The 72089-nt window shown below is 46.2% G+C and overlaps 5 non-coding genes across 5 annotated transcripts; all 5 read left to right on the top strand.

Moving 5' to 3' along the window:
* Window positions 1-5662: 5662 nt before the first annotated feature.
* On the top strand, window positions 5663-5735 carry TRNAR-UCU (transfer RNA arginine (anticodon UCU)). Its single transcript has one exon. It is a non-coding gene; the product is annotated as a tRNA-Arg (tRNA).
* Window positions 5736-49734: 43999 nt separating this feature from the next.
* Window positions 49735-49806, top strand: TRNAH-GUG (transfer RNA histidin (anticodon GUG)). Its single transcript has one exon. It is a non-coding gene; the product is annotated as a tRNA-His (tRNA).
* A 9149-nt stretch (window positions 49807-58955) lies between these two features.
* TRNAH-GUG (transfer RNA histidin (anticodon GUG)) lies at window positions 58956-59027 on the top strand. Its single transcript has one exon. It is a non-coding gene; the product is annotated as a tRNA-His (tRNA).
* A 1151-nt stretch (window positions 59028-60178) lies between these two features.
* Window positions 60179-60250, top strand: TRNAH-GUG (transfer RNA histidin (anticodon GUG)). Its single transcript has one exon. It is a non-coding gene; the product is annotated as a tRNA-His (tRNA).
* Window positions 60251-66356: 6106 nt separating this feature from the next.
* Window positions 66357-66428, top strand: TRNAH-GUG (transfer RNA histidin (anticodon GUG)). The gene has a single exon. It is a non-coding gene; the product is annotated as a tRNA-His (tRNA).
* Window positions 66429-72089: the final 5661 nt, after the last annotated feature.

Raw genomic sequence — 72089 nt, 5'->3', positions numbered from 1 at the left:
TACTAAAGCAGAGATGGAATTAGTACTAAGAAGAGCAGTACTATTAGTACTAAGAGGACGGGACTACGTAAGATTCCCGAGAGAGGAAGTGAGAAGAGGAGAGAGAGAGAGAAAGATGATGACAACAGCTAATATATTATGTGAAAAGATAAGTACAAAGCGGCTGAGAGGCTTAAGACTAGTGTTGAACCAATTTGGTTCAACATAATGCCTAGTGCCTTCTTTTATAGTGTTGTCAGCAGTAATCTTGAAACTTCTAGAATGTTCTAGAGAAATTTGGAATATACATTACTTTCTTATAATAAAACATAAATGAAAATAATATCCTATGAATTACAATAGATGGTGTGATGGTTAAGAGCTTGACCCATATACCATAAGGTCATGGGTTCGAGTCTTGTCATATCATGACACTCACCACTCCGACTGTATATCCGATATCCGGTCGGGTACACACCATTGCGTACATTAGGCTCCCTACGGCAGAGGCATATGGTATCTTCATCATATCCGCCTTCTCTGCCTTTGTCTTCAGGCTTTGCTTACCGGATAACCTGCAATTTGCCAGAAGTGTCGATCCGACCGGTATCGCATTTGACATGTTGAACCGTTGAAGCACCTTTGTCACGTACTTCTCCTGTGATAGCCACAATTGCGTCGTTGGCCGGTCCCGGATGATATTCATCCCCAACATCTGTCTTGCCGGACCCAAGTCTTTCATTTAGAAGGTCTGGTTCAGGGCCTTCTTCAGCATACGCATCTTGACTTGTTCTCGTCCGACGATCAACATGTTGTGCACGTACAAGAGGAGTATCGAGAAAGTCTCCACCTTCGAACTTCTTCACAAATACGCAGTGATTGGCCTGCTTCTTGTGGTACCCTTGATCAGTCATGAAGGAGTCGAAATTCCGGTACCATTGTCGGGGAGCTTGCTTCAAGCTGTAGAGGCTCTTTTTTAACCAGCAAACCAGGTGCTCCTTCCCTTTCTTCACAAATCCCTCCAGTTGCTGCATGTAGATCTCCTATTTGAGGTCGCCGTGGAGAAATGCCGTTTTCAAATCTAACTACTCTACCTCGAGGTCCATGCTTGCCGCTATGCTTAGCACCGTCCGGATAGAAGTCATCTTTACTATCGGGGCAAATATCTCGTCGAAGTCCACGCCCTTCTTCTGTTGGAACCCCTTCACCACGATCCTGGCTTTGTACCTTGGAGGGTTGCCGGCATCTCCTGGTTTCAACTTGTACACCCACTTCCTTCGAAGTGCCCTCTTTCCTTTCAGCAACTCCACCAATTCATACATGTGGTTCTCATGCAGGGAATCCATCTTGTCCTGCTTGGCACTCAACCACTTGCGGCTATGGGTGTCATCCTTCGCTTCTTCGAAGATTTGCGGCTCCCCCTCATCGGTCAGCAGCACATGCCCTGCATCCGGGAATCTCCGGGGGGGCCTTCTCTCTCTGAGAGGATATCTCCATCTTTGGCTTTCGGCAACCAACTCCTCTATTTGTTCTTGTCAGGAACCGCAACGCTCCTTATGCGCAAAGCTCGGCCACAACCGAGCTTAGAATCATACACAGAAAATAGGAAATAAACTATGACACAAAGAAGAGGAGGGTACACAGGATGTTTACGTGGAAAAACCCAAACGAAGGGAAAAAACCACGGCAGCCCACAGGATGCAAACTATCACTAGGTTAGTATGTACAACAATGAGTTCACGAACACAACGACCTCGTGCTCACGATCTTCGCCACAGGCGGCTGTTACAACAGACGCAACGACCTCTTTCTGTCTCTCTCTCTCTCTGTACACTATTACGCGCTCTGATCTCACGCAGACATGAAATAATAACAACTGTTACTAAAAGTTTGCCCTAAGTCATATTTTTATTGATATGACTTTTTGGCTATTTACACATATAGCCTCGATGGACTCTCAGAAACATATTTACGAATATGTCTCTTCATCCGGTGAGCATTCCTCACCGGGTCTGCACCATCCGGCTCTCCAAAGCCGGGTACTTCTCATCCGGTCCTCGCCGGGTTTGCACCATCCGACTCTCCGAAGCCGGGTACTACTCATCCGGTTCTCACCGGGTCTGCATCATCCGGCTCTCCGTAGCCGAGTTTGTTCATCAACACTGTTCTTCTCCCTTCCCATCCGGAGGGACCTGTCTCCCAACAGTTCTTCATTCGAATCCGATTCGGGGTCTTGGCCGGTTCCGGTTTCAGTTTCCTCTACTTCTTCTTCTGCCGGTTCGGTATCCTCACCATAACCGGTTGGTTCCTCAAGTGTCAACTGGCTCTTAGCCGGGTGGGTCCGAATCTCATCGGAGTTCATTATCTTCATCTCCGTATCCAAGGAATATGCATGGCCGGGTCTTGAGATCCAACTTTCCTCTCCGATCCTTAGCTACATGCCCAAATGCGAGATACCCGAACAGCTTCAAATGCCGGTAGGACACTTCCTTACCGGTCCACACCTTTTGCGGCGTGTCTCCATCCAAGGGAATTGAGGGTGATCTGTTTACCACATATGTCGTTGTCGACAGCACCTCAGCCCAGAACGTCTTGGGTAGTTTAGCATGTGCTAGCATACTCCGAACCCTCTCCATTATGGTCCGGTTCATCCTCTCAGCTAGCCCGTTTAGTTCCGGCTTCCTTGTCTTTTCGGAAGTGCTGACAGTTCTTCTAGAAGTGTCCCAGCTTGCCGCAATAGAACGAAGTAGGCCTCCCCCTTGACTTTGACCGTGTCCCCGACTTTTCCTGGTTCTAGGGACTACGGTTCCTATGCCTTCCGTGTTCCGATTCGTTAAGGAGCGTTTTGGTGTCGGAGCTCGTATCCTTGTCTTTCCGACGCGCCTCCTCATCTAGCAAGCTCAACTTCACTCTTGCTAGGGATAAACGTTTCCTTTCCGGCCCGGGGTTTCCCAAAGTGACAACCAACGTCTCCCAGCTATTTGGAAGGGAACCGAGTAGGAGTAGTGCCAGTACCTCATCGGCAAGAAGTACTTCCAATGATGTTGCCTGGTGGATCAGCCCCTGAAAGGCATTCATGTGCTCCACCATGCTGGAGCCATCTTGGTACTGGAGTCTTACTAGCTTCTGAAATACCGAAACCTGATTAACAACATTTTTGTTCTGAAACATAACACCGATCTTCTCCTAGAGCTCATGAGCCTTGCTCTCTTCATTGAAGTTGTTGTATAGACTCATGTCGATGAAGCACCGTATGTACGCCGTTGTCTTCAGGTGCATCACCTCCCATATTGTGGCATCGATTTTGTCCGGTCTCTTGTCCCCGAACTGAACTGGCAACTAAAGATCTTTAACCACGAGCATGTCCCTCATCTTCGACTTCCACACTGAGTAGTTGGAGCCGGTGAGCTTGAACATGCCTCCCAATGAATCGTCCATTTTTCTGTGTCGTTTCGCTCTGATACCACTTTGTCGAGAAATGTACGGAATAATCTCCGGCCACAACCGAAACGTAGATCACCTTATGACAATTGAACACAGAAGAAGTGGGAATGGAGGTAAGTACACGAACAAAAAAAAAGAGAATACACAGGATGTTAACGTGGAAAACCCCCGAGAGGGAAAAAACCACGGGAGTCCACAGACTCCAAACTATCACTATGCCAATGAGTACAACAGGGAACACAGAGGCAACGATCTCCTACTCACGATCTTCGCATGGGGGCGGTTACAACAGAGACATGATCTGTATCAATTTCTCTCTCTCTCTCTCTCTCTCTCTCTCTCTCTCTCTCTCTCTATACAATCGTTACACCAAATTACCCTATATGAAGATAATAACAGCAACAGTCTGTACATTGTTTGCCCTAGGTCACATTTATACTAATATGACATTAGGACTATTTACAGATATAGCCCCAATGAGCTCTCAAAAACATATCTACATATATGTCCCTTCATCCGGTGAGAGGTTCTCACCGGGCCTGCAACATCCGGTTCTCACCGGGTCTTCCTTGCCGGGTATTCCGATGCTGAGCCTGCATATCCCATCCGGAGGGACCGAGATCCTAACAATAACTTGACATGGAATCCATTGCAAAAATCCCATACTGTGAATAGTAGCGTAACACGAAATCTATTACAAAGTAAGGTTGATTAAGAATATAACCAAATCTACTGCTATAAGGCACTTGATTTCTAATCAACAGATTGTGCGTTTGATTCCCACCGGCCATGAACCACACCAACGAGACCAAAGTCTGATACCATTCCTTGTAATAACCCATACACTAAAACGAACAATAACTTCATCTCAAATCCATTGTGTAACAACCAGACCGACGGTGATAAATAACATAATACCAAATTCAATCCAAAGTGGTGAATAGCAACCTAACTAAGTGGAGCCCTTCTCGCCTGATACATAAGGCACTTGACTTGAAATCAAGGGATTCTGGGTTCCAATCCCAGAGGTCCCACAAACCCTGCAACACGGAGGATTGCACACCCTAAACTGCTTCCTTATAATAAACCGTACATCAATAAGAACTTCGTTATAATAAACCATACACTAAGACGAATGAAAACATGACATCAAATACCTTCCGTCACAACCGTATTGTCAATAATAGCCATATTGGGAATAGTAGCGTAACTCCAAATCTATGTCAAACTAAGGTGATTAAAACTATAACCAAGTTCAGCGCTTGGGGCCAAATGGATAAGGCCCTTGACTTCTAATCAAGGGATTGTGGGTTCGATTCCCACCAGACGTGCATAAGACCAAGGATAGCAAAATATGATACAGTTGCAATGTGATCTCAAATCCATTCTGTAAGAAGCCTATTTACATGCAATAATAGCGTAACACCAAATTCAATACAAAATAGCACCATTAAATACATAATATAACCAATAGTTGGGTCCAAATGCATAATGTATGTTCTTTAGAACAAAGAGGTTTCGGATTCGATTTCCACTAGGAGTGCAACACGAATGAGAGAAAACACTCTTCCGATTCCGCGCACGGACATCAATAAGAACAATAACATAATCTTAAATCCATTGTGTATTAACAACCCCGACATTGAGTAATAGGGCAACACCAATTTCAATAAAAAATAAGGGTGATTAACAATGTAACCAAATCTAGTGCTATAAGGCACTTGAGTTCTAATCAACGGTTTGTGGGTTTGTGTCCCACCGACCATGGACCACACCAAGGACACCAAAGCCTGATACCATCCCTTGTAATAACCCATACACTAAGACAAACAATAACTTCATCTCAAATTCTTTGTGTAACAACTAGACTGACAGTGATAAATAGCATAATACCAAGTTCAATCCAAAGTAAGTGGTGAATAGCAACCTAACTATGCAGAGCCGTTCTTGCCTAACCTATAAGGCAGTTGACTTGATATCAAGGGATTATGCGTTTGAATCCCACTAGTCCCACAAAGCCTAGAGCACGGAGGATTGCAAGCCGTAATCCGATTCCTTAAATAATAAACCATACACAAACAAGAACATCTTTATAATAAACCGTACAATAAGACGAACGTAAACATGACATCAAATACCTTGCGACACAACCCTATTTTCAATAATAGCCATATTAGGAATAATATCGTAACTTCAAATCTATCTCAAAGTTAAATCATTAAAACTATAACCAAATCAAGCGCTTGTGGCCTAATGGATAAGGCACTTGACTTCTAATCAAGGGATTGTGGGTTCAAGTCCCACCAGGTGTGGATAACACCAAGGACAACAAAACGTGATCCCCTTGCTTGTTAAAACCCATAGACAAAGACAAACCATAATGTGATCTCAAATACATTCTATAAGAACCCTATTTACGTGGAATAATAGCGTAACACCAAATTGAATACAAAATAACACGATTGAATATATAGTATAACCAATAATTGTGTCGAAATGGATAATGCGTGTTCCTTATAACGAAGAGGTTTTGAATTCAAGTTCCACTTGGAGTGCAACACGAATGAGGAAAACCACTCTTCCGATTCCGCGTCGCAATCCGTACATCAACACGAACAATAACATAATTTTAATTACACTGTGTATTTATCATGTACCGACATTGAATAATCGAGCAATGCCAAACACAATCGAAAGTAAGTGGTTATTAGTAGCCAAACTAAATGGAGCGCTCCTCGCATAATGGATAAGGAACTCAACATTTTTTAAGGGCTCGGTGCTTCGGGTCCCCTAAAGCCTGCAACACGAAGAAAAACATGCCCTGATCCCATTCGTCATCATGACCTATATAGTAGGATAAACAATAAATTGACATTAAATCGATTGCGAAAATCCCATACCAGGAATATTAGTGTAACACGAAATATATTCCAAAGTAACAATGATTAACAATGTAACCAAATCGAGCGCTATAAGGCACTTGATTTCTAATCAACAGATTGTGGGTTGGAGTCGCACTGCCCAAGCACCACACCAAGGAGACCAAAACTTGATAGCATTCCTTGTGATAACCCATACACTGAGACGAACAATAAGCTCATCTCTAGTCCATTGTGTAACAACCAAGCCGACGGTGATAAATAGAATAATACCAAATTCAATCCAAAGTAAGTGGTGAATAGCAACTTATCTAAGTGGAACGCTTCTGGCATAACAGATAAGGCACTTGACTTGAAATGAAGGGATTATGCGTTCCAATCCCACAAGTCCCACAAACCCTGCAACACGGAGGATTGCACGCCCTAATCCTATTCCTTATAATAAACCAACCGTACATCAATATGAACTTCATTAAATTAGACCATACACTAAGACGAACGAAAGCATGACATCAAATAGCTTGCGTCACAACTGTATTGTCAATAATAGCCATATTGAGAATGGTAGCGTAACTTCAAATCTAGATCTCAAAGTTAGGTGATAAAAACTATAACCAAATCGAGCCCTTGTGCCCTAATGGATAAGGCATTTGCCTTCTAATGAAGGGATTGTGGGTTCGAGTCCCACCGGGTGTGCATAACACCAAGGAGAACAGAAGATGATCCCATTACTTGTAAAAACCCGTACATAAAAGACGAACAATAATGTTATCTCAAATATATTCCGTAAGAACCCTATTTACGTGGAATAGTAGCGTAACACCAAATTCAATACAAAATAATATAATTAAATATACAATATATAACCAATAGTTGTGTCCACATGGATAATGCGCGTTCCCTATAACGAAGAGGTTTTGGATTCGAGTTCCACTAGGAGTGCATCACGAATGACAGAAAACACTCTTCCGATTCCGCGTCGTAACCCGTACATCAATAAGAAGAATAACATAATCTTAAATCCATTGTGTAATAACCACACCAACATTGAATAATAGGGTAATGCCAAATTCAATCGAATGTAAGTGGTTATTAGTAGCCAAACTAAATGGAGCGTGACTCGCATAATGGATAAGGCACTCAAATTTTTTATAAGGGCTTAGTGGTTCGGGTTCCCTAAAGCTAGCAACACAAAGGACAACACGACCTAATCCAATTCGTCATCATAATCTGTACAATAGGATAAACAATAACTTGACATTAAATCGAAGACCAACAATCACTTCATCTCAAATCCATTGTGTAACAACCAGACCAAGGGTGATAAATAAGATAATACCAAATATAATCCAAAGTAATTGGTGAATAGCAACCTAACTAAGTGGAACATTTCTAGCCTAACAGATAAGGCACTTGACTTTATGGGTTCTAGTCCCACAAAGCATACAACACGGAGGATTGCACGCCCTAAACTGCTTCCTTATAATAAAACATACATCAATAAGAACTTCGTTATAAAACCGTACACTAACACGAATGAAAACGTGACATCAAATACCTTGTGTCACAACCGTATTGTCAATAATAGCCATATTGGGAATAGTAGCGTAACTCCAAATCTATCTCAATGTTCGGTGATTAAAACTATGACCATGTTGTTCGCTTGTGGCCTAATGGATAAGGAACTTGACTTCTAAGACAGGGATTGTGGGATTGAGTCCCACCAAGCGGGGATAACAGCAAGGACAACAAAACGTGATCCCATTGCTTGTAAAAGCCCGTACACAAAGACAAACAATAATGTGATGTCAACTCCATTCCGTAAGAACCTTATTTACATGGAATAATAGCATAACACTAAATTGAATACAAAATAGTACGATTAAATATACAATATAACCAATAGTTGTGTCCAAATGGATAATGCACGTTCCTTATAACGAAGAGGTTTTGGATTCAAGTTCCACTAGGAGTGCAACACGAATGAGAGAAAACACTCTTCCGATTCCATGTCGTAACCCGTACATCAATAGGAACAATAACATAATCTTAAATCCATCGTGTATTAACCATGTACTGTCATTGAATGGAACACTCCTCCGTAATGGATAAGGCACTTGACTTTTTTTTAAGGGCTCGGTGGTTCGGGTCCCCTAAAGCCTATAACACGAAGGACAACACACCCTGATTCCATTCATCATCATAATGTGTATAATAGGATAAACAATAACTTGACAATAAATCGATTGCGGAAATCCCATAGTGTGAATAATAGCGTAACACGTGATCTGTTACAAAGTAATGTTGATTAACAACATAACCGACGGTGATAAATAAGATAATACCAAATGTAATACAAAGTAATTAGTGAATAGCAACTTAACGAAGTGGAGTGATTCTGGCTTAATAGATAAGGTGCACATGTATACGAGGAAATGGTGTGTAGAAATAGGAGGGGAAATTATATCCCATATTGTAAGGTCCCTCCCTCCTTGGGCTATAAAAGGAAGGGAGGGGTCACTTATGAAGGGTTGCCTATTTTGAGGGAGAGAGGCAAACCACTTAGGTCGAGGGTTTCCTATTCGGTTTTAAGGTTCCGGGTAGGGTTTTACTGTACTTCGCTACTTGCTTATTCTTCTAGGGTTTTCTCATAGTCGTTCGGTGCGGCCATGGCGGCCACCATTGTAAAGCATTTATTTTTCCTTAAACTAACTTGTTGAGTATCTTGCCTCCGTCTATTCTATGTTATTGTCTTATTCTTTCTCATCTCCTCTTGAGCTAAGCTTCCATTTTGTGTCTTATTCTTTCTCCTCTATTCCCTAGTCCGAGACCCCCGTGGTCCCGCCCCTTCTACACGTACGTGCGTAACAACGCGACATCTTTGGTGAACCCGATGTGAAGGGCGGTAAGGGAGCATGGAGATGGAAGAAGACTTCGACTTCGAGCAGATGATGGCAAAGATCGTGATGGAAGCTAGACGGAAGATGGCGAAGCGAGATGCGGCTAAACAAGCCGTTGAAAGGGTGGTCGATCGAGTCGGCCGGTTCAATGGGAATGAGGTCCCAAAATTTTTGGGAGCCTACAAGGCCGAGATGGCAAAAGGGGGCGTGGGCAAGGCGATGCGGCTAGAGTATTTTCCTCGAGTGGCGGCCGGCATGGTATGCCGGCAACCCGATGGGGAGCGGTCGGCAACAACATGGCCCACGAGCGGCGGAGAAGAGAGGGCGGTGAGCGGCTACGCACTACCGTCAGAAGAGAGCTCGACGTGCGATCAACCGGAGCAGTACGACCTAGAGGCGTTGGTACGGGAGGCATGCGAGCTTGTGAAGGTGAAAATCGAAGCCGAAGAAGGGCTTATTATGGAGTCGGGCCGGAGACGATCCGAGGATGTGGAGGAAGAAGCCTCCCTATGCGTGGACGATGGGGCCCATACGGAGGCCGGAAGAGTGTGCAATGGAGACGACGTGGGAGAGGGTGCAGGGAAAGTGACCATCTCGTCTTGCGGAAAGGGGACGGCCATGGACGAGGCCGGTGACTACGAATCGGGGAGCACCACTTCGAGAGTGGGCGGAGGATTCGGGACACGATGGCCCAAAACACCGAGCAGGGAGGAGACGAGCGGTGGTGCCAGGACCTTACCCACACCGATTCTAGAGACTCCGGCATCCGGCCCGAGAGCCGGTGTGAGACCTAGAGTGATGAACGGTGGCGACAGCAAGGCGGGCAACCGAGATGACGGCAAGGAGATCGAGCAAGATGAGGCAACAAGCGTAATCGAGGCTTCCACGATCAGAGACGGGGTAGCCACGAACAACGACGTCCGGATAGAGGTGGCTACGGACATAACGAGTGATGGTACCGAGACTTTTCCCACACCTATTCTAGAGACTTCGGTGGTCGGCCCCAAGAGCCTACGTGAGACCGGAGAGACGGAAGGTGGCAGCGGCAAAGCAGACAACCGAAACGACGACAAGGAAGGTCATAGAGGACGGAGGAAAGACCCCTCGACACCGAGACCGGAGACTACGGTGGTTGCGCTCGAATGCCAACATAAGACCAGAGGGAAGGGCGGTGGCCATGAGGAGGCATGGCCCGAAGCGAACACGTATGAAGATGAGGATGCGAGGCCTGAAACGGGCATATACAAGAGGACCGACGGAGAGGTCGGGAGCGGCAAAAAGGAGGGAGTCGGGAACCGACCCGACCGGAAGATGAACCGGTCGATAATCTGACACGACCGGAAGACGACGCGGAAGAGGATTGGAGCAGGGTCCGGTCAACCGGGCCCGAACCGAAGAAGAGCCGGCAAGGTCGGATTTGTTCAGACAAACATGTACCGGCTGGTTACGATTACGGAAGGGAGCCGACCAAACCGGAACTCGATCGGCCGATACCGATCCGGGCGAAGGCTAAGTCGGCATGATTGGAGGACGAGGCGAACGAGCCACAACACCCGGTGGGAGCCGGTGAGCACGAGAAGGAGGCCAAGCATGCGCGAGGAGTACGACTCGGTGGGAGGCCAAGAGCGAGAGGAGCCCTCCACATCTATCCTTGAGACTTTGGCGGTTGCGGATCGACGTAAGACCAAAGAGACGGTGGGTGGCGGCGACGAATCGGAAGCCGAAGCAGACGAGGATACTGGAACGGGTATCCGATACGGAATGATGGATGAGTGGGCCTAAGACGATAAGCCGGGGTCGGAAGGGGCTACGGCAACGAAGGGAGAAGAGGCCGACGCGGAGGTCGGGTCTACGGTGGATGAGGCGCGTAATACGAAGTATGCACTACGGCGTAAAACGGACCATGCACTACGGCCGGCAAAGGGGCAAGAAGCAAGCATGCACCCGGAAGAGCGGCAACGAGTGACCGGGAACAGCGGACCAATCGAGCCTTTGAGAGGCAAGCACGCGGCAAGAGACGAAGTGGTGAGTTGCCGGGATCGGCGGATGAACTATGAGAGCAGAGGATGGTGCGCGGAGAGCAAAGAGTTATGCACCGGGGAGAGAAAAAGCGGTGTCCCGGAGGACATGTGGAGCCAAGCGGGCTAAGAGGATGCGAGTCAGGATGAAGCGGTAACGAGAGCCGCGAGGAACCCCGACACGAAGGTCGGGATGACGATACGCTCTACTACGAGAGAGCACGAAGAGCAAGGGAGAATCAAGGTGCGCGTAATGGGGTAATGAGAGCCTCAAGGGACACCGACACGGAGGTCGGGATGATGGTACGCTCTAGGGTAAGAGAGCACGGCGGGCAAGGGAGAAGTAAGGAATGCGGAATGAGGTCGCCTAAGGGCCAAAGAATGAGCGCATATTCGGGGGACAACATCAGCGCATGGGAAGAGCCTACGGAAGGCAAGCGTGGAGCGGGAGGAGTCGACACACCGAGGTGTTCGGCATGCGGAGACGATAAAACTAGAGGAACATACGCGACACGCAAAGGGCGAAATCCGGAGTGCGATCGGAGAGATCGGGAGCACATCCAGAGGACATACAAGCGGGACAAAGGGAGAGCAACCGGGTCAACAACGACGTTCAGGAGGGCCGGTCAAAGAAGAAGGCGCGAACGTCGGATATGGCGGATCGGATGGAGCCATCGGTTCGGGGCCGGCAAGGGACCGGCAAGACGGTTGGGTGCCGGTAAGGAGAAGGACCTGGTTGATCACTGTCGCCGAAATCTCTCACCGTTTTCCTTTCTTGGCACATACCAGTGGATGTGCAGTTTGGTGGGGGTGGATGTCGTGAAGATTTCCAGCTATAGTGTGAAACCGGGGTGGAATGGGCAAATTGGTGGTGTGCAACATGTGCACATGTATACGAGGAAATGGTGTGTAGAAATAAGAGGGGAAATTTTATTCCACATTGTAAGGTCCCTCCCTCCCTGGGCTATAAAAGGAAGCGAGGGGTCACTTATGAAGGGTTGCCTATTTTGAGGAAGAGAGGAATATCACTTAGGTCAAGGGTTTCCTATTCGGTTTTAGGGTTTCAGGTAGGGTTTTACTATACTTCACTACTTGCTTATTCTTCTAGGGTTTTCTCATAGTCGTTTGGTGCGGCCATGGCAGCCACCATTGTAAAGCGTTTATGTTTCCTTAAACGAACTTGTTGAGTATCTTGCCTTTGTCTATTCTATGTTCTTGTCTTATTCTTTCTCATCTCCTCTTGAGCTAAGCTTCCATTTTGTGTCTTATTCTTTCTCCTCTACTCCCTAGTCTGAAACACCCGTGGTCCCGCCCCTTCTACACGCACACGCGTAACAACGCGACCACGTAACTCCAAATCGAGTGCTTGTGGCCTAATTGATAAGGCACTGGACTTCTAATGAAGGGATATTGGGTTCGAGTCCCACCAGGTGTGCATAACACTAAGGACATCAGAACATGATTCCATTGCTTGTAAAAACCCTTACACAAAGACAAACAATAATGTGATCTCAAATCCATTCCGTAGGAACCCTATTTACGTGGAATAATAGCGTAACACCAAATTCAATACAGAATAGCATGATACGTTCCTTATAACGAAGAGGTTTTGGATTTGAGTTTCAGTAGGTGTGCAACATGAATGAAACAAAACACCAATACGAGCAATAACATTATCTTAAATCCATTGCGTATTAACCACACTGACATTGAATAATAGGGTAACGCCAAATTCAATCGAAAGTAAGTGGTTATTAGTGGCCAAAGTAAATGGAGCGCTACTCCTGTAATGGATAAGGCACTCAACATTATTTTAAGGGCTAGGTGGTTCGGATCCTGTAAATCCTGCAAAACGAAGGACAACACGCCGTGATCCTATTCCTCATCATAACTTGTATACTAGGATAAACAATAACTTGACATTGAATCCATTGTGAAAATACCATCCTATGAATAATAGCGTAACACAAAATCTATTCCAAAGTAAGGGTGGTTAACAGTGTAACCAAATCGAGCGCTATAAGGCACTTGACTTCTAATCAATGAATTGTGGGTTCGAGTCCCACCGGCCATGCACCACACCCAGGAGACTACCATTCCTTGCAATAGCCCATACACTTAAGACGAAGATGAACTCTTTCTCGGTCTAGCTCTTTATCTTTTTAATTTTCATACATTGTTCTTCCCCTTTTGTGCTCAGAAGCTCATAAGGGTTGAGCTCTCATTTCGCACTCTTTTACTCCATAGTCCAAGACCCTCGTGGTCCTGCCAAAGTCGACACACGCGCACGAATGTCCGAGATAACTTGCCTCGATTTTCTTTGGGTCCATTTGTAGGCCTTCGATAAAATGATGTAGACCAAAACATTTAGCTAGGTGCTAGCCCATTTGCATTTCTTCCACTCTAATTTCAGATTGTGTTGTTGTATTCGTTGTAGAATTGCTTGTAATGCTTGAATGTGTTGTGGCCATGTGGAAGTATGAATTAAAATGTCATCCAAGTATACGAGCACTATAACATCAGAGATAAAGTTTGCGAATATTGAATTTGCCAGCCCCTGCAACGTGTTGCCTTTTTGAATAAGCCAAATGGCATATTGTTGAATTGGAATAGGCGTCTTCATCTTTTTAAAGTTGTCTTATGTGTGTCTTTTGGGTCCATTGGAATCTACCAATATCCTACTGTAAGATCGATAGAGGTGAAGTACGTGACAGGAACTACACGCTCCGATCAACAACGCTCGGCCACAACGGAGCTTAGAATCATAAAACACAGAAAAATGGGGAATGAATGCAAGACGTATAGGAGAGAAGAGTACATAGGATGTTTACGTGGAAAACCCAAACACGGGAAAAACCACGGCAGTCCACTGACTGCTAACTATCACTATGTAACAATATACAATGGATGAACACAGAGGCAACGACCTCTTGTTCACTGTCTTCGCCACAGGCGGCGGTTACAACAGAGGCAGTGACCTCTTCCTCTCTCTCTCTCTCTCTCTGTACACAGTTATGCGCTCTAATCTTGCACCAACAAGAATGACAACCACCCCCTTAATCAGTTTGCCCTAAGTCATATTTATACTAATATGACTTTTCCGCTATTTACAAATATAGTCCCGATGGACTCTCAGAAACATATTTAGGAATATGTCCCTTCATCCAGTGAGCACTTCTCACCGGGTCTTCACCATCCGGCTCTTGCTGGGTACTCGTCATCCGGTTCTCACCGGGTCCTCCGTAGCCGGGTACTCATCATCCGGCGCTTGCCGGGTACACCTCATCCGGTTCTCACCGGGTCTTCCGTTGTCGGGTGCTTGTCATCCGGTTCTCACCGGGTCTTCTATAGTTGGGTGCTTGTCATCCGGTTCTTACCGGGTCTTCCGTAGCCGGGTACACCACATCCGGTTTGCTCATCAACACTGTTCTTCTCACTTCCCATCTGGAGGGACCTGTTTCCTAACAAACTCCCCCTTCACTCCGGCATGGGATGTCTCACTAGCCCGATCCGCTTCTGACATGCATCCAGCTTGTCGGGTATCAGTACTTTGGTCAGCATATCTGACCCATTCTCGGCCGTGTGCATCTTGGTCAGCGCGAACTCCTGGTCATTTACTCTTTCCCGGATCCAATGATACCTTCCCTGGATATGCTTCGTCTGGGAATGGTAGGCCACATTCTTAGCAAGGTGGATGGCACTTTGACTGTCGCAATAGAGCCGGTATTCATCTTGCCGGATACCGAGCTCTCCGATGAAGTCCTTCATCCATAATATTTCCTTGCCGGCTTCCATAGCCGCCATGTACTCCGCCTCCGTGGTTGACAACACAACCGTCTTTTGTAGCCTTGACTGCCACAAAATAGCTCCCCCTGCATATGTCATTACATGCCCGGATGTAGACCGGCTAGTATCCAGATCAGCTGACATGTCTGAATGGGTAAAACGGTTAAGTTGAGGTTTTCCGGAGCCGAATCGAAGACACATATTTGAAGTGCCCTTCAAGTACTGGAGTATCCATTCGACCACGTTCTAGTGCTCCTTTCCGGGATTGCTCATAAACAGGCTCACCACTCCGACTGCGTATCCTATATCCGGTCAGGTACACACCATTGCATACATTAAGCTCCCGACAGTAAAGGCATATGGAACCTTCATCATATCCGCCTTCTCTGCTTTCGTCTTTGGGCTTTGCTAACCGGATAACCTGCAGTTTGCCGGAAGTGTCGATCCAACCGGTTTCGCTTCTAACATGTTGAACCGATGAAGCACCTTTGTCACGTATTTTTCCTGTGACAGCTACAACTGCTTCGTTGGCCGGTTCTGGATGATATGCATCCCCAACATTTGTCCTGTTCGACCCAAGTCTTTCATTGCGAAGGTTCGATTGAGAGCCTTCTTCAGCATCCGTATTTTGGCTTGGTCCCGTCCGACGATCAACATGTCATCCACGTACAGAAGGAGTATCAGGAAGTCGCCTCCTTCGAACTTCTTCACAAACACGCAGTGATCGGCCTGTGTCTTGTGGTACCCTTGATCGGTATGAAGGAGTCGAACTTTCGGTACCATTGTCGGGGAGCCTGCTTCAGTCCGTACAGGCTCTTCTTCAACCGGCATACCAGGTGCTCCTTCCCTTTCTCCACAAATCCTTCCAGTTGCTGCATGTAGATCTCCTCTTCGAGGCCACCGTGATGGAATGTCGTCTTCACGTCCAGGTGCTCTACCTCGAGGTCCATGCTTGCCGCTATACTCAGCACCATCTGGATGGAGGTCATCTTTACTACCGGGGCGAATATTTCGTCGAAGTCCACGCCCTTCTTCTGCTGAACCCCTTCACCACGATCCTAGCTTTGTATCTCGGGGGGTTGCCGGCATCTCCCAGTTTCAACTTGTACACCCACCTATTTCGGAGTGCCCGCTTTCCTTTCGGCAACTCCACCAATTCGTACGTATGGTTCTCATGCAGGGAATCTATCTCATCCTCCATTGCACTTAGCCATTTGCGGCTGTGGGTGTCATCCTTCGTTTCTTCGAAGCTTTCCGGCTCTCCCTCATCGGTCAGCAACACATGCTCTGCATCCGGAAATCTTCGGGGGGCCCTTCTCTCTCTGAGAGGATATCTCCGTCTTAGGGCTTCGGTAACCGGCTCCTCCATTTGCTCTTCATCCAAATCCGATTCGGGGTCTTGGCCGGTTCCGGTTTCAGCTTCCTCTACTTCTTCTTCTGCCGGTTCGGTATCCTCACCGTAACTGGCGGGTTCATCGAGTGCTAACCGGTTTCTTGCCGGTTGGGTCTGCTCATCGTAGAATCGATCTTTACCGGTCGACTCGGAGTTCATTACCTTCTTCTCATACTCCTAGTCGGCGAGCGTCTTGTCCTCCATGAAGATAATATCTCAACTCCGGAATACCTTCTTGTCGACGGGGTCCCACACTTGGTAGCCGAACTAATCATCGCCGTAACCGAGGAATATGCATGGCCCGGTCTTTGGATCTAACTTTCCTCTCCGGTCCGTAGCTACATGCACGTACGCGAGACATCCGAACACCTTCAGATGCCGGTAGGATACTTCCTTACTGGTCCATACTCTCTGTGCCGTGTCTCCATCCAAGGGAATTGAGGGTGATCTGTTTATCACATATGTCGCCGTCGATAGTGGCTCAGCCCAAAACTTCCTGGGTCTTTTTGCATGCGCCAGCATACTCCGGACCCTCTCCATTATGGTCTGGTTCATCCTCTCGGCCAGCCCGTTTAGTTCCGGCGTCTTCGGCACGGTAAATTCGAGCCGGATTCTGTTCGAGCGACAATACTCCTCGAACTGCCCCCAGTATTCACCTCCGTTATCTGCTCGAACCGCCTTCAGCTTCCGGCCGGTTTCTCTTTCCACTCTCGCGTGGAGCTCTTTGAAGACGGATAGCACCTGATCCTTCGTCTTCAACGGTGTGGCCCACAGCTACCGGTTGTGGTCATCTATGAACGTCATGAAGTACTGCGATCCTGCATGTGACTTCGTGTCCACTTGACACACATCAGTATGCACCAACTCCAGTGGTGCATTACGTCTCATCGGTGGCCTTGGTCGGAAGGAGGTCCGGTTTTGCTTACCGGCCAAACAATCAGTGCACTTCTCCAATTGCACGTTCTTCACTGGAATGAGGTTGTCGTCTGCAAGCCTCTTCATCCCCTTCTCGCTCATGTGACACAGCCTTTTGTGCCACAACTCACCGGCAGTGTCGGATGCCACGTTCACTTCCTCCGGACATAACCGGGCATTCATCAGGTACAACGTGTTTACCTTCCGGGCCTGAGCACCAATCAGGCTCCCTTTGCTGAACTTCATAACACCGTTCCGGATGCTACCCGTGTAGCCTTCATCATCTAGCCGACCGGTTGATATCACGTTTAGACGAACCTCTGGAACGTGTCGGACATCCTTTGACAGCATCTTGTATCTGGTTGGTGTTGTCAGCCACACGTCGCCTATGCCGACAATTCAGCATGTACCTTCATTCCCCATCCCGACACAACCGTGATCACCGGTTGAGTACAATGACAAGCATTTCCAGTCCGGGGTAAGGTGGAACGACGCTACGGAATCGACCACCCAGGTCATCTCGTCACCGGCAAGATTTATCTCACTCTCCTCGGTGATGAGCATCAACTCTTCTTCACTTGCCGCGATTGCCGTCACTCCCTTCCGGTCCGGCCACCTCCGGTCTTTACCGTTCCCGTCTGGGGTCTGCTTCGAATTGGTACCGTCGGTTTCTTTGTCTTTTCGGAAATGCCGACAGTTCTTCTAGAAGTGTCCCTGCTTGCCGCAACAGAAGCAAGTAGGCCTCCCCCTTGACTTTGACCATGTCCCCGACTTCTCCCGGTTCTTGGGACTACGGTTCCTATGTCTTCCGCATTCCGATTCGGTAAGGAGCGCTTTGGAGTCAGAGCTCGTATCCTTATCTTTCCGACGCGCCTCCTCATCTAGCAAGCTCGACTTCACTCTTGCTAGGGATAACCATTTCCCTTCCGGCCCGGTGTTGCCCAAGGTGACAACCAACATCTCCCAGCTATTCGGGAGAGAACCGAGTAGGAGTAGCGCTAGTACCTCATCGGCGAGAGGTACTTCCAATGATGTCGCATGGTCGATCAACCCCTAGAAGGCATTCATGTGCTCCGCCATGCTGGAGCCATCTTGGTACCAGAGTCTTACTAGCTTCCAGAATACCGAAACCTGGTTAACAACATTTTTGTTCTGAAACATAATGCCAATCTTCTCCTAGAGCTCATGAGCCTTGCTCTCTTCATTGAAGTTGTTGTCTAGGCTCATGTCGATGAAGCACCGTATGTAAGCCATTGTCTTCATGTGCATCACCTCCCATATCGTGGCGTCGATTTTGTTCGGTCTCTTGTCCCCGAATTGAACCGGCAACCAAAGATCTTTAACCACGAGCATGTCCCTCATCTTCGACTTCCACACTGAATAGTTGGAGCTGGTGAGCTTGAACATGCCTCCCAACGAATCGTCCATTTTCTGTGTCGATTTCGCTCTAATACCACTTTGATAGGAACTACATGCTCTGATGAACAACGCTCTGCCACAACCGAGCTTAGAATCATAAAACACAGAAAAACGGGGAATGAATGCACAGCGCAAAGGAGAGAAGAGTACACAGGATGTTTACGTGGAAAACCCAAACATGGGAAAAACCACGGCAGTCCACTGACTGCTAACTATCACTATGTAACAATATACAATGGATGAACAAAGAGGCAACGACCTCTTGTTCATTGTCTTCGCCACAGGCGGCGGTTACAACAAAGGCAGTGACCTCTTCCTCTCTCTCTCTCTCTCTCTCCGTACACAGTTATGCGCTCTAATCTTGCACCAACAAGAATGACAACCACCCCCTTAATCAGTTTGCCCTAAGTCATATTTATACTAATATGACTTTTCCGCTATTTACAAATATAGTCCCGATGGACTCTCAGAAACATATTTAGGAATATGTCCCTTCATCCAGTGAGCACTTCTCACCGGGTCTTCATCATCCGGCTCTTGCTGGGTACTCGTCATCCGGTTCTCACCGGGTCCTCCGTAGCCGGGTACTCATCATCTGGCGCTTGCCGGGTACACCTCATCCGGTTCTCACCGGGTCTTCCGTTGCCGGGTGCTTGTCATCCAGTTCTCACCGGGTCTTCCGTAGCCGGGTGCTTGTCATCCGGTTCTTACAGGGTTTTCCGTAGCCGGGTACACCACATCTGGTTTGCTCATCAACACTGTTCTTCTCACTTCCCATACGGAGGGACCTGTTTCCTAACAAACTCCCCCTTCACTCCGGCATGGGATGTCTCACTAGCCCGATCCACTTCTGACATGCATCCAGCTTGTCGGGTATCAGTACTTTGGTCAGCATATCTGACCCATTCTCGGCCGTGTGCATCTTGGTCAGCGCGAACTCCTGGTCATTTACTCTTTCCCGGATCCAATGATACCTTCGCTGGATATGCTTCGTCTGGGAATGGTAGGCCGCATTCTTAGTAAGGTGGATGGCACTTTGACTGTCGCAATAGAGCCGGTATTCATCTTGCCGGATACCGAGCTCTCCGATGAAGTCCTTCATCCATAATATTTCCTTGCCGGCTTCCACGGCCGCCATGTACTCCGCCTCCGTGGTTGACAACGCAACCATCTTTTGTAGCCTTGACTGCCACAAAATAGCTCCCCTTGCATATGTCATTACATGCCCGGATGTAGACCGGCTGGTATCCAGATCAGCTGACATGTCCGAATGGGTAAAACCGTCAAGTTGAGGTTTTCCAGAGCCGAATCGAAGACACATATTTGAAGTGCCCTTCAAGTACCGGAGTATCCATTCGACCACGTTCTAGTGCTCCTTGCCGGGATTGCTCATAAACCGGCTCACCACTCCGACTGCGTATCCTATATCCGGTCAGGTTCACACCATTGCATACATTAAGCTCTTGGGGTATATCCGTATCCTATATCCTATATCCGACTGTGTATCCTATATCTTGGGGCCTTGGTCGTGTAGTCAACAATATATATCCGGGTGTAGCTGTGGCCATAAGAAAAATGGCTGCATTGATTCTGGCATTACTGGATTTGTGTGGGTAAGTAATTGTTGTAACCATACTACAAATTGTGTTATTGGCTCATGTTGTTGTTGTTTGATTGTCTCTAGTTCGTGTAGGGCCGTCGGAGTTGAGTCATGGTGAGTGCAATTTCCAATCATGAGGGATTTAAGTATCGGCCAATGGTTCTTGGCCTCCTCTATTTGCTATATGAACCATGTTCTTGCGATGCCCTCCAATAATGTTCGCATTTCTAATGCTTTCCATGTTTTGGGCCACTTTTATAGAGTCTCTTAGTACATTCCAAGATACCTTCTGTTACCTTTCACTAACCCCTAATGAAACTAAGGTAGCTCCTAACCCTGGTTATGGTTACTTGGGTTAGGTGAGGGGTTTGGCCTTTTGGTTTACCACGCGATCCCACAATATTTTATAACTTATGGAAGGAGTTTTTTTTAGAAAAAATACTACTAATAATAATAATAATTTGAGTATCATGTTCCCAAGTTTCAAGAATAAGTATAGTATCTCATTATTGGTTACCTTATTTATTTTGATGACCACATTCAATGGGTGTTCATTGTAGTTCCAAAAATATAAGCGTAGAATATGTGACTTTAAGCAAATTGGAATAGATATTATATGTTTGAGAATAAATGCAGAAAAAGAGATTGATGTTATTCAATGATATGGTGTTGCACATGTTGCTTAAGGAGTGGAAGTGTAGGGTGGCACTACCTTACTTGGTGCACGGAATGAAATAGCTAAAATCCAAAGATTGCTCTTACATGGACAATTGGGGGTAAAATCCTCAATAGCCTACCCTATCATGCTATTAGAAATCGGTGTCAACCCATAGAGGTGTTACCCATGCAAAGAGTATACAAGTATATGCACAAAGGTCAAGAATATGCCTCATCACAGAATTCCCAAACAAATTTGAACATAGGGTGCATGGTACAAAAATATAATAAGAGCAAAAGCCTCTTAAGTGATGTTATGAAGTATGCGACCATTTAGGATATATTATTATAGACACTAATGACAAGGAGGTAATACGCTAAAATGTCAAATTTAATATACTACAATTGCAAATAATAAATCCCAATGTTAGCTCCAATACAAGATTGAAATATTAAAATGTATGCAATTGCATCACATTACCTAATGAGTCTCGACTTTTGAAGAGCCATACACTTCTTCAAACTCACGTAGGACCCCGAAATATAGAATTTGGTAGTGCATGAAGTTGGCATGTCATTCGTTTTCATTTTCCACATACCACAATCTTGTCACGAGTGCCATCTTGGCTCCTATCTTATATAGAATGTGCACATGAATTTGTCCATGTCTTTATCGAGACTTGCCTCATATGTCATATAGATTGTGTATGGAAAGAATCAAGAGATGGATTCTTCTGAAGCGGAAGAGATGTGAGTTACGTGTGTGTGTAAGAGGGAGAGAGAGAGAGAGTGAAAACACAGAGAATACGCAAGGTAAAAGTATATTGACAAAGGAGAAAGACTCAACATTATACAAGGTGGGAGGGGGGTGCTTTATGTAGTCACCCTCTCTCTTCATTAACTACAAGCCTCATGGAGCATGGGGAATGTGAAAGCTCATAAGTTATGTGTCATAGAATATGATTCTATGACTCATACTAAATGCTAGAATACACAGTGGTGACATAATGGTGACTCTTGACCGTTGGAGTGTCTCTTCACTCTCAAGGTGAGTTCACACACTAGACCAAGTTGAGCTTGATTCTCAACATGCCCCCTCAAGCTCAACTCGGGTCGGTTTCATACGGTATCCGAAATCCGCTTCAACTCGCGTTCCGGAGTCCACATCGACTCGCGTCGGCTCGCTTTATGCAGAGTTGCAGAATCTGTGCTCCAGCTTGCGTTGTGTGAAGTCTGTGCTTCGGCTTGCGTGCGTAGTTGCGAAGTCTGTGCTTCGGCTTGCATCTTTCTTCGCAGCTTTGCGCAGTAGATCGGCTCTTCACTTCTTCGTTGCGTGGTTGCGGAATCCACGCATTATTGCGTAGTGTCTTCAATACTCCCCCTCAAGTTTGGCAGGTTAGGGATTGTCAATCCGAGATCGGTTATGAATTGCCATAGCTTGTCGGCTCCTAAGGCTTTAGTGAAGATGTCGGTTGTTTGAAGATTGGTGCTAATGTGTTGTAGGTCGACATCGCCAGCCAGAACGCGCTCTCGGATGAAGTGATAGTGCACTTCGATGTGCTTTCTCCGCGCGTGGAACGCCGGGTTCCGAGCCAGATAGATATTGCTCATGTTGTCGCAGTAAAGGGAAGTCGGATCCTTGATGGGTAAGCCCAAATCCTTCAAAATCCTCTTGAGCCATACGGCGTCACACGCAGCTACGGCTGCGCCCCTATATTCTGCCTCCGTACTAGAAAGAGCGATGGTGGGCTGTTTCTTGCTACTCCAGGATATTGCTCCGCTGCCGAGGGAGAAAACAAATCCGGAGGTGGATCTTCTATTAGCTTTGTAGCCGGCCCAATGGGCGTCTGTGTGTCAAGAATAGTACTAAAGTAGATATGGAATTAGTACTAAGAAGAGCAGTACTATTAGTACTAAGAGGACGGGACTGCATAAGATTCCCGAGAGTGGAAGTGATGACAGCAGCTAATATATTATGTGAAAATATAAGTACAAAGCGGCTGAGAGGCTTAAGACTAGCGTTGAACCAATTTGGTTCAACATAATGCCTAGTGCCTTCTTTTATAGTGTTGTCAGGAGTAATCCTGAAACTTCTAGAATGTTCCAGAGAAATTCGGAATATACATTACTTTCTTATAATAAAACATAAATGAAAATAATATCCTATGAATTACAATAGATGGTATGATGGTTAAGAGCTCGACCCATATACCATAAGGTCATGGGTTCGAGTCTTGCCATATCATGACACTATCTCCCCCTTAAAGACGACGAGTGGAACGAGTCGGCGCTAATTGCGGACTGGGTTTGTCCAGATACTTTCGGTGGAAATCACCAAGCAGATCTTGAGCATTGGCAACATGCTCGACAGGTTCCCAAGTGCGTTCGCTCGGACTATAACCAACCCAATTGACCAAATAATAAAGTTTGTTGCAAATAACTTTGGAATCGAGGATGGCAGCAACTTTATACTCCGGGCCGACATCCAACTCCAGCGGGGGCGGCGGTGGTATAACACGATCGGGAATGGTGTTTGCTTTATAAGGTTCAAGAAGAGAACAATGGAAAACCGGGTGTATCTGAAGTTGCGGAGGGAGATCAAGGCGGAATGTGACATCATTAACTTTACCCGAAATACGGAAAGGACCTAGTCGTCGATAATCCAACTTGTCGCACGGTCAAGTAGTCTTGATGTGACGACGTAAGAGCCATACTCGATCTCTGATGGCAAAAGACGAGGGAAGTCGATGACGATCCGCGTAAGTCTTCTGTGTCTGTTGAGCATGACGAAGATGAGTCGAGAGATTTGTCTGAATCTTACGTAGTCTCTCCAAATGATCCCCGGCACGAGGATTGGTAGGTAGCTCCGGGGTGTCGATCACCGACCAGCGAGGATGAGAACCGGTATAAGCGTAGAATGGGGAGACTCGAGTCGAGGAGTGAACAACATTATTATACGCAAACTCCGTAAAGTGGAGAATCTCGGCCCAATCGTCCTGTTGATAACTCAGGAAACACCGGAGATATTGCTCCAACGTTTGGTTTGTTCGTTCTGCCTGCCCATCGGTCTGAGGATGGTAGCCGAAGGAGAGGTTGCAAGAGACCTTGAGCATCTTGAAGAGATGCTGCCAAAACTTGGAGACAAATTGCGGTCCTCGGTCACTAATGATACTGTCTGGGAGGCCATGATGCCGAAATACCTCACGCATGATTAGGGCGGTGGTTTCCTCGCTAGTGATGACCTTAGTACACGGAACAAAATGTGCCATCTTCGTATATCGATCGACGACGGTTAAGATAGCATCGAACCCCTGCGAGACCGGCAGATCTGTGATAAAATCAAGACAAATAGACTGCCACGGCTTACTTGGAATCGGTAAGGGTTCCAACAAGCCATATGGATGGTGTCGTGGCATCTTTGCTCGGCAGCAAGCATCACAGGTCCAAACGTAGTTGTCGACAAAATGGCGCATGTGGGGCCACCAAAAAGATCGCTGCACTAACTTCAACGTCTTAAAACTACCGAAATTTCCCGCCGTATGGGTGTCGTGACAATGCTGGACGATTTGAAGGCGACAGGAGCAATCGGGGACATATACGCGCTTTTTAAAGAATAACAAACCATCATGATATTCAAATTGTCGGTAGACAATACTTGGTTTTTGAGACTGAGAACAGGATGCCCGAGAAGTATCAATGTGCGCGAGGATGTCTTGAGCAAAACTATCCGTCTTCAAGTTTGCACATATGTCATCGGTAATCCGTGAATCCATCGGGGTGTGAAAAATCCGCGTCGTGTGCAATCATGTTGGTCCCAAGATTACTTGCTTTTGATTATCAAATGTTGGCTCACCAGGACGAGGTGCAAGATATGAACGTCGTGATAGTGCATCTGCTTTTCCTTGCTGCTTCCCCGGTCGATATGTGATTTTGAAGTCGAAACGCGTGAGGAATTGCGCCCACCGAGCTTGGCAGTGATTTAGTACGCGAGCGTTCTGGAAATAAGCAAGATTTTTATGATCACTAAAGACAACAACCTGATGTGGAGAGCCCTCTAAGAAATGCCGCCATTGCACAAATGAATCCACGATGGCTAATAACTACTTGTCATGTATTTCGTAGTTGATTTCCGCAACATCGAATTTGTGCGAATGGAAAGCCACCGGATGCAACTCTTCTTTATCTCCTTGTTGAGAAAGGATGCTACCAGGGGAGAAATCTAAAGCATCGGCCTCCATGATGAATGGTTTTCTTGTATCCACATGAGCTAGAATTGGTGCTGATGTAAAGGCTTTCTTAAGATGCCGAAAAGCCATATCTGCTTCAATGGACCAAATAAATGCTTGGCCCTTCTTCGTAAGTTGTGTGAGGGGTAAGATAATCTTCGAGTAATCCTGTATAAACTTCTAACTTGGTGGGTGACAAGTTGTAAATTGGTCCCCATGGTGGCTCGGTTCCTGGTTGTAAATCGATGGGACAGTCATAGGGACAGTGATGAGGAAGGGTACCGGCTTTTACCTTGTCAAATACATCGGCATAAGGATGATATTTTGCCGAAAGTTGTACTGAGGAGTCCTTCTTAATAGTGCTGGAAGGATGTACTGATATTGAAAATAGGAACATTGCCTCCTTATGTCCTTCTTCGCGTAATTGATGGAGTGAAATGGTCGAAACTCGGTGAGTAGATTCTTGGGGTGGTCGATATAGGACTTCTCTTGTTCTCCAATCTATGGCTGGATTATGTAATTGAAACCAAGGTAATCCTAGGACAATGGGATGCTCGGGACTACTAATTATATTAAATGATATTACACACACAAAACTACCTAGGACAACTTGAATGCGTTCTTATTCTTCTACAATATTCCCGGAAGCAATGGAACGACCATCAATGACTACTACAGATGCGGGACAAGGAAGTTTTCTTAGGGATATCTGAGAAGCTTGGGCAAAATTTCGATCCATGAAACAGGAAATAGCTCCGGAATCTAAGAGTGCTAGGACGGGTACTGGGAGAGTACTTTTAGTACTAACAATGACTTGGGCTAGGAATACATTGCTAACTTGCTTGGAAGGAATGGAACCACTAATGGGCTGTACAGATCTAGGGTTGCTGTCCAACCAAACGGCTCCTATTTTGGCTGGACTCAATCGTTTAACTCTTCATCTAATTGAGTAAGGATTTCAAATTTGTGTGAGATACTTGGGCTATTAGTACTATGAATACTATCTGACACTCTATTAGTACTATTAATACTATAAGACACTCCGCAGGGAAGAATTGACTCGGGTTTAGTACAGGCGACGATTTGATTTACCTGTCTTCTTGGCCTATGGGGACAATTGATGGCGATATGCCCTGGTCCACCGCAATAAAGGCATAATCGATTGGCACGTCATCGTTGCTTTTCTTCTTCCGATAACGGGCCGCGTCGACGCATGGTGTCGATTTCCATCGGTGTCGGAATATTAGCTTGAGGTACATCGCGTGCAAACGGTTTAGCCGTGACTGAGGCGTATGTGGGTTCCGGCTGAGAGCGTGGTATTTGTAACTGACGCTCCGAACGCCGTTCAAAAAGGCGGTTGTCGCATCGGACCGCTCTACTAATTTCCTCCGTAAGAGACTTTGGTTCTTCGGGGAAGGTTAAAAGCAGATCTTTGACATCATTGCGCAAGCCGTAGCGAAACTGCTCCATGAGGGCCTGATCATCCCAGGGAATATCTGAGGCGAGTAGACGGAAATCCGCCGCGTAGGCAGAGGCTGGACGATTGCCTTGACACAATCTTCGGATCTTGTTGATCGTCGTCCTGATGTTGTCGGTATCTCCAAAGCAGGCTTTAAACTCACCAATAAAATCTTCAAAGTTATTAAGCAAGGGTGATTGTTTTTCTAGAAGTGGAGCGAACCATGCCAAGGCTGAGCCGCTAAGTAACGTGCCTATTAGGCTGACTCGAGATGCATCAGTGGGATATCGGGAAGGATGCATCTGGATGACTAAGCATACCTGATTAAGGAATCCCCGGAATTGTGATCGCGTTCCATCAAATTTGACAGGAAGTCCAATCTTTGGCTCTTTATGAAATCCTTGGGGACTTGATCCTTGTTGTTGCAATGCTGCTTCGAGTTGTTGTACCTGTAATGCTAACTCCCCATGTTGTTGTTGCATTTGTTGTTTTTCGAGAGCGATTTGTTGGAGATCCCCTATCAACCATTGGTTTTCTTGTTCCAGGGCAACAAACTTTTCTTTTAGGCACTGTAACTCGGAGAAAACGGATTGATATTCTTGGGCGCTAACAGTAGCCATAGTATAGGGAAAAGGGTAGAAGGAGGAGGCAGAACGACAAGTAGGCTGGAGGAAAGGACAAATTGGTTCAAACTATCAGGAATAGTACTAAAGCAGAGATGGAATTAGTACTAAGAAGAGCAATACTATTAGTACTAAGAGGACGGGACTGCGTAAGATTCCCGAGAGAGGAAGTGATGACAGCAGCTAATATATTATGTGAAAAGATAAGTACAAAGCGGCTGAGAGGCTTAAGACTGGCGTTGAACCAATTTGGTTCAACATAATACCTAGTGCCTTCTTTTATAGTGTTGTCAGGAGTAATCCTAAAACTTCTAGAATGTTCCAGAGAAATTTGGAATATACATTACTTTCTTATAATAAAACATAAATGAAAATAATATCTTATGAATTACAATAGATGGTGTGATGGTTAAGAGCTTGACCCATATACCATAAGGTCATGGGTTCGAGTCTTGCCATATCATGACACTGTGTACCCCTCGAGTCGTATTGGCATCACGGTCTTGTAGAGGATGCCACAATCCATCGTGCCACTCACGTAGCATAGAACTCTCTTAGCGCAATCCAAGTGAGTATCACGCGGTGTTTGCATTAATTGGCTAAGGAAACCGACTAGATAACTGAGATTGGGTCTTGTGATCGTGAGGTAGATGAGACTCTCGATGAGTTGTCGATACTGAGTCGGCTCACACGCTTTGGTGCCGGAGTTCGCATCTAGTTTGAGATTATGATCAAGCGGGGTTACCACGGATTTGCACTCAGCCATCCCGAACTTGTATAACAAGTTGAGGATGTAGTGCCGTTGAGAGATCATGATTCCGGCCGATGTCGAGGAAGTAGTGGAGCTCCTTCATGTCCGTCAGCTCGAACTTGTCGGAAAGGAGGGATTTGACCTTAGTGATTTCGACGAGATGCTCACCTCCAATGACTAGGTCATCCACATATAAGATGATGACGATCGGACTGACGGAATCGCTTCGTATGTAGAGGGAGTTGTCCGATTTTGACATATGGAAGCCGATTTGATGAAGATATTGCGTTATCTTCGAAAGCCAAGCACTCAGTGCTTGCTTAAGGCCGTAGAGTGGCTTCTTGAGTCGGCATACGGCTTTTGGATGAGTGCTCGAGTTGAAGCCGGGTGGTTGGATCATGTACACCTCCTCTTCTAATTCGCCTTGTAGAAAGGCGTTCTTGACATCCATTTGATGGAGGTGCCACCCTTTCGCCGCGGCAATCGCAATTACGGTCCGCACTGTTGTCATCTTTGCCACCAGGGCAAAGGTCTCTTCGTAGTTGACGCCATGTGTCTGAGCGTATCCTTTCGCTACGAGTCGAGCTTTGTAGCGGTTTACAGAGCCATCAACGTTATACTTCACCTCGTAGATCCATCTGCATCCAATCGCCTTTTTGTGTGATGAGGTGGGAACGAGATCCCACGTCTCATTCTTCCTTAGTGCCTGCATCTCCTCGTTCATTGCTTCGATCCATCGCGGGTCCTTCACGGCTTCCGAAAAGGTTTCCGGGTCTCGTACTGTCGCTACCTTCATCATAAAGGCGTAATGGTACGCCAAATAATCGTTGTAGCTGAATCGGCTCACGGGGTTCTTTTCACCAGTGGATCGGCGGAGCTTTTCATTTGCAGAGATGAGGGCTTTCTTGGCTCCGATTGGTACCTCGAAACCACCGAACTCACTGTCGAGTGAGTGAGTCGATTCATCGTCGTCGAAGCGATCGTCTTCATATTCCACCATTTTCGCCTTGCCTTTGTTCATCTTCGGGCTAGGCCGTGATGTGCTTTGAACGCTCAAAGGCTCTTGTGGTCCGCTCAGTCGGGTAGTGATTGGACTTTCTTCGATCATGCGCGTAGGGCGATCTTCATCCTCGATCTCTTGTTCGGCAGATTCTGGGTCAAGCGGAGTCGGAGGCGAAGTTGTCTCTGGTGCGTACCAGGATGCGGACTCGTCAAAAACGACGTCTCGACTTACTCGAGATTTTCGAGTTGAGGGGTTGTAGCACCTGTACCCCTTTTGTTCGAGTGAGTATCCTACGAGGATACATTTCTCCGATTTCGGGTCAAGCTTTTGACGCTTCTCGTCGGGGATGTGCACGTACGCTATTGCGCCGAATATCCGGATGTGCGATAAGTCCAACTTCTTTCCGAAGTATTTTTCGTGCGGAGTGACCTCGTGCACGCCGGATGTTGTGCACCGGTTCATTATGTAGACGGCCATATTTGCAGCTTCGGCCCAATATGACTTGGGGCATATGCTTCTCGTTCATCATGGCCCGCGCTACTTCGAGGATGTGCCGATTTTTGCGCTCGGCTACTCCGTTTTGTTGCGGAGTGTTTCGACAAGTGAATTCTCGCCGAATTCCTTCCTTTCGAAGATACGCCGTGAAATCGTCCGAGAAGTACTCCTTGCCGCCATCCGATCGAAGGCATCGTACATGTCGGCCCGTGGCTTTCTCGACTTCATTCTTGAAATTTTGGAAGTGTCCAAACACTTCGCTCTTTTGCCGCATTGGGTAGATCCAAGTGTGCCTAGAGAAGTCGTCGATGAAGAGCATGTAATATCGGCATCCGCCGAATGTAGCCGTCTGCGTTGGTCCCCATACGTCGGAATGGACTACGACTAGTAGACATTTGTTCACGTTCCGCTCTTTTGGGAATGGGTGTCGGTGTTGCTTGCCGAATTGGCACGCTTCGCATACACCTTCAATATCCTTCTCTTTGAATGTCGAGAGTTCAATGACGACTCCTTTCGATTTCATTGCTTTGAGTTTGTTGACATTGATGTGGCCGATTTTGCCATAGCTCTATGTCGGAGTCGGGTTTCGTGTTTTTCGCGAACATGGCGGATTTCATCTCACGTGAATCGAGAATGAATATCCGGCCCTCTCTTCGTCCGCGTGCGATGAGTCGGCCCTCCTTTTCAATGAAGCAACAACCTTGATTAAATCGAACTTACATCCCTTGCTGTCATCATATGGCAAGACTTGAACCCATGACCTTATGCTACATGGGTCGAGCTCTTGACCATTAGACCATACATTGTAATACGTAGAATATTATTTTCATTTATGTTTTATTATAGAAAATTGATGTATATTCCAGATTTCTCTGGAACATTCTAGAAACTTCAGGATTATTCCTTAGAACACTATAAAAGGAGGCACGAGGCATTATTTCGAACCAAATCGGTTCAACACCAGTCTTAAGCCTCCTAGCTACTACTGTACATTCTCTTCACATAATATATATATATTCTTATCATCTCTCTCTCTCTCTCTCCCTCCCTCTCACTCACTCTTTCCTTCTGTCGAGAGTTCTCCACCTCTCTTAGTACTAATACTTCTTTTAGTACTAATTCCTTCTCTATCTTAGTACTGTTCCTGACAGTGTGAACCTATTTTCTGGTCGATCTTCCTTTCCTCCTTTTCTTTTTATCTTCTTATTAATCCTCTTATCCTCTCTAGTAAAATGGAAACTATTAGCGCTCAGGAATACCAATCTATTTTCTCGGAGCTCCAGTGCTTAAAAGAGAAATTTGTAGCACTAGAACAAGAAAATCATCGCTTGTTGGGGGATCTTCAACAAATAGCGTTGGAAAAACAACAACAACACGGGGAGCTGACACTACGTGTACAACAACTCGAAGCGACTATCATATCATTACAACAACAAGGATCAAGCACTCAACGGATTCACAAAGAACCCAAGATCGGTCTTCCTGCAAAATTTGATGGGACCCGATCACAGTTTAGAGGGTTTTTGAATCAGGTACGTTTAGTGATACAAATGCATCCTTCTCGATATCCCACCGATGCATCACGAGTGGGACTAGTAGGCACTCTCCTTAGTGGCTCAGCGTTAGCATGGTTTGCTCCATTGTTCGAAAAGGATTCTCCATTATTAAATAGTTTTGAAGAATTTATAAGTGAGTTTAAGGCCTGTTTTGGAGATACTGACAGCATAAGGACTGCAATCAATAAAATCCGGCGATTACGCCAAGGTGATCGTCCAGCTTCCTAATACGCTGCAGATTTCCGCCTACTCGCTGCCGATATCCCTTGGGATGATCACGCATTGATGGAGCAATTCCGTTATGGCTTACGCAACGATGTCAAGGATTTACTCTTGACCTTCCCCGAAGAGCCAAAGTCATTAGCAGAAGCAATTAGTCGCGTAGTGAGATGCGACAACCGCCTCTTCGAACGACGTTCGGAATGACAATTGCAGATTCCGAGGGCAAGATCAGAGCGTACCTATGCCTCAGTGGTAGCGAAACCTTTTCCGAGGGAGTCATATAATGCGCCTCCAGCAAGTACTCCAACTCCGATGGAAATTGACACCACACGTCGTCGTGGACCGCTATCGGAAGAAGAAAAGCAACGACGCCGAGCAAACCGACTATGTCTTTATTGCGGTGGACCAAGGCATATCGCGGTAAACTGTCCCCATACGCTAAGAAGGCAGGTAAACCAAATAGTTGCCAGTTCAGATTGTACTAAACCCGAGTCTATTTCAGTAGGGATATCTGATAGTCCTAATAGGACTAATAGCCCAAATCTAGCGAACAAATTTGATGTCCTTAGTCAGTTAGAAGAAGAGTTAAACGACTAAGTCCAGCCAAAATAGGAGCCGTTTGGTTGGACAACCCTAGATCTGTGCAACCCATTAGTGGTTCCATTCCCTCTAAGCAAGTTAGCAATGTGTTCGTAGCCCAAGTAACAGTTAATACTAAAAGTACTCCTCCAGTACATGTCTTAGCACTTCTAGATTCCGGAGCTAATTCTTGCTTCATGGATAGGAAATTTGCCCCAGCTCATCAGATATCTCTCAGAAAACTCCCGTGTCCTGCCCTTGTAGTAGTCGTCGATGGTCGTCCCATTGCCTTAGGAAATATCATAGAAGAGTTAGAGCCCGTTAATATTGTCCTAGATAATTTAGCATGTGTCATATCATTTAATATAATTAGCATCCCAGAACACCCCATTGTCTTAGGATTACCATGGTTCGAATTACATAACCCAGACATAGATTGGCAGTCAAGAGAAATCCGGCATCGAAAAGCCCGAGGGTCTACTCATGAGATTGCAACAATTTCACTACATCAGTTGCGTGAGGAAGGATACAAGGAAGAAATGTTCCTTTTCGCAATATCAGTAAACCCCTCTAGCACCACTAAAGAGGATTCCCCCGTTCAACTTCCAGAGAAGTATCATCAGTATGTCGATGTGTTTGATAAAGTACAAGCCAGTACGCTTCCTCACCATCGACCATATGATTGCCCCATCGATTTACAACCGGGGAAAGAGCCACCTTGGGGACCGATCTACAATTTGTCACCAACCGAACTGGAAGTCCTTCGAGCCTATATAGAGGAGAATTTGGAGAATGGTTTCATACGACATTCGAAATCTCCAGCCGGCGCACCCATTTTCTTCGTCAAGAAAAAGGATGGCTCACTTCGGCTCGTTGTAGATTACCGTGGCTTGAATAAGGTTACAATCCGAAATAGGTATGCACTCCCCCTTATCTCAAGTCTTTTAGAACGGATCAATGGTGCCAGGTTCTTCACGAAGATCGACTTACGGGGAGGGTATAACCTCGTACGGATCCGACCAGGAGATGAATAGAAGACCGCGTTCTGCACCAGATATGGGCACTTCGAATATGTTGAGAACACGACGTTCCTTATGTCCGACGCTCGGCCACAACCGAGATTCTTTACATACACAGAAAAACAGGTAATCAAACGCGACACAAAAGAGGAGAGGAATGGTACATAGGAGGTATACGTGGAAAACCCCAAAATAGGGGAAAAACCACGGCAGCCCACAAGCTGCAAACTGTCACTATGCAGAAATATACAACAGTGAGATCACTGAGGCAACGACCTCGTGTTCTCAGATCTTCGCCACAGGCGGCAGTTACAACAGAGGCAACGACCTCGTCACTCTCTCTCTCCATCTCTCTATACAGTTACGCGCTCTGATTTCTTCTTGCACCAACAAGAAAAGAATAAGAATAAGAATGACAACTTCATTGCTAAAAGTTTGCCCTAAGTCATATTTATACTAATATGACTTTTCGGCTATTTACAAATGTACCTTGATGGGCTTCATCCGGCTCTCCGCAGTCGGGCCTACAGCATCCGACTCTCCGCAGTCGGGTACTCCTCATCCGGTTCATACCGGGCCTGCACCATCCGACTCTCCGCAGTCGAGTTCTCCTCATTCGGTTCATACCGGGCCTGCACCATCCGACTCTCCGCAGTCGGGTTCTCCTCATCCGGTTCATACCGGGCCTGCACCATCCGACTCTCCGCAGTCGGGTTCTCCTCATCCGGTTCATACCGGGCCTGCACCATCCGGAGGGACCTGTCTCCCAACAAACTCCCCCTTCACTCCGGCATGGGATGTCTTTCCAGGCCGATCCTCTTCCGGCATACGTCCAGCTTGTCGGGTGTCAGCACTTTGGTCAGCATATCTGACTCGTTCTCGGCCGTGTGGATCTTCGCCAATGTGAACTCCTGGTCATCTACCCTTTCCCGGATCCAGTGATACCTTCGCTGGATATGCTTTGTCCGGGAATGGTAGGCCGCATTCTTAGCAAGGTGGATGGCACTTTGACTGTCGCAGTAGAGTCGGTATTCCTCTTGCCGGATACCGAGCTCCCCGATGAAGTCCTTCATCCATAATATTTCCTTGCCGGCTTCCACAGCCGCCATGTACTCCGCCTCTGTGGTTGACAATGCAACCGTCTTCTGCAGCCTCGACTGCCACGAGACAGCTCCCCCTGCATATGTCATCACATACCCGGATGTAGACCGGCTGGTATCCACATCAGTCGACATGTCCGAATCGGTGAAACCGTCTAGTTGAGGTTTTCCGGTGCCGAATCGGAGACACATATTTGAAGTGCCCTTCAAATACCGGAGTATCCACTTGACCGCATTCCAATGCTCCTTGCCGGGATTACTCATGAACCGGCTCACCACTCCGACTGCGTATCCAATGTCAGGTCGGGTACAAACCATTGCGTACATCAAGCTCCCGACGGCAGAGGCATATGGAATCTTCATCATATCTGCCTTCTCTCCTTTTGTCTTCGGGCTTTGCTTGCCGGACAACTTGCATTTTGCCGGAAGTGTCGATCCGACCGGTTTTGCATCTGACATGTTGAACCGGTAAAGCACCTTTGTCACATACTTCTCCTGTGACAGCCATAGTTGCTTCACTGACCGGTCCCGAATGATGTGCATCCCCAACATCTGTCTTGCCGGACCCAAGTCTTTCATTGAGAAGGTCCGGTTGAGAGCCTTCTTCAGCATCCGTATTTTTCCTTGGTCTCGTCCGACGATCAACATGTCATCCACGTAAAGGAGGAGTATCAGGAAGTCCCCTCCTTCGAACTTCTTCACAAACACGCAGTGATCGGCCTACGTCTTGTGGTACCCTTGATCGGTCATGAAGGAGTCGAACTTCCGATACCATTGCCGGGGAGCCTGCTTCAGTCCGTACAGGCACTTCTTCAACCGGCATACCAGGTGCTCCTTCCCTTTCTCCACAAATCCTTCCGGTTGCTGCATGTAGATCTCCTCTTCGAGGTCGCCGTGAAGGAATGCCGTCTTCACGTCCAGCTGCTCTACCTCGAGATCCATGCTTGCTGCTATACTCAGCACCGTTCGGATGGAGGTCATCTTTACTACCGGGGCGAATATTTCGTCGAAGTCCACGCCCTTCTTCTGCTGGAACCCCTTCACCACGATCCTGGCTTTGTATCTCGGGGGGTTGCCGGCATCTCCCGGTTTCAACTTGAATACCCACTTGTTTCGGAGTGCCCGCTTTCCTTTCGGCAGCTCCACCAATTCGTACGTATGGTTCTCATGCAGGGAATCCATCTCATCCTGCATGGCACTTAACCATTTTCGGCTGTGGGTGTCAACCTTCGCTTCTTCGAAGCTTTCCGGCTCCCCCTCATCGGTCAGCAGGACATGCTCTACATCCGGAAATCTCCGGGGCGCCCTTCTCTCTCTGAGAGGATATCTACGTCTTCGGGCTTCGGTAATCGGTTCCTCCATTTGCTCTTCATCCGAAACCGATTCGGAATCTTGACCGGTTCCGGTCTCAGCTTCCTCTACTTCTTCTTTTGCCGGTTCGGTATCCTCACCGTAACCGGCTGGTTCCTCGAGTGCTAACCGGTCTCTTGCCGGTTGGGTCTGCTCATTGTAGAGTCTATCCTTACCGGTCGACTCGGAGTTCATTATCTTCTTCTCCGACTCCCAGTCGGCGAGCGTCTTGTCCTCCATGAAGATAATATCTCGACTCCGGAATACCTTCTTGTCGATCGAGTCCCACACTCAGTAGCCGAACTCGTCGTCACCGTAACCGAGGAATATGCATGGCCGGGTCTTTGGATCTAGCTTTCCTCTCCGGTCCTTTGCTACATGCACGTACGCGAGACACCCGAACACCCTTAGATGCCGGTAGGACACTTCCTTACCGGTCCATACTCTCTGTGGTGTGTCTCCGTCTAGGGGTACTGAGGGTGATCTGTTTATCACATATGTCGCCGTCGACAGTGCCTCAGCCCAAAACTTCTTGGGTAGTTTTGCATGCGCTAGCATACTCCGGACCCTCTCCATTATGGTCCGGTTCATCCTCTCGGCCAGTCCGTTTAGTTCCGGCGTCTTCGGCACGGTAAATTCGAGCCGGATTCCCTTCGAGCAGCAGTACTCCTCGAACTGCCCCCGGTACTCTCCTCCGTTATCTGCTCGAACCGCCTTCAGCTTCCGGCCGGTTTCTCTTTCCACTCTCGCATGGAGCTCTTTGAAGACGGATAACACCTGATCCTTCGTCTTCAGCGGTGTGGCCCACAGCTTCCGGCTGTGGTCATCTATGAACGTCACGAAGTACTGCGCTCCGGCATGTGACTTCGTGTCTACTTGACAAACATCCGTATGCACCAACTCCAGTGGTGCATTACGTCTCATCGGTGGCCTTGGTCGGAAGGAGGTCCGGTTCTGCTTACCGGCCAGACAATCAGTGCACGTTCTTCACTGGAATGAGGTTGTCGTCTCTAAGCCTCTTCATCCCCTTCTCACTCATGTGACATAGCCTCTTGTGCCACAGCTCACCAGCAGTGTCGGAAGCCACGTTCACTTCTTCCGGACATAACCAGGCATTCATCAGGTACACTGTGTTTACCTTCCGGGCCCGAGCCACAATCAGGCTCCCTTTGCTGAACTTCATGACACCGTTCCGGATGCTACCCGTGTAGCCTTCATCATCTAGCCGACCGGCTGATATCAGGTTCAGACGTACTTCCGGAACGTGTCGGACATCTTTCAACAGCAACTTGCATCCGGTTGGTGTTGTCAGCCACACGTCTCCTATGCCGACAATTCGGCATGTTCCTTCATTCCCCATCCGGACACAGCCGTGATCACCGGCTGAGTAGGATGAGAAGCATTTCCGGTCCGGGGTAAGGTGGAACGACGCTCCGGAATCTACCACCCAGGTCATCTCATCGCCGGCATGGTTTATCTCACTCTCCTCGGTGATGAGCATCAACTCCTCTTCACTTGCCGCAATTGCCGTCGTTCCCTTCCGGTCCGGCCCCCTCCGGTCTTTACCGTTCCGGTCTGTACCGTTCCGGTTCGGGGTTTGCTTCGAATCGGTACCGTCGGTTTCCTTGTCTTTACGGAAATGCCGACAGTTCTTTTGGAAGTGTTCCGGCTTGCCGCAATAGAAGCAAGTAGGCCTCCCCCTTGACTTTGATCGTGTCCCCGACTTCTCCCGGTTCTGGGGACTACGGTTTCTATGTCTTCCGCGTTCCGATTCGGTAAGGAGCGCTTTGGAGTCGGAGCTCGTATCTTTGTCTTTCCGACGAGCCTCCTCATCTAGCAAGCTCGATTTTACTCTTGCTAGGGATAGCCGTTTTCCTTCAGGCCCGGCGTTGCCCAAAGTAACAACTAACGTCTCCCAGCTATCCGGGAGGGAACCGAGCAGGAGTAGCGCTAGGACCTCATCGGCAAGAGGTACTTCCAATGACGTTGCCTGGTGAATCAGCCCCTGGAAGGCATTCATATGCTCCGCCATGCTGGAGCCATCTTGGTACCGGAGTCTTACAAGCTTCCGGAATACCGACGCCTGATTGACAGCATTTTTGTTCTGGAACATTGTGCCCATCTTCTCCCAGAGCTCATGATCCTTACTCTCTTCATTGAAGTTGTTGTACAGGCTCATGTCGATGAAGCACCGTATGTACGCCGTTGTCTTCATGTGCATCACCTCCCATATCACGGCGTCGATTTTGTCCGGTCTCTTGTCCCCGAACTGAACCGGCAGCCAGAGGTCTTTAACCACGAGCATGTCCCTCATCTTCGACTTCCACACTGAATAGTTGGAGCCGGTGAGCTTGAACATGCCGCCAAACGATTCGTCCATTTTCTGTGTCGATTTAGCTCTGATACCACTTGTTGAGAACACGACGTTCCTTATGTCCGACGCTCGGCCACAACCGAGATTCTTTACATACACAGAAAAACAGGTAATCAAACGTGACACAAAAGAGGAGAGGAATGGTACACAGGAGGTATACGTGGAAAACCCCAAAATAGGTGAAAAACCACGGCAGCCCACAAGCTGCAAACTGTCACTATGCAGAAATATACAACAGTGAGATCACTGAGGCAACGACCTCGTGTTCTCAGATCTTTGCCACAGGCGGCGGTTACAACAGAGGCAACGACCTCGTCACTCTCTCTCTCCGTCTCTCTATACAGTTACGCGCTCTGATTTCTTCTTGCACCAACAAGAAAAGAATAAGAATAAGAATGACAACTTCATTGCTAAAAGTTTGCCCTAAGTCATATTTATACTAATATGACTTTTCGGCTATTTACAAATGTACCTTGATGGGCTTCATCCGGCTCTCCGCAGTCGGGCCTACAGCATCCGACTCTCCGCAGTCGGGTACTCCTCATCCGGTTCATACCGGGCCTGCACCATCCGACTCTCCGCAGTCGGGTTCTCCTCATCCGGTTCATACCGGGCCTGCACCATCCGGAGGGACCTGTCTCCCAACAGAATATACGATCATGCCGTTCGGCCTCACTAATCCACCAGCAGTCTTCCAGCACATGGCAAATGCTATTTTTGGAGATCTCTTGGATGTGTGTCTAATCATCTATTTGGATGATCTACTGGTTTACTCGAAGACCCAAGAAGAGCATGATTCTCATGTACTGTTAGTACTAAAACAGCTTCGAGAACATGGTCTCTATGCAAAGCTGGAAAAATGTAGTTTCGGGTGCAACCAGGTGGAGTTTCTCGGCTATGTCATTTCCTAAGAAGGCATCTCCATGGACCCAGCTAAGGTCAAAACGGTGGTAGAATGGCAGACTTCGCGTTCGGTGCGGGATGTGCAATGCTTTCTAGGCTTTGCCAATTTTTACCGGAAGTTTATAAAGGATTACTCAAAGCTCGTTTTGCCTCTTACACAACTTACTAGGAAGGGACAATCGTTCGTTTGGTCTGAAGAAGCGGACATGGCTTTTGAGAATCTTAAACAGGCATTTACATAGGCTCCGATTCTAGCTCACGTTGATCCAGAAAAACCATTCATCATCGAAGCGGACGCATCGGATTTTGCATTGGGAAGCATTCTATCACAACGATGTAATGATGAAAGGCTACATCCTGTGGCTTTTCACTCACGCAAGTTTGACGCCGCCGAAATCAACTACGGAATTCATGATAAAGAGCTATTGGCTATAGTGGACTCTTTTATGCAATGGAGGCATTTTCTAGAGGGATCTTCTCATCAAGTCACTGTATTCAGTGACCACAAAAACCTCGCCTATTTTCAAGACGCTCGTGTGTTAAATCGACGTCAAGCTCGGTGGGCCCATTTTCTCACGCGTTTCGACTTCAAGATTACATATTGACCTGGGAAACATCAAGGGAAAGCAGATGCATTATCACGACGTTCATACCTAGCACCGCGTCCCGGCGAGCCATCTTTCGATAACCAAAAGCATGTAATCTTGGGACCAGCACAACTACAAGCAACACAGGTCTTTGGCATGCCCATGGATTCCCACGTTATCGATATCATACGTGCGGACCTGAAGACAGATGCTTTCGCCCAAGCTATACTAGCACAAATTGATCCCTCTCGAGCGTCGTGTTCACAGTCGCAACTACCAGGTACGGACTATCGGCAATTCAAATACCATGATGGATTACTCTTCTTTAAAGAACTTTTTTATGTTCCTAATGGTTCTTGCTGCCTTCAAGTAGTACAAAACTGTCATGACACATATACAACTGGGCATTTTGGTAGTACTAAAACATTAGATTTAGTACAACGATCATTCTGGTGGCCCCGTATGCGACAATTTGTCGAAGATTTTGTTCGGACTTGTGACACATGTTGCAGAGCGAAAACACCAAGGCATCATCCATATGGTTGATTAGAACCATTACCAATTCCAAGCAAGCCGTGGCAATCCATTGTTCTAGACTTCATCACAGATCTTCCAGTCTCAAAGGGGTTCAATGCGATTCTAACAGTGATAGATCGATATATGAAGATGGCTCATTTTTTGCCATGTACTAAGGAAATCTCCAGTGAAGACACCGCCGAAATTGTCATGCGTGAAGTATGTCGGCATCATGGACTTCCCGATAGTATCGTCAGCGACCGTGGACCCCAGTTCGTGTCAAAATTCTGGAAGCACCTTTTTAAAATGCTCAAGATCACTTGTAACCTCTCCTCTGGCTACCACCCACAAACCGACGGCGAAGCCGAACGAACAAATCAAACGCTGGAGCAGTACCTGCGGTGCTTTCTCAACTATCATCAGGATGACTGGGCAGATATTCTCCACTTCGCCGAATATGCCTATAATAACTCTATCCACGCATCAACTAAAGTTACGCCATTTTATGCTTATACGGGATGTCACCCCCGGTGGTGTGTACTTGAAACCCTAGAGGTGTCCACAAATCCTTGCGCGGAGGATCGTTTGGAGCGGTTACGCAAGATACAAGCGGATTTATCTACTCTTCTCCAACAAGCTCAGCAAACACACAAGCTTTATGCGGATCGTCATCGACTCCCATCGAGTTCTAACATTGGAGATCGGGTATGGCTTCTCCGACGACACATCAAGACTACTCGCCCATGCGAGAAGTTGGATTATCGGCGATTAGGTCCTTTCCGTATCATAGGAAAGATTAATGATGTCGCTTTTCGTCTCGATCTACCTCCACAACTTCGGATACATCCGGTGTTTCATAGTTCTCTTCTTGAACCCTATCAAGAGAGCACCATCCCAGGACGTATTACACAACCTCCACCCTCGATCGAGAAGTTGGATTATCGGCGATTAGGTCCTTTCCGTATCATAGGAAAGATTAATGATGTCATTTTTCGTCTCGATCTACCTCCACAACTTTGGATACATCCGGTGTTTCATAGTTCTCTCCTTGAACCCTATCAAGAGAGCACCATCCCAGGATGTATTACACAGCCTCCACCCCCGATCGAGCTTGAAGATGGACCTGAGTACGAGGTTGCCGCCATCCTTGATTCCAAGATTGTTCGCAACAAGCTTTACTATCTAGTCGATTGGCTAGGATATAGTCCCAGTGAGCGTACTTGGGAACCGATAGAGAATGTCACCAATGCTCGTGCTCTTCTTGAAGACTTCCATCATCAATATCCAGACAAACCGAGTCCTCAATCCAGAACGACTCATTACACTCGTCATTTTAAAGGGGGGATAGTGTCATGATATGGCAAAACTCGAACCCATGACCTTATGCTACATGGGTCGAGCTCTTGACCATTAGACCATACATTGTAATACGTAGAATATTATTTTCATTTATGTTTTATTATAGAAAATTGATGTATATTCCAGATTTCTCTGGAACATTCTAGAAACTTCAGGAGTATTCCTTAGAACACTATAAAAGGAGGCACGAGGCATTATTTTGAACCAAATCGGTTCAACGCCAGTCTTAAGCCTCCTAGCTACTACTGTACATTCTCTTCACATAATATATATATTTTCTTATCATCTCTCTCTCTCCCTCCCTCCCTCTCACTCACTCTTTCCTTCTCTCGAGAGTTCTCCACCTCTCTTAGTACTAATACTTCTTTTAGTACTAATTCCTTCTCTATCTTAGTACTGTTCCTAACACTTGCTCTACAATTTGGCTGACGGGGACCAAATTCTTCGTAATGGTCGGTACATGCAAGACATTTTTAATGTAATTTTGCTTACCTTCTTTTCCGAATGGAACATTGCCAATGTGCCGAATCGGGTTCATAGTGTCGTCTCTGGTTTCGACATAGCCGGGTTGGTCCGGCTCTCGAAGTTCTCGGAACCATTCTTGATGTGATGTCATATGGTTCGAGGCAACAGAATCGACCAACCATACGTCTTCCGGACCGGAGGCACTAGTTGAGGTAGCGACCGACATAGAGTTTGCTCTATGTTTCATCATGAACATTCCACCACAGTCGGAGTTGTCCGCATACATTCCGCCACGATCTTCATAGTCGGAGTTGTGCCCGTACATTTCACCACGGTGTCGAGATGTTTCGCAAGTGCGTGTGGAAACAAGGCGGGACCGCGGGGGTCTCGAACCAAAGAGCAAGCGAGGGAGGGGAAAGAGAGAGAACCGGCTACGCAGGACCGGGGATACACAGGGACACGGCCCTTCAGCATGGAGAACGCGAACAGACAACGACACAGACAGATGCGAATGACTAAATATGTATATTAACAAAAATGGCTAGCACGACTACAACCCTCGATGGGGCACAAGTTGGTTACAGCCGTACAGGCCGGCGAACAGATGCCGATGCCTGTTCGCTTCGACGCACAAAGGGCAGCAGGTCGGAGGTGCTGCCGGAAGCACTCAGGCTTTCCTCGAAACAGCGCGAGCCTCCCCGGAACCCTGCACAGAAAGCTATGGAGCTCAAGAAGGAAGGAAACAGAGAGAGAAGCGTCCAGAAACAGTCCGACAGCACTTCGTCCTCTCTGCGCGAGATGCCTGCAACAGCTCTTTCCTGCTTCTTATATAGGCCGACGAGCAGGCCATCCTGTCAGCTTTATTCCCTGTCCCTTTTGGACAGGGATCCGCTCCGTTCTTCACGCATCCGCGTAGTTACGCCGCCGACTCGTACAGTTCGCGCGCGCGACCGAAAAGACTGTTCGCGCGGTCTTTGTCTCCGCTCGTGTTAGGGCCCGTTCCTGCTGATTGTCCTCCTAATTCGCTTCTATGTACAACTTGGAGCGTGCGCGCGTGAGGAACCGGTTCCCACGCCTTGGTGCGCCGATTCCGCTTATGGACGGTTTTCTTCACGACATCCGCCCCCACCTAACCGCGCATCCTCCGGTATGCGCCAAGAGAGTTGGGACGGAAAAGCCTCGCCCGTCGGTTCTTCCTCGTTTTCGGATCGTTCGTCGTTGCTGACTAGGAGAGCCGGATCTGGCTCGTCGTCGTGTCGCTTCTTGAACGCTTTGATCCGCTTCCCTGCAACCGGTACCGCCATTCTCGTGCCGTCGAGTTCCGCCAGGTGATATGTCCCGTTGTCATTGGCGCTCCGTACCACGTAAGGCCCGAACCACCTTCGTGCGAACTTCCGTGTAGCCCGGTGCTGGTTGTCGAGGCTGCTGTCGTAGACGAGCACCCAGTCACCTTCTTCGATTTTCTTCGGTCGGAGCCGGTGCGTTCGGTCGAACCTGGCTTTGTTCTTTGTCCTCGCCACCCGGAGCTTCTCCGCAGCCAGCTTCACGTCCTCCGGTCTCCGCTCGAGTTGTCGTATACGCGCGGCCAACAACTCCTCCCGGTTCATCTCGTCCCTCCAGTCGACCGTTGCCCACGAGGAGATCGTCCGTTCCATCGGCATGATCGGCTTCTGGCCGAACATGAGCTCCGTCGGCATGTACCCGGTTACCGAACTGTGCGTGGTCCGGTCTGCCCACAAAGCATAAGGTAGCAGTCGCGGCCAGTTACCGACTCGGCCTCCGCATGCCCGAACCAACGCCTTGACGATCGGTCCGTGTCCGCGCTCCACCTTTCCATTCGCCTCCGGATTGTACGCAGTGGTGAGCGAGAGCTTGACTCCCAGCCGGTCGAACAGCTCCGCGGCTTCTTCGGCGTCCAACTCCCCTCGGTCAGCCACAATCTTCCCGACGCACCCGTACCGGCATATCACGTCCTCGATTAGGAACCGACATACGGCCGCGGTCGTTTTGTTCGGAAGGGCCCGGCCTTCCACCTGGTTCGTCAGATCCTCCCGCGCTAGGACCAGGTACCGCATCTGTCCTACCCCCATTGGCATCGTCACCAGATCTACCATCCATTTGAAGTGGATGGTCGGAGGGTACGTAGGGTGAAGCTCGTCTCGATGTCGGACTATGGAGTGCATCTGACAGCTCTCGCAAGTTGTCACGAACCGATGCACGTCCTGGTACTGCCCCGGCCACCAATACTTCCCCTTCAGTTTCGCAAACGTAGCCCATGTTCCACGGTGTCCAGCCCAAGGGCTGTCGTGGTAGGCCGCTAGCAGCTCCTCCTGATCTTCCTTCATCGCCACCACCCGGAGCGGAGCGCCGTCCCTCTTCTTCGGGTGCTTCCATAGATAGCCATCCCGGAGAAGGAACCGGTACGCTTTCTTCCGGATCCGGTTGGCCTCGTCCTTCGTCCATGACGCATCGGGCGTCATTGTCTTCAAAAACCCACCGATATGCAGCCACTCCCCGTCGTACTTGCTCGCGTCGAAGTCGTTAAGCGCCGGGGTGCTTGTTCCGTCGGTTGTTACATACGCAGTCTCGAAGAAGTCCACGCCGACCTCTTCGTCCTCCGAAACCATGCCGCCTTCGTCATCGTATCTCGCCCTTGAAAGCATGTCGGCCATGGCGTTGTCTTTCCCGGAAATGTGTCGTATTTCCGGGTCCAGGGACTTGATGTACGCTATCCATCTGAGCATTGCCAGGTCCGGCGTCGCGCATCCGGAAACCATGCCGAGAATCGGCATGCAATCCGTCTCTATGATTACCTCTGTCCCGATCAGATAGTCCTTGTCGGCCTTCACCGCCGAAACGATACCCCAGAGTTCGCGTTTAACCTGGGCGTATCCTCGCTGCCGCTCACTGAGGACCTTCGCGCCGAATCGGATCGGAGACCGATTGCCGTCCTCGTCTTCTTGGTTGACGACCCACCCGATTCCGGTCGGACTCGTGTCAACCGTTATGTACACTGGGGTGCCCTTCCTGTAGACGGCCTTTCGGAGCGCCGGTGCTGCCGAAAGAGCCTCCTTCAGCTTCCGGACCGACTCCGTGTGCTTGTCTAGCCATTCGAACCTTCGCCCTTTCTTCAATAATCCGTACAGCGGCTCCGCGACGTGCGCGTAATGCGGGATCCATATGTGGTAGAAGGCGCATGCTCCCAAGAATCTTCGTACTTCCGTGACCGAGCTGCAATCAGGCTTCATCTCGGAGATGGCTTCTACCTTTGCCGGAGACGGTTTCCGGCCATATGGTCCACATAAATGTCCGACCACCATGATTTCCGATTGTCCGAAGGCTGACTTCTCCCCCGAGAAGGTGAGCCTCGCATCCTCTAGCCTTTGCAGCACCTTCTCGCAGTCGTCGATGTGCGTCATCACGAATCGCTGGCATCCGTCCGGCCCGATCGTCTCGTCCTTCTCTTCTACCGGGCATCCCTTGATCGGGACGTCGTCTAGAAACGGCATGGTGATGTCCGAGATGCAGTCCCTCAGCACTTTGTTCATTGCATTCACCATGTGGGCCACCCGTGCTTGGTGTTGATCGGCCATTTGCCCTTCTTATAGAAGTCCATGGACATCAAATTGATCTCCGATCCGTGGTCCACCAAAGCTGTCACCGGTTCCTGGACATCGCCGATCTTCACCGGGGTTTCCGTGGTCGCTCGGGCCCAGTGCGGTCTCGAATAGTGGCTTTCCGCCCACTCGTCTCCCAGCGCCATGTCGTCTAGGTGCGTCGTCCGCACTTCCACCGGTCTTTCCGGTTCTGTCTCCATTGACAGCCTCTTCCGTTTCACCAAGTCCACGATGGAGTCGTGGAACTCCTTCTTGGCGATTCCCAGCACCTCTCGTAACGACAGCTCCACCTTGCTGTCGAGGATCCGTTCTTCCAGGACCTTTCGTAAGTCCGTGGTCCTTTCTATCTCCGTCCCTAGACGGTACCCGCCCTTCTGGGGTTTATCTTGCGTACCGGCTTCGTCCCGTCGTGGCCCGGACCGGGTCTCGTATCGTTGTGAGGGCCCGGTCGTCCCGGGTTTCCCCACCCGCTTCTCTTCTACCAGAGCCTCGTAGTTCTGGCAAGCGGCTTCCACGAAGCCCGTCTTTTCCTCGACCGGGTCGCTCCACCCGGTCATCTCCCGTACCCGTTTCTCCGCACGGTCCGATTCCTCCCTTTTAAGCCTTGCACCGACAAGGCCTTCCAGCATCGTCGGCCAGAATCCGGCTTTGCTTTCCCTTCGGGCCTCGCCGCCCCCGACTCGAATGCCGGCCGACGCCGAGTAGTGGACGGTTTCCGCGTGTCGGGCCGCCGCCACTTCCATCACCCTTTTCATGCCACCTCGCCCGTCGTTTCGGCTCAGGGCCCTTCGGGTGTCGCTGGCATGCACCCGCCCTTCCCACAGGTACACCACCCCGTTCCTCAGCGCCTCCACGAAGTCGCCGCAGTCCTTCCGAATGTGGCCGACTTCATCGCACCACATGCACCTGTTTCCTGCCGCCGGCTGTCGGTCACGAGCCGGTTCGCCACCTTCCCTTCGGGCTTGCGCGATTTGGAGGTCCTTTATCGCCCTCGTCAATTCCTCCAGCGCCGCTCCTCCGGTTGAGCCTCTGACTACGCCGGTCGAAGCCGAACCGGTTTCCAACCACTCTCGGGTCTCTTCCTTTCGCACCTGTGGCGCTGGTTCGAGCTTCCTTGCTGCGACCGAGCCCGACCCGGTTGCCCCGTTATCCGCCCATTCTCGCCATTTGTCGAAACGGCCACAGACTTTCTTGACAGCCGCCCAGTCGGTAGTGAGCCCGTCTTCGGTTTCCAGCAAGAGGCCCACTTGCTCCCGATCCCGCTCGTCGACCGACTTGACAAACAGCAAGACCCGGCTCGTGTCCAGGATGGTTCGGTCGAGCGCCGAAAGGCGCGCAAAGTTTTCCTCGAACTCCCGGAGGAGTGCCGACGCGTTTCTTCCCTTCCCCGGGGACTCCACCCATTCCATGAACCTTCGCTTCGAAAGCCGGAGCGCGTCGTCCAGCCCGTATTTCTCTAGGAGCCGGCCTTCGAGCTCCTCCCAGGTACGGCTCTCCGCCCGCACCTCGAGCACCTCCGCATGGATGCTCCGCATCGCCACTTGGGGAAATCCGGCAAGACGCCCTTTCTTCCGGAATGTCCCGCATCAGCATCTCTGCACCGTAGGACGCCAAATACTTCGTGGCATCCTTCCCATCGAACCGGCCGATCGTGCCGACGACCGCCTCAATAGCTCTGTCGAGGGCACCGGTGCCCTCGCGCGCGTTTACAATCCGTTCCACGGCCGAAGCCATGGCCTCTGCAAGATCCGACCCCCTCATCTTCTGCTCTTCTGCCGCCTCTTTCACGTCGGGTTCACCAAAGATGTCGAGATGTTTCGCAAGTGCGTGTGGAAACAAGGCGGGACCGCGGGGGTCTCGAACCAAAGAGCAAGCGAGGGAGGGGAAAGAGAGAGAACCGGCTACGCAGGACCGGGGATACACAGGGACATGGCCCTTCAGCACGGAGAACGCGAACAGACACCGACACAGACAGATGCGAATGACTAAATATGTATATTAACAAAAATGGCTAGCACGACTACAACCCTCGATGGGGCACAAGTTGGTTACAGCTGTACAGGCCGGCGAACAGATGCCGATGCCTGTTCGCTTCGACGCACAAAGGGCAGCAGGTCGGAGGTGCTGCCGGAAGCACTCGGGCTTTCCTCGAAACAGCGCGAGCCTCCCCGGAACCCTGCACAGAAAGCTATGGAGCTCAAGAAGGAAGGAAACAGAGAGAGAAGCGTCCAGAAACAGTCCGACAGCACTTCGTCCTCTCAGCGTGAGATGCCTGCAACAGCTCTTTCCTGCTTCTTATATAGGCCGACGAGCAGGCCATCCTGTCAGCTTTATTCCCTGTCCCTTTTGGACAGGGATCCGCTCCATTCTTCACGCATCCGCGTAGTTACGCCGCCGACTCGTACAGTTCGCGCGCGCGACCGAAAAGACTGTTCGCGCGGTCTTTGTCTCCGCTCGTGTTAGGGCCCGTTCCTGCCGATTGTCCTCCTAATTCGCTTCTATGTACAACTTGGAGCGTGCGCGCGTGAGGAACCGGTTCCCACGCCTCGGTGCGCCGATTCCGCTTATGGACGGTTTTCTTCACGACAACGGTCGGAGTTGTGTGCATACATTCTGCCACGATCTTCATAGTCGGAGTTGTGTGCGTAATTCGTGAGTTGTCGGCTTGTGGAAGCCGATTCACGCATCTTCTTCGGCACTCTTCTTCGTGGTGGCCGAGCTTTACGCAATATCCGCATTCGGTTGCGTTTTGATGGCTCGGGCTGGAGTGGAAGCTCCCCCTTCTTGCGAAGGTTCCTCGTTGGCCTCCGTTTTGCGGCCGAAATTGGGAGTTGTTGTTGTAGGTCAGACCTCGTCCGCCTTGTCCTTGGCCGAATCGGCCTCTCGCTCGTCCGCATCCTCTTCCTCCATTAGAGTGTGTGTAAAGCATGTGGCCTTCCGACTCATTGCTCCTTGTACACACGTGGTTTTCTTCAACCAATAACATTGATTGGAGCTCGAAGAAGGAGGGAGATTTCTCTCGTGCTAGAACGGCGGTTCGCATCGCGCCGAACCGTGGTGCGAAGCCGCCGAGGCATATTTGCACCATCTCATCATCATCTATACTTACGCTTATTGAGCCGAGCGAGTCGCAAAGCTCCTTGATCTTCAAGGTGTATGTCGTGATGGACATGTCCCTTTGTTGAATGTTGTTCAACTCTTGGCGGAGTTGAACCTTCCTCGCGGTTGTGTTGTCGGTGAAAATCTTTCGTAGATTTTCCCACGCTTCCTTCGGCGTCTTCGCTTCTCGAATGTAACCGAGCATGTGGTCGCGAACACATGTCGCCAAACAATACATCACACGGCTTGCGGCTTGCTCCCATGTCGCGTATCCGGGAGCCGCTTCGACGGGTCGGTCTTCATGCGCTCCTTTGATGTAGCTCCAATAGCCTTGTCCGACAAGGTATTGGTGCATCTTGTACTCCCAAGATGCGAAGTTGTTTCGATCCAACTTCTCGGTAGGGAGAGCGCTCCCCATTTGAGTATTCATTATGTCGATTCTTCTTCTCTCTTCGAATGCGAGCTATGTAGCGAAGCTACGATAGCTATGAGCCGGTTCTTGGTTGTCGGCGTAGAGCACAACACACGATCACGATGAGGCGAATAGGCTAGATCGAGCTACCAAATCGCTCTGATACCATGCAAAGAATCAAGAGATGGATTCTTCTGAAGCGGAAGAGATGTGAGTTGTGTGTGTGTGTAAGAGGGAGAGAGAGAGAGAGTGAAAACACAGAGAATACGCAAGGTAAAAGTATATTGACAAAGGAGAAAGACTCAACATTATACAAGGTGGGAGGGGGGTGCTTTATGTAGTCACCCTCTCTCTTCATTAACTACAAGCCTCATGGAGCATGGGGAATGTGAAAACTCATAAGTTATGTGTCATAGAATATGATTCTATGACTCATACTAAATGCTAGAATACACAGTGGTGACATAATGGTGACTCTTGACCGTTGGAGTGTCTCTTCACTCTCAAGGTGAGTTCACACACTAAACCAAGTTGAGCTTGATTCTCAACATGCCCCCTCAAGCTCAACTCGGGTCGGTTTCATACGGTAAACGATTTGGGTGCGCTCAAATTGTTCTTGGTGGTTATTTACACTTCATCCCCTCTTATGCTTAATCGTGAACCCTGTTTTCTCTTTCCTCTACCCATTGACGATCTACCATTCCGCACTCCATGTCATGACCATATGGTCAACAACCCTAATCCCTAAAACCCTAAACCCCTAAATCCTACTCTTTAATCCTTAAATCCCTAAACCCTAATTCCTAAACCCGAAACCCCTAAACCCGAAACCTCTCTCGCATCTAGGCCTCTCCCCACCGATGATCGACCATTTCGCACTCCTTGTCATGACCGTATAGTCAACACCGAATATGTTATATAGAGTATATCTATGAATTTATGCATGAAATATTGAAAGTCGGTACATAGTGGTAACAACTCCATGTTGCGGGTGTAAAGAGTTAGTTCCAATTTGGCAACACAAACTCGGTGGTTGTAGTTTAGTGGTTAGAATTCCACGTTGTGGCCGTGGAGACCTGGGCTCGAATCCCAGCAACCACACCAAAACTAAGTTTATATCAACCTATAAAGGTGCTTCGAATCCCGATGGATTTGAGATAGGAAGTTGGTTACAAATACCGAGGAGCATAACACTTTAATTTGAGCAAAGAACTACGACCAACCATCCCCAACAATGGTTCCTATCAAATGTTCGTCCCAACCAAGATTGTTTTCAATTTAAGAGCATTTTGTGGTTGTACTTTAGTGTTTAGAAGTCCACGTTATGGTCATGGAGACCTAAGCTCTACAAACAATGAGCTTGACATTATACATTGTTATCGGAGCGCCTTCATGCATATTACGTATCGTATATGTATATCGATTAGTGTTTGCAAATGCAAATAACCATAATAATTAATTTGAGCAAAAAAATCGACTTAGTGGTTAAAATTCAAGGTCGTTAGAGTCGACACTTGCGCATGAATCTTGTTCAGGACCCCGAAATTTAGTGTACATTTGGTAGGACCCCGAAATTTAGAATTTGGTACTGCATGAAGTTGGCATATAATTGGTTTTCATTTTCCACATGGCTCAATATTATCAGGAGTGCAATCTTGGCTCCTATTTTATATAGAAGTGCACATGAATTTTTCCATAGCTTTATCGAGACTTTCCTCATATGTCATATAGATTGTGTACATGAATTTATTCACGCGACATAGGAACTGTAGTTTTAGTGATTAGAATTCCATATTTATGGATGCCTTTATGGAGACTTTCCTAACATGTTATATAGAGTGTAACTATGAATTTATGCACGCAACATGGAAAGTCATATTGCGGTTCGAATTCCATATTGTGGCCGTGAGGACCTAGGCTCGAATCCCAGGAACCATACCAAAATTGATTCTATATCAACTTCTAAAGATGCTTCGAATCCTGATGGATTTGAGATAGGAAGTCCGTTGCAAATACTGAGGACAATAACAATTTAATTTGAGCAAAAACTACGACCACCCATCCCCAACAAAGGTTCCTATCAATTGTTCGTCCCGACCAAGATTGTTTTCAATTTAAGAGCATTTTGTGGTTGTACTTTAGTTGTTAGAAGTCCACGTTATGGTCATGGAGACCTAAGGTCGACCAACAATGAGCTTGACATTATACATTGTTATCGGACGGCCTTGACGCATATTACGTGTCAAATGTGTACGTCGATTAGTGTTTGCAAATGCAAATAACCATAAAAATTAATTTCAGCAAAAAAATGAACTCCGTGGTTAAAATTCCAAGTCATTGCAGTTGACATTTGTGCATGAATCCCAATTCGAGGTCATCGCAGTCGAGACTGTGCATGAATCCCATTCAGGACCCCAAAATTTAGTGTAGAGTCATGTGTGAAAACTGTTATATTTTGAATTCGGCAGGGTATGAAGCTGGCATACCATTGGTTTTCATTTTCCACATTGCACAATATTGTCACGAGTGCAATCTTGGCTCCTATTTCCTATAGAATGTGCACTTGAATTTGTCCATGGCTTTATGGAGACTTGCCTCATATGTGATATAGATTGTGTATATCAATTTATTCACGCCACATAGGAAGTCAAGTCTTAATGATTAGAGTTTCATATTTATGGATGCCTTTATGGAAACTTGCCTAATATATTATATAGAGTGTAGCTATGAATTTATGCATGCAACATGGGAATTCAGTACTTAGTGGTTACAACTCCATAGTGCGGTTGTGAAGATTTAGTTCCAATTTGGCAACACAAACTCGGTGGTTGTAGTTTAGTGGTTAGAATTCCACGTTGTGGCCGTGGAGACTTGGGCTCGAATCCTAGCAACCACACCAAAAGTGAGTCTATATCAACATGTAAAGATACTTCGAATCCCGATGGATTTGAGATAGAAAGTTGGTTGCAAAAACCGAGAAGCATAAGAATTTAATTTCAGCAAAAAACTACGACCTACCATGCCTGACAAAGGTTCCTATCAAATGTTCGTCTCAACAAAGATTGTTTTCAATTTAAGATGGATGCCTCTATGGAGACTTTCTACGGAGGCCCACGTATTGGGGATAGCATCGTCAACCATCGAGCCCACAAAACGTTACGTGGCATTGCAATGGTGTCATCGGCTTGTCTCTCTTATCCTCTCACATAACAAGCTCTCAACACCCTACCTTACCTTTTGCACATCATTATGTTGTAAGCATGGGACTATATTACGTAGTGATGCATTTTCCATTCTTATCTCTCTTTTATTGTATATGGCTGGGACTACATTCGATAACTGGCGCTTTCTTCATTTTGTATCTATAACCCTAAACTATATCCCCAATCACGGTGCTATGTTTGTCATCCGCATATGCACTCACTCTTGTTAGAATTTTCATACTTTTAGACCTACCCCTCCCATACTTTCACCTATTCTCAACCCTACGCCTACCCTATTTTCTTCTATTTTCAACCCTAACACTCCACTACTTTCCCCTACTTCTTATTTTCACTCATACCTTTCTCCCACATTTTTATTAGAGCTAACCTAAACCCTAAAACCTTAACTTTTCCTTTTAGTTGATTTTTTTCCCAACCTTGATGTCCCTTTTTTGTATGTTCTACCCTCACCCATGGTTTACCTATTTTGTTATGTAGGCTTTCACCCCATGTCTATTATCAAACATGAAAGCATTACGCATATTCCAATTGTGTTGTAGGCCCTATAACGTAAAAATTGGAACAATATCTCCATCTCATCATTGGATCCATTTTGAATTTATTGAGAAAAAACCCATTGTTGAGGTCTCAAACAACAACGGGTTAAAACTTGCCAAATGTCTCATAAGTACTTGCCAAATGTCTGATAAGTACTTCCAATACATAAACTTGTCCCTCAATTTACCACCAATCCAATCAATCAATGGAACATTTGTAACATCAATGCCCAATGGATAACCCAAATGTCGATAAATTGAACCTCGTGTAATCACTGACCCTTGCCATCCCAAACATTCCAAATCACTCTCCGTACAAGAAATAAGGCGAGACTTCCTCCAATTTATATACAACCCGGAAGCCAAAACAAATTGATCCCAAACTTGCATACTCCTTTTAAGATTTTCTTTTGAGGCTTGTAAAAAACATAAAAGAATCATCTGCCAATGCTAGGGCTTTTACCATTTGGAAGGTGTAACAATACCTTTTCCACCTCAACTACTTCAAAATCAACATCCAATTCTTGACAAATATTTGTATTCACGACACTCCCAATTACATTATAAAACTCTTTGTCGTGCTTTCAAGACATCCTCATTAATAATCAACTCTAGCCCAATCAAATTCTTAAAATGAGTAATACATAACTCAAAAACCCTGACTAGGTCTACAACAATGTCATCCCCTATCTTAATTCGTACCACATTTGGACGAGCATATGGTGGTCTTAATTCTTGAAAAAACATATGAGTTTGTGATTGATTATCTATAAATCCCTCCTTTAATTGACGTAGGCTTGCCTGTTAATAACTTTGCCAAGACAAATTCTTCACAATGTCCTGTACTTGAACTTGAACATCCAAAATCTCTTCATCATGTGGATTATTCATCAATAGTACATTGCACCGCGTAAGAATATATGAAAACTTATCAATCAATTTCTTATGTCTTTTAGCATTAGTCATACCATACATATGATGTATTGATGTTCTGTAGTGTTGTATCCCATGCATGCCATCCTTTTGAAATAACTTGTTCTGAAAACATGCCAAAAATTTGTTGCATATAGGCATCAAATAAAGAATGTAATAATAAAGAAGAATTGAACCTCAAAGGGACTCGTTGAAGCAATGTTTTGTACATATCTACCCCATGTTTATTAAACTCAAAACATATGGGAAAATGATCTGATGTCACAACCTCTTGCATAATTGACATATTAAGCATCTTTGGCAAAAAGGACTCATCATGCACAACATACATTCTATATAACCTACTCCATGTTTCCTTGTATTGCATAGACTGAAATGTAAACCCAACCTCATCTTGATGCAACCATTTCCATACATCCAACTTCAAAACCTTTGATGCCAGTTTGTCCCAAACTTCTTGCTCAGGAGAATCCATCAATGAGAATCGTGAAGTAGATTGTGAAGCATCAACACACATTAAAATCACCCATTAACAAACCAACACGTCCCACTGATAACCGTGGATACATTGAAGACCATAACTCAATGCGTTGATTAGCATTATTGGGTGCATAGATTTCTACCAACCATATCAAATCCTCAAAATACTTGACTTCCATCACCAAAAAACGTCCATATGGATCATTATAGACTATATGTGCACAAAACGAATCACCAATGATTATGACAAACCCTGAGTAATGATGTGATAACTGTCCTTCATAATATGCGGAATATCCACGCAAATGTAAAACAGATCCTGCTAAATCATGACACTTATGTTGAACTGCACATAAAACATCCCAATCTTTATCAAATAAAGTTTTCCATAATATATATTTCTTATGAGGAGAAGATGCCCCTCTCACATTCCATGATACCACTTTCATTTAATACCTTTGGTAAGAATTTCCTCTTTTTGAGCAAGTGTATTCATGAATGTACTAACTAGTTGTTCAAGAGTTGCATAAGGATTTGTGTGTACTACATGCCCTCCACCAATATTAGGGTTTTGTTGTCTAGCTCCACGAGAACGAAGTCCTTGATTTAATTGAGGTCGTACCACCCTTCCTGAAGAATCAAATTATAATTGGTTGGACAATCTCTAATTTCACACTTGTTTCTACCAAGGATTTTTCTTAAACCCCTCCTTCAACCTCAAATTATCTTTTGGTATTGGCGTACCATAAGTTTTTTTTATTCCCTTTGTATGGCAACACCCTTCCCTTTTATCTTATGCTTCACTTGATGCCACTCTCCATCTTCAACATTTGGGCCATCATTATTACATACTCCATTCTCCTTCCCAACACCTCTAACATGACCATGAACTTTAGGATCTCACTCTAACCCATGAGATGTTCCCTCATCCATGACCATATCAACCATTGAGACAATATCGTTCTCAACATCTTCTTTATTTTTCCCTTTGACATTATTTTCTAGGCATAGTTCACCATGATATTGGCATTCAGCCATAAAATGCCCCAATTTACCACATTTAAAACAGTGTCCTTCAAAATTTTCCCATTGAAGCTTAAAACGAAATCGACCAAATCGAGATGTATCGACACTCAACCATCCTGGAAGTTTACAACTTGTATCCCATAACATGCAAAATCTACATTTGTTCAACGAATTAACATGAGGAGAAACCAAAACTTTACCAATTTGGGACATCAATCCTAGTAGTAAATCCCAAAAGAATGAGTTACCACAATCAACAGTCACCCAAATTGGACATTGTTGCTTTAATAAATCTTTATAATCCACCACTAGAACCCATTCCATCACATGCACTAATATTCTATAAAAGAAGATTGGTATCTTTGTCATCAAAGTTGTACGGTGTTCTGACGATTGAAAAACTACATCATAGAAACCTCTTGGAGCCACATACACATCCTCAACACAATTAGGCATTATGAATGAATTCAACCACTGCTTAATCCATGATACCAAAGGAAGTTTGCTAGTGAAATACAAAATAACACCACGATCATAGAACTTGTCAAAAGTTCCTAACATAGAGTTGGTCTCCATCACCACCTCGACAACATCCTCCTCCACACAATCTTTAGCATCTTTCTTATTTTTTTCCATAAAATCAAAAAGCAAAGCCTTAACAAAATCACAACGACTATCCATATCATAATCATCTCCAATAACATCTTTCCCACCAAGAATAACAGCATATGATGTTTTCTCATGTTTTGTAGCATCAATAAACTTTTGCCTCTTGTAATTTTCATAACCATCATCACTACCACATCCATCAACAATTATCAACTCACTTCCTGTTGTTGTGTCAGCCATCCTAATAGAGATTGAGAGAACTAATTTGAGACGATGACACTTTTTTTGTAGGTTCTTGTAATGAAAGCCAAACGTAACAACTTAATAGTCATTCGAAAGACCTCTGAATCAGCTTCAAAACAAGCCAAAAATCATAAAAAACGGAGTTTTGAGGACAAAGTTAAATCAGAAACATGATTCAACACTATTCTTGAAACGTCATCGCGTTTTTCGTTTCCCTCTCTCTCTCTCTCTCCTTCCCTTCTCATCATCTCACATAATCCTTGTTTCCCCCTCTTTCTTAATGCGCCTTATATTTCCTCTCTTTTTACATTTTATATCCTAAACTCTCCCTTTTCTTCTTATCCCTCCTTTTACAATATAACCTCATTTTCCTAATACCAAAACCTTCCCCTTATCACATCAAAGCCCATAAAATCCTTTTCCTTCTTCTCCAAATCTTCCCCCTTTCAATCACATCCATAAGCACACCCCCACTCCCCATTGCCATTTCTCTAAAGCCTTTCCGAAAACTCCTTATGTAAACCTATCCACCCCGAATGGTCATTTTAGCACTGATGAGGCCCGTAGGGGGCGAAACTAGTTTGCTCATGACCATTACCCATGGTATTGTAACTTTTCCTTTTTCTTAATAAAAATTAGTCTCCTTCTTAATCTCTCCCTCTCTCTCATCTAGACTATTTAGCTTAATAATGGTTATGTTTTAACTTATTTCTAGTTTTAATGTTAGTGATTAATCCCTCGTCTCTCTCCCCTTCCTCTATCTCTCATTATGCTTCACTTACACCAAGTGTGTTAAACGATTTGGGTGCGCTCAAATTGTTCTTGGTGGTTATTTACACTTCATCTCCTCTTATGCTTAATCGTGAACCCTGTTTTCTCTTTCCTCTACCCATTGACGATCTACCATTCCGCACTCATTGTGACGACCATATGGTCTACAACCCTAATCCCTAAAACCCTAAACACCTAAATCCTACTCTTTAATCCTTAAATCCCTAAACCCTAATTCCTAAACCCGAAACCCCGAAACCCGAAACCTCTCTCGCATCTAGGCCTCTCCCCACCGATGATCAACCATTTCGCACTCCTTGTCATGACCGTATAGTCAACACCGAATATGTTATATAGAGTATATCTATGAATTTATGCATGAAATATGGAAAGTCTGTACATAGTGGTAACAACTCCATGTTGCGGGTGTGACGAGTTAGTTCCAATTTGGCAACACAAACTCGGTGGTTGTAGTTTAGTGGTTAGAATTCCACGTTGTGGCCGTGGAGACCTGGGCTCGAATCCCCAACAAAGGTTTTTGTCAAATGTTCTTCCCAACCAAGATTGTTTTCAATTTAAGAGAATTTTGTGGTTGTACTTTAGTGGTTAGAAGTCCACGTTCTGGTCATGTAGACCTAAGCTTGAATAACAATAAGCTTGACATTATACATTCTTATCGGAGGGCGTTGACATATATTACGTATCGAATGTGTACATTGATTTATGTTTGCAAATAAAAACCATAATAATTCATTTGAGCAAAAAATTTGACTTAGTGGTTAAAATTAGAGATTGGTTTTCATTTTCCACATTGCACAATATTGTCAAGAGTGCAATCTTGGCTCCTATTTCATATAGAATGTGCACATGAATTTGTCCATGGCTTTATCAAAACTTGCCTCATATGTCATATAGATTCTTCACATTAATTTATTCACGCCACATAGGAAGTGAACTCTTAGTGATTAGAACTCCATATTTCTGGATGCCTTTAGGAGACTTGCCTAATATGTTATATAGAGCTTAGCTATGAATTTATGCATGCAACATGGAAAGTCAGTACTTAGTGGTTACAGCTCCATGGCTTTATCAAAACTTGCCTCATATGTCATATAGATTCTTCACATTAATTTATTCACGCCACATAGGAAGTGAACTCGTAGTCATTAGAACTCCATATTTCTGGATGCCTTTAGGAGACTTGCCTAATATGTTATATAGAGCTTAGCTATGAATTTATGCATGCAACATGGAAAGTCAGTACTTAGTGGTTACAGCTCCATGTTGCGGTTTTGAAGAGTTAGTTCCAGTTTAGCAACACAAACTGTGTGGTTGTAGTTTAATGGTTAAAATTCCACGTTGTGGCCGTGGAGACCTGGGCTCGAATCCCAACAACCACACCAAAACTAAGTTTATATCAACCTGTAAAGGTGCTTCGAATCCAGATGGATTTGAGATAGGAAGTTGGTTGCAAATACCGAGGAGCATAACACTTTAATTTGAGCAAAGAACTACGACCAACCATCCCCAACAAAGGTTCCTATCAAATGTTCGTCCCAACCAAGATTGTTTTCAATTTAAGACCATTTTGTGGTTGTACTTTAGTGGTTAGAAGTCCACGTTATGGTGATGGAAACGTAAGCTCGAGAAACAATGACCTTGACATTATACAATGTTAGTGGAGTGCCTTGACGCCTATTACGTATCGAATGTGTACATGAATTATTCAGAGGGCCTTGATGCATATTACGTATTGAATGTGTAGATTGATGTTGGGAAATCGGTCACTCCGGATGGGATCCGGTGATGAATAAAGAGTACCCAGTGAGAACTAGAAGTGATCCGAAAACCAAAGGAAACTCGGTGAGAACCGGAATTGATCTGGAAACCGGATCGGTGGACCCGGTGAGAACCGGAAGAGAAGACAGATTTGTAAATATGTCTTGAGTAAGCCCATTAATGCTATAGTTGTAAATAGCCCTAAGTTCATATTACTATAAATATGACATAGGGCAATCACTTTAAGTTTTAGAATTTTGGTCCCTCCGAATGGGATATGAGTACCCAGCAATGGAAGACCCTCTGAGAACCGAATGATGAGTACATGGCAAGGAAGACCCGGTGAGAACCGGATGAGGAGTACCCCACAAAGAAGACTCGGTGAGAACTGGAAGACGCAGGCCCGGCGAAAACCTCTCACCGAATGAAGGGACATATATGTAGATATGTCTATGTTAGCCCATTGTGGCTACATTTGTAAATATCCCGAAAGTTATATTAGTATATTTATGGATGCCTTTATGGAAACTGGCCTAATATATTATATAGAGTGTAGCTATGAATTTATGCATAGGAATTCAGTACTTAGTGGTTACAACTCCCTAGTGCGGTTGTGAAGACTTATTTCCAATTTGGCAACACAAACTCGGTGGTTGTAGTTTAGTGGTTAGAATTCCACGTTGTGGCCGTGGAGACTTGGGCTCGAATCCCAGCAACCACACAAAAAGTGAGTCTATATCAACATGTAAAGATACTTCGAATCCCGATGGATTTGAGATAGAAAGTTGGTAGCAAATATCGAGAAGCATAAGAATTTAATTTCAGCAAAAAGCGTTTTTCCTTTCTATCTCTCTCTCTCTCTCTCTCTCCTTCCCTTCTCATCATCTCACATAATCCTTGTTTCCCCCTCTTTCTTAATGCGCCTTATATTTCCTCTCTTTTTACATTTTATATCCTAAACTCTCCCTTTTCTTCTTATCCCTCCTTTAACAATATAACCTCATTTTCCTAATACCAAAACCTTCCCCTTATCACATCGAAGCCCATAAAATCCTTTTCCTTCTTCTCCAAATCTTCCCCCTTTCAATCACATCCATAAGCACACCCCCACTCCCCATTGCCATTTCTCTAAAGCATTTCCGAAAACTCCTTATGTAAACCTATCCACCCCGAATGGTCATTTTAGCACTGATGAGGCCCGTAGGGGGCGAAACTAGTTTGCTCATGACCATTACCCATGGTATTGTAATTTTTCCTTTTTCTTAATAAAAATTAGTCTCCTTCTTAATCTCTCCCTCTCTCTCATCTAGACTATTTAGCTTAATAATGGTTATGTTTTAACTTATTTCTAGTTTTAATGTTAGTGATTAATCCCTCATCTCTCTCCCCTTCCTCTATCTCTCATTATGCTTCACTTACACCAAGAGTGTTAAACGATTTGGGTGCGCTCAAATTGTTCTTGGTGGTTATTTACACTTCATCCCCTCTTATGCTTAATCGTGAACCCTGTTTTCTCTTTCCTCTACCCATTGACGATCTACCATTCCGCACTCCATGTCATGACCATATGGTCAACAGCCCTAATCCCTAAAACCCTAAACCCCTAAAACCTACTCTTTAATCCTTAAATCCCTAAACCCTAATTCCTAAACCCGAAACCCCGAAACCCGAAACCTCTCTCACATCTAGGCCTCTCCCCACCGATGATCGACCATTTCGCACTCCTTGTCATGACCGTATAGTCAACACCGAATATGTTATATAGAGTATATCTATGAATTTATGCATGAAATATTGAAAGTCGGTACATAGTGGTAACAACTCCATGTTGCGGGTGTAAAGAGTTAGTTCCAATTTGGCAACACAAACTCGGTGGTTGTAGTTTAGTGGTTAGAATTCCACGTTGTGTCCGTGGAGACCTGGGCTCGAATCCCAGCAACCACACCAAAACTAAGTTTATATCAACCTATAAAGGTGCTTCGAATCCCGATGGTTTTGAGATAGGAAGTTGGTTACAAATACCGAGGAGCATAACACTTTAATTTGAGCAAAGAACTACGACCAACCATCCACAACAATGGTTCCTATCAAATGTTCGTCCCAACCAAGATTGTTTTCAATTTAAGACCATTTTTTGGTTGTACTTTAGTGGTTAGAAGTCCACTTTCTGGTCATGTAGACCTAAGCTTGAAAAACAATGAGCTTGACATTAGACATTGTTATCGGAGGGCCTTGACGCATTGATTTATGTTTGCAAATAAAAACCATAATAATTCATTTGAGCAAAAAATTTGACTTCGTGGTTAAAATTCGAGATTGGTTTTCATTTTCCACATTGCACAATATTGTCAATAGTGCAATCTTGGCTCCTATTTCATATAGAATGTGCACATGAATTTGTCCATGGCTTTATCAAAACTTGCCTCATATGTCATATAGATTCTACACATTAATTTATTCTTGCCACATAGGAAGTGAACTCTTAGTGATTAGAACTCCATATTTCTGGATGCCTTTAAGAGACTTGCCTAATATGTTATATAGAGTGTAGCTATGAATTTATGCATGCAACATGGAAAGTCAGTACTTAGTGGTTACAGCTCCATGTTGCGGTTGTGAATAGATAGTTCCAATTTAGCAACACAAACTCGGTGGTTGTAGTTTAGTGGTTAGAATTCCACGTTGTGGCCGTGGAGACCTGGGCTCAAATCCCAACAACCACACCAAAACTAAGTTTATATCAACCTGTAAAGGTGCTTCGAATCCCGATGGATTTGAGATAGGAAGGTGGTTGCAAATACCGAGGAGCATGACAGTTTAATTTATGCAAAGAACTATGACCAACCATCCCCAACAAAGGTTCCTATCAAATGTTCGTCGCAACCAAGATTGTTTTCAATTTAAGACCATTTTGTGGTTGTACTTTAGTGGTTAGAAGTCCACGTTCTGGTTATGTAGACCTATGCTTGAGAAACAATGAACTTGACATTATACATTCTAATCAAAGGGCCTTGACGCATATTACGTATCGAATGTGTACATTGATGTTGGGAAATCGGTCTCTCCGGATGGGATCCAGTAATGAATAAAGAGTACCCGATGAGAACTGGAAGAGATTTGGAAATCAGAGGAGACCCGGTGAGAACCGGAAGAGAAGACAGATTTGTAAATATGTCTGGAGTAAGCCCATTGTCGCTATAGTTGTAAATAGCCCTAAGTTCATATTACTATAAATATGACTTAGGGCAATCACTTTAAGTTTTAGGATTTTGGTCCCTCCGGATGGGATATGAGTACCCGGCAATGGAAGACCCTGTGAGAACCGGATGATGAGTACCCGGTAAGGAATACCCGGTGAGAACCAGATGAGGAGTACCCGACAATGAAGACCCGGTGAAAACCGGATGACGTGGGCCTGGTGAGAACCTCTCACCGGATGAAGGGACATATATGTAAATATGTCTATGTTAGCCCATTGTGGCTACATTTGTAAATAGCCCAAAAGTCATATTAGTATAAGTATGACCTAGGGCAAACAGGGTATGATGATGTTTTTTAGAATTATTGGTGTAACTACTGTACAGAGCGTAACAGAGAGAGAGAGAGAGAGAGCACGATACATAGTGTGTCTCTGGTGTAACTGCCGTCAGGCAAAGATTGAGAGCAAGAGGTTGTTGCCTCTGTGTTCCTCTATTGTATTCTCCTTGCATAGTGATAGTTGGACTTTGTGAACTCACCTGGTTTTTCCCATTTAGGGTTTTCCACGTAAACATATTGTGTACCCTCTCTCATATTATTTGTGTATACGTGTATCTATATCTACATTCCCATTTTTGTGATTGTAATTCTCAACGAAATTGTAGTTGAAGACTCGGTTATGGCCGAGCATTATTCCGCATATTCTCTACAATCTGGTATCAGAGCAAAACGACATAGAAAATGGAAGATTCATTTGGCGGCATGTTCAAGCTCACCGGCTCCAACTACTCAATGTGGAAGTCGAAGATGAGGGACATGCTCGTGGTTAAAGATCTTTGGTTGCCAGTTCAGTTTGGGGACAAGAGACCGGACAACATCGATGCCATGATATGGGAGGTGATGCACATGAAGACAACGACGTACAGACGGTGGTTCATCGACATGAGCCTGTACAACAACTTCAATGAAGAGAGCAAGGTTCATGAGCTCTGAGGGAAGATCGGCATTTAACGTTTCAGAACAAAAATGTTGTTAATCGGGTTTCGGTATTCCGGAAGCTAGTAAGACTCTGATACCAAGATGGCTCCAATATGGCGGACCACATGAATGCCTTCTAGGGGCTGATACACTAGGCAACATCGTTGGAAGTACCTCTCGCCGATGAGGTACTAGCATTACTCCTGCTTGGTTCCCTCCCGAATAGCTAGGAGATGTTAGTTGTCACTTTGGGCAACGCCGGGCCGGAAGGAAAACAACTATCCCTAGAAAGAGTCAAGTCGAGGGGGAGGCCCACTTGCTTCTATTGCGGCAAGCCGGGGCATTTCCAAAAGAACTGTCGGCATTTCCAGAAAGACAAGGAAATCGACAATACCGATTCGAAGCGGTCACCGAAACGGAACGGTAAAGACCGGAAGGGAACGACGTCATTCGCAACAAGTGAAGAAGAGTTGATGCTCATCACTGAAGATAGTGAGTTGTACCTTGTCGGCGACAAGACAACGTGGGTTGTCGATTCCGGAGTGTCGTTCCACTTGAGCCGGGACCGGAAATGCTTCTCATCCTACACAGTCGGTGAGCGCAGTTGTGTCCGGATGGAGAATGAAGGTACATGCCGAATTGTCGGCATAGGAGACATGTGGTTGACAACACCAACTGGATGCAAGCTACTGCTGAAGGATGTCCGACACGTTCCAGAGGTTCGACTGAACCTAATATCAGCCGGTCAGCTAGACAATGAAGGCTACACGAGTAGCATCTGGAACGGAGTCATGAAGTTTAGCAAAGGGAACCTAATAGTCGCTCGAGCCCAAAAAGTGAACGCTATGTACCTAATGAATGCCCGGTTATGCCGGGAAGAAGTGAACATCGCATGTGACACTACCGGTGAGGTGTGGCACAAGAGACTGTGTCACATGAGCGAGAAGGGGATGAAGAGGCTGGCCGATGACAACCTCATTCTGGTGAAAGACGTGCATCTTGAGAAGTGCACAGACTGCCTAGCTGGTAAGCAAAATCGGACCTCCCTTCGCTCAAGGCTACCGATGAGACAAAATGCACCACTAGAGCTGGTGCATATCGATGTGTGTCAAGTGGACACGAAGTCACATGCTGGATCGCAATACTTCGTGATGTTCATAGACGACCATAGCCGGAAGTTGTGGGCCACACCGTTGCAGACGAAGGATCAGGTGTTATCCGTCTTCAAGGAGCTCCACGCAAGAGTGGAAAGAGAAATAGGCCGGAAGCTGAAGGCGGTTCGAGCAAATAACAGAGGACAATATCGGGGGCAGTTCGAGGAGTACTGCCGCTCAAAGGGAATCCAGCTCGAATGTACCGTGTCGAAGACGTTGTCGTAGTGTAATTCGCACACTACGTGAAAAATTACATTTTGGTCTCTCCGGATAGGACATGGAGTACCCGTTGAGAACCGGTAAGGACCAAAACCGGTAAGGAGACCCAGCAAGAGCCGGATGAAGAAGGCCGGTGAGAGTCGGTGAGAAACGGATGAAGAGATCGGTAAAGAGGTAACGGTAAGAACCGGACAAAGAAAACTAGCAAGCACCGAATGAAGCAGAACCAGAAAGAGCCGGATGAAGAAGGCCGGTGAAGGTTTCTCACCGGATGAAGAGACATATTTGTAAATAGAAGAAAGTATAAAAATATATATATTACATGCATAGGGCAAGATTTGAACCTTGTACCTCCATGTTAATAATGTTAAGCCTTATCATTATACTAGCGTATTATAAATTTTAAAGTTATACTAAACTTTATCCCATGTAAAATTTCTAGACATGCATAGTACAAAAAGTTATTCATGCATAGACACTAGAGTTAAAAGAAAAGATGAGATAGAAAGCTAATCATGCACATGCAGTGTGCATGAAAACTAAAGATAGGAAAAGCATGATGCTTGCATGTGATAAACTTAGACTCTTCCAACACTATATAAGGAAGAGAGAAAGATGTATAGAGGTTGTTGATTATTTTACAAGGGTTGATTAATATAATATAATCGTGGGATTCACGAATTTGCTAACTATTTTCTCTCTTAATTTGATTACTCACTAATACACTATACTCGTGGGATTCACGAGTTTTTCATATCTTTCTTTCTGACAATATATTTCATACTCTTAATTTCCTTAGAATTTTCTTTCCTCCTAGTCCATAACCCCAGCGGTTCCCACCCGACTCACGCAACGATCCGGAGCCGTAAGGCACGACAACGTCGGAACTAAACCGGTTGGCCGAGAGGATGAACCAGACCATAATGGAGATGGTCCGGAGTATGCTAGCACATGCCAAGTTACCCAAGATGTTTTGGGTTGATGCGCTTACGAAAACAACGTACGTGATAAAAAGATCACCCTCAGTACCCTTGGACGGAGACACGCCACAGAGACTATTGACTGGTAAGGAAGTGTCTTACCGGCATCTAAAGGTGTTCGAGTGTCTCACTAACGTGCATGTGGCAAAGGACCAGAGAGAAATTTTGGATCCAAAGTCTGGGCCTTGCATACTCCTCGAATACGGCGATGATGAGTTCGGTTACCGAGTGTGGGACCCCGTCGACAAGAAGGTGTTCCGGAGTTGAAATATTATCTTCATGGAGAACAAGACCCTTCCCGACTAGGTGTCGGAGAAGAAGATAATGAACTCCGAGTTGACCGGTAACGATCGGTTCGATGAGATGCAAACCCAACCGACAAAGAGCCGGTTAACACTCGAAGAACCGGCCGTTTACGGAGAGGACACCGAACCGGCAGGAGAAGGAGAGGAAGTAGGAACCAGAACTAGCCAAGAACCTGAATCAGATTCGGATGAAGAACAAACAGAGGAGCCAGTTGCCGAAAACCAAAGACGCAGATATCCTCTCAGAGAGACAATGGTTTCTGGATCCAGAGGATGTACTGCTAACCGATCAGGGGGAGCCGGAAAGGTTCGAAGAAACTAAGAGAGACACCCACAACCGCAAGTGGTCGAGTGTCAAGCAGGACGAGATGGATTCCATGCATTAGAACCACACGTATGAATTGGTGGAGTTCCCAAAAGGAAAGAGGACACTCCGAAACAAGTGGGTGTACAAGCTAAAATCGAGAGATGTTGGGAACCCCCCAAGATACAAAGCCACGATCGTGGTGAAAAGGTTCCAGTAGAAGAAGGGCGTAGACTTCGACAAGATATTTGCCCCGGTAGTAAAGATGACTTCCATCCGGACGGTATTGAGCATAACGGCAAGCATAGACCTCGAGGCAGAGTAGTTAGACGTGAAGATGTGAAGATGTTCTATAGAGTGTAGCTATGCATTTCTGCATGCAACATGGAAAGTCAATACTTCGTGGTTACAACTCCATGATGCGGTTGTGAAGAGTTAGTTCCAATTTGGCAACACAAACTCGGTAGTTGTAGTTTAGTGGCTAGAATTCCACGTTGTGGCCGTGGAGACCTGGGCTCGAATCCAAGCAACCACACCAAAACTGAGTCTATATCAACTTGTAAAGATGCTTCGAATCCCAATGGATTTGAGATAGGAAGTTGGTTGCAAATATTGAGAAGCATAATAATTTAATTTCAGCAAAAAACTACAACCACCCGTCCCCAACAAAAGTTTCTATCAAATGTTCATGGCTTTATCGAGACTTGCGTCATATGTCATATAGATTGTGTACATCAATATATTCACGCCACATAGGAAGGCAAGTCTTAGTGATTAGAATTCCACAGTTATGGACACCTTTATGTAAACTTGCCTAATATGTTATATAGAATGTAGCCATGAATTTATGCATGCAACATGGGAAGTCATTACTTAATGGTGAGTTAGTTCCAATTTGGTAACACAAACTCGGTGGTTGTAGTTTAGTGGTTAGAATTCCACGTTGTGGCCGTGGAGACCTGGGCTCGAATCCCAGCAACCACACCAAAACTGAGTCTATATCAACTTGTAAATATGCTTTGAATCCCAATGGATTTGAGATATGAAGTTGGTTGGAAATACCGAGTGTAACAATTTAATTTGAGCAAAAAGATACGACCAATCATCCCCAACAAAGGTTCTTACCAAATGTTCACCCCAACCAACATTGTTTAGGGTTTAAAAGCATTTTGTGGTTGTAGATTAGTGGTTAGAAGTCCACGTTATGGTGATGGAGACCTAAGCTCGACAAACAATGAGCTTGACATTATAGAATGCTAGTGGAGGGCCTTAACGCATATTACGTATCAAATGTGTTCATGGATTATTGTTTCCAAATGTAAATAACAAGAATAATTAATTTGAGCAAAAAAATCGACACCGTGGTTAAATTTCGAGGTCGTTGTTGTCCAAACTTCCGCGTACATCCCATTAACGACCCCAAAATTCAGTGTACATTCACGTAAGAAAGCTGTTAGATTTTAAATTCAGCAGTCGTATGAAATTGGCATATCATTAGTTTTCATTTTCCACATTGCAGAATATTGTCATCAGTCCAATGTTGGCTCCTATTTCATATAGAATGTGCACATGAATTTGTCCCTGGCTTTATGCAAAGTTGCCTCATATGTCATATAGATTGTGTACATGAATTTGTTCATGCCGTATAGGAAATCAAGTCTTACTTATTAGAGTTCCAGACTTATGATGCCTTTATGGAAACTTGCCTAATATGTTATATAGCGTAGCTATGAATTTATGCATGCAACATGGAAACTCGGTCGTTGTAATTTAGTAGTTAGAATTCCACGTTGCGACCGTTGAGACTTGGGCTCGAATACCAGCAACCACACCAAAATTGAGTCTATATCAAGTTATAAAGATGCTTGCAATCCCAATAGATTTGAGATAGGCAGTTGGTTGGAAATACCGAGGAGCGTAACAATTTAATTTGAGCAAAAAACTACAACCACTTGTCCCCAATAAAAGTTCCTATCAAATGTTCATCCCAGCCACGATTTTTTTCAATTTAAGACTAGTGTCTGGTTGTATTTTAGTGCTTAGAAGTCCACGTTATGGTCATGGAAACCTAAGCTTGACAAACAATGAGCTTGACATTATATAATGGTAGCGGAGGGCCTTGACACATATTACGTATCGAATTTGTACATGGATTATTTTTTGCAAAAGCAAATAACCATAATAGTTAATTTCAGCAAAAAAATCGACTCAATGGTTAAATTTCGAGATCATCCCAGTCGAGACTTGTGCGTACATCCATTTAGCGACCCCGAAATTCAGTGCACATTCACGTGTGAAAACTGTTAGATTTTGAATTCGGTAGGGTATGAAGTTGGCATATCATTGGTTTTCATTTTTCTCATTACACAATATAGAATGTGAACATGAATTTATCCATGGCTTTAGTGAGACTTGCCTCAACTATCATATAGATTGTGTACATATATTTATTCACGCCACAATGTAAATAACCATAATAATTAATTTCGAGGTCGTCGCAGTCGAGACTTCCGTGTTCATCCCATTAATAACTCCGAAATTTAGTGTACATTTACGTGTGAAAACTGTTACATTTTGAATTTGGTAGGGTATGAAGTTGGCATGCCATTGGTTTTCATTTTCCACATTCCACAATATTGAAACAAATGGAATCTTGGCTCCTATTTCATGAAGAATGTGCACATGAATTTGTCCATGGCTTTATGTAGTGTGACCTCATATGTCATATAGATTGTGGACATGAATTTATTCATGCCACATAGGAAGTCAAGTCTTAGTGGTTAGAAATCCATGTTACTCCTAAGCGTCGGACAATAGCCTAACACAGCGTGTCTACAGAAGACACTTCACCAAAGGGTGCTACGGTGAGATAGAGTTAGACCGATGATTAATCAGACCTTTATCGAAGACTTAAGCAATATATATTGAATCTTAATACACGCATAAGATAGAAAGTAATTAGCATAGAACGGTAATCAATACACAGAGATAAGACAATGGGGCTTTATTAATTATCCATCCTGATTTACAATGTAACCGGGCCTTCAATCCTCATCGAAAATGTCCAGAATGATCTGATCGAGGGGCTGTAAGGGTTCTTTGGAAAGCTGATCAGACTACTACTGTTGCTGCTTCGTTGGCTGTGGTTGTTGTTCCGGCTTCTGCTCCGTTGGTTGTTGTTGTTGCTCCTGTTGTTGCGCGGTCTCCGGCTCTTCTAAGCGTTGCTCCTTCGATAGCTATTGTCCGGCTCTAGGTGCTAGCGGTTTTTGGGGATATTCCTCCCTTGGCTAGTCCTCCTGAGTTAAATCCGGTTGGCTTGTCCAAGCCTTGTCTCTGTCCTTCCTTTGCTCCAACGATGGCTCCTCATCACTGAGATTGATTGTTGCCGCGCTTTTCGTCGCCTCTTGCTGTAGCCTCTCCTTTTCGTAACTTTCAAACCGGATTTGGTTATCCAACCGATCATCGTCCAGTTGTGCTACTAATTGCCGGACCACTGCGATCTGTTCATCAGCCAACGCTACGAAGTCATCTGCCAATTCATCTTTCACGGCAGCAAAGTCTTCCTTTTCTAGCTTATAGAACTCATCTACTTCCTTTTGCCGGTTTTCTACGTCCGCTCTCAGCAACTGTAGCTCGACAACATGCTTCGCCCATTTCGACCACCATAATACTGAGTTGTCTTCAATCAATCGCTTCGTTCGATTCTGCCATGCTTGTACAATGCATCGGATCCACTCCAGCCCCATCTTTGATTTGTCTTCAGTGGCCTGCCGTTCATCTTTCAACTGTTTTATCAGGTTCGCCATTACCACCTCCTGGTCCTTGTAGCGCACCGGTTGATTCTGATAAGTTTTCTGCACTCTTTGTAAGACCATGGTGGCGCGGTCCGTTTCTGTATGATGTTGCATCTAGAGTTCCAGGCGTTCTTGTGCCGCTTCAGTTCGTATGGTTTCCTTCTCAGCCAAATCTTCCGCTAGTGCTGTCTCTGCCCGTTGCACTTCGTTCCGGAGCTCGAACATCTTCTCCTGCTACCGGTCGCTCGAACATCTTCTCAGCTCGGTCTTCCCTATCCTTTTGTTGCCGAAGCTCTTCTTTCAGCCTCTCTATCTCTGTTTCTGCCATCCTTCGGAGTTTATCCTTCTCTTGCAGCAATTTTTCTTTCTCTTCCTTAAGCCGGTCATAGGCTTGGTGTCCCTTCCGTAGGCTTTCTTCTGCTTGGTGGAGGTTGTCGGCAGTCTTCTGTTGTTCCTCCTCCACAACTATTTTTAATTCTCTTTCCCTGGCCCGTAATGCTTCCTGTGCGGCCAGGTATTCTTTGAGAACAACAAGCTCTTGTGCTTGCGCTGTAATGATTGTATCCGGGATTGTTTCCGTCACCGGGGTCGTATGATTTTGAATAGTTGTCGGTGTTTCATTATTCTGTACATGTACCGGAGCCACCGGTTCTTGTTCCTGGGGTCCTGTTATGACCATCTTAGCCAATTCTTCCTTGGCTATTTCCAATTCTTGTTCCAAGCTCCGGATCCTTGACCGGGCCTTCTCTAGTTCTCCGGTTGTGGCTAGCAACCGCTCCAATTGTGCTCTCTCTTCTGCCTCCATATAATGGACCACTCCGGCTACTTGCTCACCGATCCACCACAGCCATTGGCTGCTGGTGCGTTGTTGTTGTGTTTGCACGGAGGGTTGGCCGATTTCTGCGCATGCCAGTGGTTGATCTTGTCTGGTTGGTAACTCTGGCTCCGGTTGGTTACCACTTGTCAGTTCTGGCTCTGGTTGTGCCTCAGTTGGCCGTTTCGGCTTTGGTTGGTCCTGGTGTGCCGATTGTGTAGACAACTGGATCACCATGCTCCTGAATCACGGGTCTTGTTATGTCCTGACCCATCCGCGTAGCTTGCTGCACAGGGAATTCTGTGACCGGTTCTGTAGGAACCGGTCCCGCTTCCACCCTTGGCTCTGGGCCCTTAGTGCAGGGTATCGACTTCCTATCCTTCTCTGGACCCGATTGCTCCCCTGCATGGTGTGCAGTGATCTTCTTCTGGCGCCGTTGGAGGTGCTCGTTGGGCTCCACTGCCGTTTCCTCCTCTTGAGTCCCAAGATTGATTTTCATTGCCAAGGGATCTGGCTCCTGTTGACCTGGTTGGCACAATGTACTCTTTATTGGACATGTCGGTGTGCCTCCTGCGTCTCCGCCTGGTTAGGCCGCTCTTTCGCCGTTTTTTCATTGTGGGCCTCCATCCCTTTGGTTGCCTTAGGGCCAATAGCTGCTACCGTTTTGAAGCTGTTTTGGAGGTTCCTTCGATTGATCTTCCCCGCGTCTTCGCCATGATGGGCTCCACTGGTGGTGCTAATAGTGTGAGCCATTGCGCCATCGCTGACCATATTTTCCTGCGATCCTTCCCTCTTACCGAATCGATGGCCGTGTGTAGTCTGCCAGAGATCAGCACTGACCAGCCCACCTGTATACCCTCATATGTGGCTATAATTAAACCGGCTCTGTTCCTAGGCATTGCAAGGGGTCGAGGGTACACATGTCATGATATGGCAAGACTCGAACCCATGACCTTAGGTTATATGGGTCGAGCTCTTGACCATTAGATCATCTATTGTAATACGTAGGATATTATTTTCATTTACATTTTATTATAGGAAATTAGTGTATATTCCAGATTTCTCTAGAACATTCTAGAAGCTTCAGGATTACTCCTGAAAACACTATAAAAGAGGGCACTAGGCATTATATTGAACCAAATTGGTTCAACGCCAGTCTTAAGCCTTTTAGCCACCATTGTATATTCTCTTCATATAATACATATCTTTCTTATCATCACTCTCTCTCTCTCTCTCGATCTCTCTCTTTCTCTCCGTCTCGCTCACTTCTTCCTTTGCTCCAGTTCGAGTTGTAGTAAGCTGGCTATTCGGTTTTCCTCTAATTCCAACAGTGTTGCCAGTCGGATTTGTTCGGACTCGTTCTCACTTAAGCGCTCCTTTACTTGAATCCGTAAGCTGGGGATCTGGAACTCTACCGGCATGACCGCTTCTAACCCGAATGCTAGTCGGAACGGGGTTGTCCGGATGCTGGTTTTGTACGTTGTTCGGTACGCCCATAGCGCGCTTTGCAATTTCGTATCCCAGTCGGTCCGGTTCTCGTTGACAATTTTTCGTAGGATGTTCTGCAGAGTTTTGTTCGTTGATTCCGCTAGTCCATTGGCTTGAGGGTAGTAGGGTGTACTCTTTTTATGTACCACCGCGTAAAATGACGTCAGGCTTTCTACTACCTGCCCGAGAAAATGTCCTCCTTGGTCACTTATAAGCTCGATCGGGCATCCATACTGGCACCATATGCATTCGTACAGAAACTTTGCCGTGGAAGCGGCCGTGTTGTCCCGTAAGGCCTTTGCTTCTACCCATTTGGTGCAATAGTCGGTCGCCACTATGACATACCGATTTCCGGTTCGCATTGCCGGTGGTTTGAAGGGACCGACAAAGTCCAACCCCCACTTTTGAAACGGTTCTAAGGGCAAGACCGGGTGGTGTGGCATCCGGGCCTGCTCTGTGGGTTGGCCGAGTCGTTGACACAAATCGCATTCTCTGCTATACTTCACGGCATCTTTTAGGGTGGTCGGCCACCACAGTCCGCTCTGCCAT

Source organism: Azolla caroliniana, unplaced genomic scaffold (genome assembly GCF_043228905.1).
Source record: "Azolla caroliniana isolate FFs.n. ecotype wild unplaced genomic scaffold, voAzoCaro1.0.p SCAF_4, whole genome shotgun sequence".
Classification (NCBI taxonomy): domain Eukaryota; kingdom Viridiplantae; phylum Streptophyta; class Polypodiopsida; order Salviniales; family Salviniaceae; genus Azolla; species Azolla caroliniana.
The sequence above is the reverse complement of the archived record's forward strand: the minus strand, read 5'-3'. Positions and strand labels throughout refer to the sequence as shown.